Raw genomic sequence first — 72,089 nt, 5'->3', positions numbered from 1 at the left:
ACTAACTCAATTCAATTTTCTGCCTACTTTCTACCCCCTAAGTACGATGACGTGATCATTTTGATCTTATATCCGTTTTTAGGTAACCATCTATTACCTTACTAAATTTCATCAAAATCCGTTCAGCCGTTTAGACGTGAAAGAGCAAAAGTACCAACAAAAACGACTAAAAATCAATAACTCAATTTAGTTATCTGTCTTCTGCCTACCCCCTAAGAACGATGGCGTGATTATTTATAGCCTATGACCATTTCTAGGTTATCATCTATCACCATACCAAATTTCATAAACATCCGTTCAGCCATTTAGGCGTGAAAGAGTAACATACAGACAGAGTTACTTTCGCATTTATAATATTAATATGGATATTGAAAAGTTATTAAAAATTGTTTGAAAAGCTTCTTAGCTCAAGAAAAATATGAAAAGGAGCGGGAGCGAAAATATATAATATATCATGCGATTTTTTTTTGTACATAAAGCTTTCTTCAAATGCTGCAACATTGTATAGCCGCAAAGGCGGTGGTCTAATAAAACCTCATAACTTCAAACATTGTAACGTGATACATTTTGCACGAAATTTATTGAAATCATTTCGAAGTACCTGCTGGCGTGGGTGAGTCCACATAATATTTATTGCCACAAATTTTTATTACAATACAGTCAATCATCGAACGTCATAATTCGCCCTCAGATATCATAATGCAGCACGCTTTTAATTAAACTTTCACAGCAACAACAATAACAGCGAAAGTCTGAAAGAAGGTGCAAGTGGCATACAAAAGACTTACACACAAATACGCTCAGCCACCACCCGCCGCCTATCGATGACCTACCGCCGCCCAACGCCCATTGTCCCTTACGAGTAACTGCCAACTCCCACTTGTTGCTCCATTTCCGTCAATTGCGCACACTTTCCAAGCACTTGTTTGCCGTCAGCCGCTTGACTTCATTTGCATGCCACATGCGCACCGTGCGCTGCGCACTTTGATTGAGCGGCATTAAATTGTTTGCAGATTATTTATTGCATTGACCAATGAATGGCTGTCAAGATAATGCTACGCCAAGTGGAAGTAATGCTGCAGTAGGCAATATTTGTTGTTGCTATTATTATTAAGATTTTTATGCTACTGTTATTCTCCTCAGTTGATTGCTGCCACACGTTGCATGCGTTTTTTGTTTTTTGGTTCACTGTTAGACATAACGGTAGTCTGAGTAAAAGTACTTCCAGTCAAAGGCGCAGGTGCATAGCGACTACCGGTGTAGTTCAGTAGTTATGTTGTTGTTGTCTGTATGTATGTACATCTAGGCTACTGTGTATGCAAAACGCTTTGTGCTAAGGTGGGTGGGTCGGCCCGGTCGGTCCACAACTGGGCTATCAGGTGACACGTAAAACAATTTTATGTCATTATTTGCAGCAATATTTCAAAATAGAAAGCAACAACAATAAATGTAAAGCACATTCACATTATGCGCTGACGGCAGCGTATAATTTTCTATAATAAATTTTTTAAGTATTTAGGCATATAATTTGCAATGGAAAGTAAATATGTTAGTTTATGGGTGGGCTCAACAGTAAGATATTAAAATTGTGGTTCATATTTTCTAATTTTTGAAGATCTACGTGATTCTCACTTTATTTCTTCATGACAATAACGCACCTTTACTTCATGGAAAATGAATTTCGCGTAGACTTTATTCAATATTGTGAATAAAATGAGTAATTTGTAGTAAAGTGAGCTCCCATATACCTTTATCTTATATCTTCAAAGATATTTATAAATATGTGTGGTTCGAATTTGTCGGATATGATTGAGGTCTTCAGAACGTGAATTTAAAACTCGAAATGAAATTATTTGAGGTACTCTGTTATTAAATACCTCTATTTTTACATTAATAAAATTTAGAAGAGCTTTATGAGCTCTCATAACTTCTGAAAGCTTCATCGCCGACCTTATAGCTTTTTTAGAGAGCCAAATTAATTGATCAATTAAATTTTTTATAAAGAACCCCTATTTTGCCTTTTATACTGCCGGCTACTCAATAACCGATCAGCTGTTATGCATTTTTGTTTTTGCTTTTCATAAGAAGTTGGTAAGTTTCATCAGCTGATTAGCGTTTTTAGCAGCAACATCTACCGTAGCTTTTTTTATCAAAAAAATCAGTCCATCGTAGACAAAGAACGTATATCGTACGTCTTTGTCGCAGAGTTGTTTAAAAACGCTATTATTCATTGTGGAAATGCTTGCCTCTTGCATAAAATCACACACGGTTTCTATAATTTTACTTAACTAAACAAACATACAATTAACTTCACCAGCTGCATCGTCTCTCCACTTTGAATGTTCTCCACATCCAGAAATATGCAATAATGAATTATATGTCTTAGCACAGTGCTCACTTTCAATTTTTCGCTAGATATGCTATCTAATGTCTGCACATATTGAGGTAAATGCTTAAAGCTTCTTATAATTTTTTTAACTGAAAGCCTTTCACGACATTAAATTTTAGATAGTAAATCAACTGCAATATTTTCATTTTATTATTTTTATGTAGCAAAATCTATGCACTATTTTGATAATCTTATCTATTTATTTAATCATTAGCGATAACAACAATAATCGTGCACTCCATGATTTAAAAGTTTTAACTAAGCTCTAATGATATCACTGTTAGTTTTCACATCCAAAGCTCTACACGAATTGCGCCTGTGAAATATTGTTGCTCCCACATAAAAACTGCAAGTAAAAGATCTGTGTTGCAGATTAACGATAAACTGTGTAAGTGATGTCGCCAAATTTCTAGCTACTACATACATTGTTGCTTAGGTTCCACGCTGATATTGCTGATAATGCTTTGTTCGTCTGCTAACGATGCAACGCCAATTTGGGGTCATCAGTTTCACGACGCGACTTTCAGTGAACTTAAGCTGCAGAGCCTTTTCGTTCACTGTTATATGCATTGAGCAATTTGAAACCTTGAATCCTGTATTTATGTATTGCAGTACATATATGGTATATACGTTGATATATCGAAGTATCAGACTGAGCCTGTTTAGGCAGTAACTAATGTGGCACATTAAATAAATTTGTTAACATTGCAGCAGGCAATATATCTGACTGTGACAAATTTGGCAAGCCATCACTGAACTGAGAAAGTAATGGTTTTGCCAATATTTTTGGATTGCTTATAAAAGTTATAAGTATATATATGAGTGTAAGATTTGTGAAAAACAAAGTTAAAAGTAAGACAGTGAAATTTTTTATCAACCTCTGAAGCTTTGCCAAGCGTCTCCTTTTATTATGTGATCTCATATGAAGAATGGAGCTTCGTTTATATTAGGTTGGCAAATATCTCCCTTCCGCCTTTGCTCGTATCTGGCATTACTATACATCTTTGAAAAGTCTTGACATAACCTACAAAACGACGCTATGTCTGATTAGTTTGGATATTGCGTTCAACAGTTATAGACGTGTAAACATTGAGTTCACTAACGCCGAAATTCGGGCCATTTTAAAGTTTTCCTTCGTTAAAGGCAAATCCGTTAGAGAAACATTCCGTGAGATTAATGGTGTTTTGGGGGATGGTACTCTATCACTTCGAACAGCGGAGGAATGGTTTCGACGATTTAGAGCGGGTGAAAACGACACCATGGTTAAACCAGCCTGTGACGAAGAATACCGATCAAATCATGAAAACATCGAATTAGATCGGCATATGGCATCTCGTGACATCTGCTGCTGCTGAACGGAACGAAATCGACCCATTTTTGAAGCGGATGAAGGCCGGTGAATCGTCGCAAACAGTGGCCAAGCCGGGATTGACGACCATGAAGGTTTTGCTGTGTGTTTGGTGGGATTGGAAGGGAATCATCCAATATGAACTGCTCCCATGTGTAGTGTTCCACCAGGACAACGCCAGACCTCACACATCGTTCATGACTCATCAGAAGCTATGGGAGCTCGGATGGGAGGTTTTATCGCATACCATATAGTCCGGACATAGCGCCAAGTGATTACCACCTGTTCCTGTCCTTGGCGAACCCCATGAACTCAAAAGAGGCTTGTGTAAAGTGGCTGTACTCAGATCTATATGTTGTCAAAGCAATGTGCTGGTGTGTCTTAGTAAACGCTTTCGCTTTCTAGATCCCTCTAAAAAATCAACTTCTAGAATAAGCACTCTAGCTTAGTGAAAAACTTCCAACATGACCACTTCAAAAACAATTAATGTAAATCACAAGCTTCTTTCTTTGAAGCATTGCATCGCAAACAGAAATACAAATTGCAAACAAACTAAACAACAGCAACAACAAAATATATAAAAGTAGTTGTTTTCTTGTTTAGTTGTTTGGCTGATCAAAGTCAATATGTACAAATGTATTTACAGGCGGCTTTCACTCTTTGCGTCTTCTATTTTTCATGTATATCAACAACAGCTCTCTTCCATGAAACCAAGCAGCGGTGTTTTCTATTATTTTGTGAAATTATCACGTTGTTGTTTGGTTTTGTTTTTGCAGTTGTTTATGTCTAGTTTACTCTTCGCGCCAGTTTAAATGGTCAATGGCTTGGTGACCACTTTGAAACCGACTAAGTTAAACGAATTGCTAATGTTACCTATGTTTCACACCTACGCTAAGTAGTGATATGGATTTGTGACCCTGCAGGAATTTTGTAGAGCCCTAAATTAATGAGGTTATTATAAAATAATTCAACACCAATATTATTCTGTTCATGCCATGAGAGCACACTATGATGCTTTGTAATAGTAGTTAAGAGGATATAAGTCTAAAACTCTTGTGTAGGAAAACATAAACTTTATTCTAGATCTAGTAATATGACTATTCTCATAAATTTTAATTGTAAATAAATAGCTTTTCAATCTCAACTTCAGTCGTTTTTGCAAAGAAATAAAAGATTCCTGATAAATTTCCTATCGAGTCCAAACAGTATTCATAAAAGACATTTGTGGCTGTACTTATAAGTGTGTAAGTATTTAAACGCTTTGCTTTGATTTCAGTAATTTGTGGCAACATGCCGCTAATAGTTAGACATGCTTCCCATCCAATTTTGGTCATGCACGTAACCCGCCATAAGGCGAGTGGGGATAATTAGCTTAGCAAATGCCCATTGGTTATAGTGAAATTCGCTTATCTATTCGCTGAATCAAATAGGTATTCATCACGTTTGCAGATACTAGTCTCATTTGCTTTATTTTCTTTTGATTGTGGCAAGTGTAGCTGTATGAGTATAACATCTCTGCTATAAAATATATTATATAATTTTGTATGAAATCAATTCTACACACTTACTCAACATATCTTATTTGCTCTTTTATTTGCAGAAGTATCGCCATATATAGATTTAGCGCTATGTCCGATGAGAGAACAGCCTTGGGGCTGTGCGCGGCAACAATCCGGACGCATCTTGGATTTGTGGGATGGCGAATTGCAGATGCAATGGCAGAAATTGAAAGGTACAATTATTTATTGGACTCAAATTTAATTTATTTCTTAACTGTCAATGCTTTACTACGGCAAGGAAAGGCATTTCCATCATAATATAAGTAGACTGAGAACAGTTCCTTCTGTCTTCGTTCTGTTTACCACTGGATGGTTGGTTCTCAGGAGAATCTGAGTGGGTTAAATAGTAACATTTGAGCTGTCTTAAATTGGAAGAGGTTTAGGGAGCACCTCAGAAAATTAAATTAAGTTCATTTGCAGCTTATATATAACTGAAGTCCGACTAAGTATTTCCTCATAACCAATAAGTATTCGAGGCCTTTGATAGTTAATGCGAGGTGGCCATTGAAGAATGTTATGCCAATATTGTTTAATATTTTAGCACTTTCTTCTTCACGAACTTGTAAATTGAAGAGAATTATTATTCTTTTAATAAAGTAAAATCAAATTTTTTTGTATACAAGACCTACTTTAGTCATATTCAAACATTAAGTGCCGGTGACTGCATATATTTAATGGAAATTCAACGGCACTATTGCAGCATAATCAGCACAGAACGAAGCACCAGCAGTATGTGTTCGTACTTGAATTTTGCAGATTAACATGAGCATAAAAGCATACCAAAACCAATATATAGAATCCATAAACGTTACATTGAAATAAAAGCGATAAATTGTTATAAAGCACACACTGACTGCTTCAACACCTGTTGCCGGTTTCGGTTAGTTGCTGAATTTTTCATGCCTTTGTGGCCACAAACCATAACCAATTCTTCGTAAAATTAATAAAATAATTAAATAAAATTATCTTAGCGTGCAGACTTAATATTAACATCATTTCACTTATGTCTATCAGTATAACAGGCAATTTCTTGACATTGTAGACGAGTTTAATAAATCAAAATAAAATAAAATAAAATAAAATAAAATAAATCAAAATAAAATAAAATAAAATAAAATAAAATAAAATAAAATAAAATAAAATAAAATAAAATAAAATAAAATAAAATAAAATAAAATGAAATAAAATAAAATAAAATAAAATAAAATAAAATAAAATAAAATAAAATAAAATAAATACATAAATGCATATTACATACATAAATGCGCATTTGAGGTTATGTGCATATTTTATATATTTTTTATTACATCTTTAATTGACTGAAACTAGTCGCTTGAAGACTTTACTTTTTTCGTAGGTTATATTGGTTGACAAACCGGTGTGCTTGTAGCAAGTTAACTGCACCGGTGTCACATATGAGTACAACTACATACATATATGGATGTGTGTCGAGGTGTTACGACCGTAATAGTAAGTTTTTGAGAGTGAAAAGTGTGAACTCTTTTATTTACACTTTTCATTTACAAACATGAGACATGGTCGCTAATTTGGTCGTACTAAGTCCAACGAATGTCTGTTAAAATGGGCCTAAAAACAAAGAAAAACTGCAAGCAGACAGCGTTAGTAATAATAACCAACTGACAGCATTTGTGCGCTCTGATTGCAACACTCGAAACATGTAACGGTTTCACTTTATTAATAATAATTTAATTTTCCGCCACACCCCACAGTGGAAGCCGACCGCCAATTGAATGCGACACTTGAGAAGCGTGGTTACAGCGCCAGCGAGGGACTCACCAAGGAGAAGCCATCCACGATATTGAAGAAAATCGAAATCGGCACTGGTTATATGAAGAAATACTTCGCCGAAACTATGGATGGGTGAGTGGCATACAAAATAACACTTAAAATCTAATAAACCAGCTGTGAATTTCATCTCACTTAGCTTTCTGGGTCGCGAGTACGACTATGTGCAGCCGAATATCAAGCAGAATTTCGACAATAATGAAAACGAGACCGAAGATGGTGAGGAAGAAGAGGACAGCGACAATGGTGATGAAGATGATGAAGAAGAAGAGGACGATGATGATGGAGAAACAGAGCCGTCGCAGAATGATGAAGACGACGTAGATCGCGATGACATAGCCAACCAGCAAAATACAGTCAACTTCCATTCCCGGCCAGTGAGCGCGCAAAGCCAGCTGGCTCACAGCGAAGTATCGCCTCTAATTGGCACCGCACCTGGTGTTGCTAATCATGACTCTTCAGATGGCGTCGAATTTATCGAAATCGAAGAGAATGAAAGTACGCCACCGGGCCAATTAAAGGGCGGCGGCGGCGGTGGTGGTCAAAAGAAACGCAAAAATAAGAGAAAGAAGAAGCCCGAAACACTCTTAGTCGTACAACCGGCCGAATTGTCTTTACACGGGCATGGTGGTCATGGTGGACATCACGATGATGCTGTTGAATGGGTGCCAGTGTCGCAAGGTCATAGCAAGCCGGCGAAGAAGCAGAAACGAAAGAAGAAGAAGAAGCATCAGCACGCCGATGACAGCGTTTCGGTGGTGGTTGAGCAGGAGCCCTCGGATCATTTGGGTTTGGGTCTGTTGGAGGAGTTGGTGGATTCGGTCGATGTTGCGGATGGTGGACACAAGCGCAAACACAAGAAACCGATAAAATATGGTAGAAGCGTTGGAGGTGTGTGTTTGCGTGTGATTTATTAACTTGATCGCACCCTTTTCGTACACGACATTTTTATACTCTGATCTCTCTTTCGTAATACGTAGTTTGCTATCCCTTAGTTTATATTGTTGTATATTATATATTATGTGTGTATATATGTAGTTGGTGTTGGTGTTGTACATATACTTTTGTTAGTTTACTAATAACTTTCTTTGAATTTCCTTTCCTTTTTAACTACCATATGGTGTTGGTTTGTCGAAATACCCTACATCCAAGCGCTTGACTAATGAAATTACTTGCATAAAACCAAAATTCCAAAAATTGAAATTATCCTTAAATTCGATTTTTTTAAGTTGCTCCATGTGCCCTCCTCTACCAGTTAATAATTGAAGTAAAATTAAAAGTTATATATCTGCCCTATATGCTTTCCCTTGGTATCATTTATAATATAAAATTTGTATTTTGTTGTTTCTGAAACGATTATTTTACGAAAAATTTAGCAAAGTTTTCTTTTAATTTATTTTTTTATTAACATATAAATTTGAGATGAAAAATTACAAAATTGAAAATTAACTTATCTTACTTATAAAGTAAAGTTAATCTCGTTCTCTATCAAATTACACATCTTTGAATAAAAAAAAAACACTCGAGGGTACTTTTTTTTACAAATATATTTTGTTTTTGAAAATGATGAGGATTATGCCCTTATGACCTTATAAAATACTCGGTACCTTATAACCATATAATTTATATTTTTACTCCTTGTTTGTCTAATTCTTGCTGTAAATCAATAACTAAATAATATAAAAACCTAATAATAATACAAAATAATAATATAATTTCAATATATATACTAATTTAGATTGAAAAAATTACATAAAATATAATCATAAATATTTGGGTGTAGGGTATTTCCAATTTTAAATAGCTGATTCATATTTTCACAACCGAGCGTTGCCACTTGTCCGCAGAAAAGAACTGATTAGCAAGTACACAAACCTGACAGCGCATACATAAACCATCTACACGACTTTCAGGTTGCTGTAGTTGCTAAATTCGGCGGTAATGCAGTGGTTGTGTGGTAAGGCTGTGATTGGGTTAATTATTTATTTTTATTCATAACACTATTGGTTTATTACTAATGGCTAGTAATTGAAAGTATGCGCAAAATGCACGCTTATATTTTTTGGTACTGTAATTAATTTTGAAAAAAAAAAATGTAATATATAAATTAATTAAAAATTTAACATAAAATGAACCAGAAGAAAATTCTATAAAATTTAATTCAAGAATTTTGGTTGACTTTATATAACAAAAACGTGCATTTTACGCTTACTTGTAAGCTTAAATAATTTTAATTAATATTTAATCCTTAGTCTAAATTAAATTATAATAATTCGCAGTGAAAATGCAAAAGAGTCGAATTTAATAAAAAAATATTTCGATTAGGATAATAAAAATATCTGAAATATAGACACATATAAAAATTAATTTTATTCAGCTTTTTTATTCTAAAATTTAAAATTAAATTTAGTTGAATTGTCCTTAAAACAAATCAAATCCAATACTGTCATTTAGTATAAAAGACTTAAGCAACGAACTCGCCTCCTTTGCATACTCACACTAGCATTAAATCGGTTATTTATTATTTAATGTAAATATATTTGTATAATTCCATTTGATATAACGCTTATGCCTCTCTCTCCTCATCTATCTAATGCACCACGAAATGCACTTCATACTAACAAACACCCACCCTCCCAACCGATTTTTTGATTTTCCATAATTGTTCATTAGTTTTAGATCCAGCTCGTGTTGCTTGCACAAATCATACTAATATGCCGCATTGTGCCGCAATGTTTTCTCTCTTTCTTTTTCGCATTTACCAACAAAACAGTGACACGTGGCAAGAAGAAGAAGAAGAAGAAGGCCATCGCAAAACTGGTGTTGCTGGGCTCCTTCCTTAAGGCGAAGATTGAGCTGCTTTTGAAGATTTTGGGCGCTCATTTGCAAATTAAATTCTTCGCCATCGCTTTGATTGGTCTGCTCATAAATATTGCACGCTTCTGGATTGATGTGAAACGTGGCGGTACGCCGCAAAAGGTTGGTATTTCTAGTCCTTTCTTGAGGGAAGGAAAAGGCTGATGGAGTTTTATTGCATCCCCAACACGTACTATTTTTGTTTTGTTTTTGTTTGTGTAATGCGCGTGTTTGGTTTTGTTTGCTGTGCCATATGTTTGACTTGATTGAGTTTGATTTTTTTTTCAAAATTGCACTGAAAAAATGAATATATGTTTTTAATGAGCACGATAATTAAATTTTTATACGATATTTATATTTATATATTGATTGGTATAATATTAATTAATTTATTTGTAACACATTATTTTAAAACTGCATGTGCATGAGCAAGAAGCTGTCTCAACAGTGTTTGTACCTACTGAATATGTCATAAACTGCTGCTGCTTATACAAAGCGGCTGATTTTTATTTTGTGTATAAATATTATGCAACTTTTTTACCTTTCAAAATTTATAAATAATAACATCAATTTGGCGCTCTCTACACAGCATGAAGCATGTTACCCTACCTTTCTTGTCTGTTTACTTTCTTCCCATTTCCAGTCACAGGAGCGATTTCAAGAATATTTGTAACAAAAGAGTATGAATGTCAAAAATTACATAGATTCGATGGCTTAAACCCTTCTGAAATATTATTTTGTATTAAAAGTAGAAATGTAGATCCAACTGAAGAGGAAGTATAACACAAAATTAATACCGTTTTGAAATATTTATAAATATCTTTTATCACATAAAATAATAGTATTGATTGAATAGAAGAGTTTTTTAAAATCAAAATTATATACGAGATGTGTTAAAAAAATAACGGGATTTATTATTTCTGAAAAAAAAAACAATTTAATCGTCTACATTAATGTTATCGCCTTTAAAATAGTTCCCTTTCGATGTTTTGCACTTATGTCAGCGTTTCTTCCAATCGTCGAAGGTCTTCTCGAACTCAATATTTGGAAAAGCCTTTAGCTTATTCAGGCTATTTCATCTATGCTTGTTAGACGACGACCTTTTAAGGTTCTCTCTATTCTTGGAAATAGGAAAAAGTTTCTCGGAGTTATGTTTGTCGAATATGGATTGTTATTATTTTTTAGCTAAGAATTCACGAACAAGTTACGAAGAGCTTTTAACAAACGAAAATCTCCAAACTCATAAAACACGTCTAACCTTTGTACAATTTTGACAATTGGACTCTCCAAAACCGCCAGATTTAAAAGTTTAAAATTCCCGTTATTTTTTAACACAGCTTGTATAGCTCAATGGACGAAAACGTCAGACTTTTGTGTAAAAGAGGTATATAAAATATGAAGGGAATATGAAAATAATATGTTTAATGTTACTACAAAATCTTCTATTAGCCTATAATTTATTTAGGATAAAATATTATCATATCTTTGGTATCAAATCGTCTTCTATTAAAGTTTCGATCAAAAATATTTACAACTAAAGCTAATTTTGAGATTTCTAAAAACTTCAATCCTCATTTGTTAATTCAAATATAAAGTCTTTATAATATCTATGGTGTACAGGACCCATTAGAATACCCTTAATATATACTAACAACTTAAAATCACTCTCTGTAACATTAATGCTAGGAAATTTGTATGTGTTTAAGCAATACCATCTTACCGAGACGAATTAGATTAGAACAACAAAAATATGTATCCAGTTTGAACCTTATTTATCTTGTACTAATACTAACTGTATTTTATTAAGCGAGTTGATTTTGATCAGTTGCTTGTTCGATTCGGCACTCTTCGATGTATGGAGAGTTAGAGACTACAACTATAAATGTTTAGAATATTCAAAAGAGAGTAATTAAACTGTTAGAGCTATCACTTAAAATCTCATTAGTTTTTTGGTTTTTTTTTTTTTAATAAATTATTGATACTACTAATCATAATAAATAATGTTTTAGAGGTGATGAAGGAAACTATATGAGAGGAATTTCCGGTAAGTATTTTTAGGGCAGATATGTCAAACGTATAATTTTTTATATTACTCAAGAAATTAATTACTAACGATTTGATAAGTGATATGAATGAATGAAGCGATTTTACATATAAAAATTTATATGAAGAAGAAAAGCTCAAAATAGAAAAAAATTAAGAAGAGTAAATTTTAATATTTTACTTACAAAAGTAAACTGTATGGGTACTGAAAAAATCCGAAAAAATATTTTTGTTTGTCTCAAAAAGAAGCTCCTGCATTCACCAACACAACAAAAATCAAGCAAACAAAATCAAGCAAAAGCTCCGAAAATCGAACACATACACTTTAAACACACTCACAACCACACACACACACACATACAAATGACACTCCTTTGGGTATCTTTGGTATTTCCTTGGTGTTTCTCACTTCAACGAACAAAAAATCTTTCTAATACCAGGTTGTCTATGTTGAACATGCACACCATCAGCACCACTATGAGGAGCATGGCGACGATTGGGGCGGCGAGTCGGGCGGCAGCTACTGGAAGCGTTCGCTACAAACCGATCCCACACTGGAGGAGGCAGCGACCGACAGCTATCAACCGGTGGGGCAACATCAGGATCCGCACTATAAGGCCTACCACGGGCAATGGCAGTGAGCGGGCCTTCTACATTGGAGTTGCCAGCAGATTTATATTTGATTGAGATTGTAAAACGAAACGACATTTTGTTTTCAAATATGCACTAGCATAATTTAGATTAATGCTTAAGTTATTGTTGAGTAATACATATTTTGTTGTACAAAATTTCACACGATTTGCATGCGCGCAAGTTGCTACACCGTATATTGTGTTCACAGTTATGTTAAAAAAAAAAAAACTTATAGAGGAATATAACCGTAAATACATGAATGTTGCCAGAAACCGTAGATTTACGTTAAAATTAGTGGTTTAGAAAAAAATTTAGAAAATATAGTTTTAGAAAATTGTTCGGGTCGAAATTGTTAACTTTGGCTTGTTTGTAGTGCAAAAACAAATGTATTTATTTTTTGTTTATTTGCGGCTATGCAAATTCATATTTGTACAACTTGAAGCTGGATTTTATTATTTTATTTATTATTTATTGTGGACGACATGCGCTTTAACGCCGTATTTTATAGTCTAACAGAATTATTTAAGTTCTTTTTGAGTATATAAAGGCCGAAGCGTCAGAAGAAAAAAATTTATATTTATATAGTTTATAATTATTTATTTTATTTGTATTTATTTTCTTGTAAAATGTATCAATTTTAAGTTTGTATAAAAATAAAATGCTTCTACTCCAGTATTACTAGAGTTGATTTTGATTAATTTTGATTATTTTTTATTAATTTTTTTTAAATTTTAACAATTTATTTTTCTTTGACATTGAAACTTATAGCGTTTTTAGACAGGCGCTAATTGATCAATTAACCGGCCTCTGCTCGATTAAAACGCTTATTAAGATCGATTTACCATACAAAATAAAATCTACATTTATTTTTTATTTAATTTTAATCGACTTGAATATCAAATGCAACTCTGTGACAAAGACGTACAATATATGTTCTTTGACTGCGATTGGCTGAATTTTTTTTATAAAAAAAGTTACGGTAGACGTCGCTGTTAAAAATATTAATCAGCTGATGAAACTTACCAACTTCATATGAAAAGCAAAAACAAAAATGTATAACAGCAGATCGGTTATCTAGTAGCCGGCAGTGTAAAAGGCAAAAAAGGGGTTCTCAATAAAAATTTTAATTGATCAATTAGCCTATACGAAACTAGTTATCAAAATTTTCTGGTATGATCATCTAAATCTGTATAAATGTCATAATCATTAGTTTATTTGAATTCAACAAAAGCTTTCAAGCTTTTAACATATATTTTTTCCATAACTACCGTTACTAGTACAGATAATGTTTGCAAATTGTTCATTTCCAAGCCTAAAGGTTTTCTGAAGCTTTAAGCTTTTTTAAAGCTTTCACTATAGATACTAGATTTGTTTGTAATTTGTTTAGACTTATATGATTAAAATGTTTTGATTTAAGCTTACTTCTTATACTTTGAATTTTTGTTCAAAAGCTTTTTTAGAGCTTTAATCTTTTCGTAAAGCTTTTTTAAAAGCTTTCATTATAAATAGTAGATTTGTTTGTAGTTTATTTGGATTTATATGATTAAAATATTTTGATTTTTGCTTACTTCCCCTATACTACATTTTGAATTTTTGTTCAAAAGCCTTTTTAGAGCTTTAATCTTTTCTTAAAGCTTTTTTTTAAAGCTTTCATTATAAATAACAGATTTGTGTGTAATTTATTTAGTTTTATATGATTAAACATTTTTTTTTTTGCTTACTTCCGCTGTACTATATTTTGAAATTTTATTCAAATGCTTTTTTTAGAGCTTTAATCTTTTTTTAAAAAACTTTCGTTATTAACAGTAGCTTCGTTTTTATTTTATTTCGATTGATATATTTTAAATATTTTGATTTATATTTTTTTAAATATTTCTTCCAACTTTGATCCCGAAACTATACTTAAATATTTATCTATGTAAAGCCAGCCATATATTACAGCTCACTTTTCTCTTCTTCTTCATTTCTAATACATACCGCCTTAGAAATTAAACGATAGGCGCCAACTTTACGATTAAATTTCTTTACATATTCCACGTAGCTTTCAAGTCTGTGGGCAAATAATAAAATTCTTGGCGAACCATTTCTAAATATATTTCTTTCTTCCTTTTTGCATTGTTTTTTTATGTTTTATTTTTGTTCTGCTATTCCATATTCTATTGGCCCAATTTTAAACACACAGCACATTCATAAAATACCAAATAAGCATGCAAATATGTATGTATGTATGTGCGGCACACAGCATTGGTTCCTGATGTTCCGTTAGCTCTGCAGCTAACACACTTCTGACCTTAAAAAGAAATTGACAAATTCTTTAATTCGCAAACGCAAGCGGAAGCTCACCACTACAAATGTAATAATATAGTATATAAATAATACTACATGTAAGTATGTATGTGTGTGAAATATGCGAGGTGAATACACTTTGTGCGCACAAAAACCAGCTGCATGCAGCAACATTACGCCCGCTCACACTGCCACTGGCTTCAACTCTTCGCCTTTGAGCACTTACTACATGAATCGTTGTTGATTTTTATATTCTAGCGGTGTTTCGAAATTTGAACGTTATTCGCGTGTATTCGCAATCAATTTCGTAGTAAACAGTATTCACAAATATTTGACTTTATTGTTGTTTATGCGTTGTTACACTACAATTTGCCATTAACTTGTGGTGCTCGGGTAATTGTTAGGGCTTTTTTGGGGGAAAGCTACCAAAAAATGTGAGGCAGCGAAAAAATCGACAAGTGTAGAAAACAAGTCACCTCGTCAAAGGGTGTGTTCGAAGTGACATATAAACACTATTTATTTTTTATTTTTAGAATAATTTTTTTTCGAATTTCGGTGCACACTTCGAATGCCATTCGAGCGCTTTTAAATGCGCAAATATTTCGAGCCTAGCAACTGTTGAATATGTGAGAGATGGATGGGTCTCTATCACTACGAACTGCGGAGGAATGTTTTCGACGATTCAGAGCGGGTGAAAACGACACCATGGATAAGCCAGACGGCGAAAGATCTGTGACGACGAATGCCGATTAAATCATGGAAAACATCGAGTTAAACCGGCAAGTGTCATCTCGTAACACCGCACAGGAGATGGGAGTTAGTCACCAAACCATTTTAAACCATCTGCAGAAGGCTGTATACACAAAAAAAAATGAAAAGGTGAAACGTCCCAAACAGTGGCCAAGCCGGGATTCATGGCCAGGAAGGTTTTGCTGTGTGTTTGGTGGGAATGGAAGAGAAGCATCCACTATGAGCTGCTCCCATATGGCCAGACGCTTAATTCTGAAATGCCAACAACTGGACCTCTCGAAGTAGGCGATCGACCAGAAGTTTCCAGAATTGACCAACAGGAAGGGTGTAGAGTTCCACCAGGACAACGCGAGACCACACATTTCGTTGATGACTCGTCAGGAGCTCGGATGGGAGGTTTTATCGCATCCACCAAATAGCTCAAGTGCTTACCACCTGTTCCTGTCCATGGCGAACGCCCTTTGTGGTGTAAATTTGACTCAAAAGAGACTTGTAGAAAGTGGCTGTCCGTGTTCTTCGCAAATAAGTAGGGGGGCTACTACGAGGGGTATATTATGAAGTTGCCGTCTAGATGGAAACAGATTATCGAACGAAACGGTGCATATTTGAACTAAATCCGATCACTGCAATACTTTTTATAAAGCAATAAATAAAGAGCAAAAAATTCCATTCTACATTGTTGCCAATGATGACTCTAGAAAAAAAATAGCTCCACCTATATTCTTGGAAGTCCCCCACGTAGGCAATTTGAAGCATGTAAATAGCTGAAGAGTAAATTATTTCTGCTAATAGTAGAAACATTAACAAGCTCCCGGAATTACTTCAATTAAAATATATACAAATATTTCGTTGTGTATAGTAGAAAGTATACAATGCACAATTCATTCATTCGTACTTGGCAAAGCCACGCTGAATAAAAGCGAATTGTAGAAAAAATATTAATTGATAATTCGCAGGAAGCTTTTCGCATTTTCGAAACCAACATACTCGCATATACATATAACTAAATATATGCAAATTGCACACCGTGCATGTGTATGTGAGCGTGTGCGTACTGCCTTACAGTCTGGTTGGCATTCCTCATCTACACACCACTTGACGACAACAGTCACCACCTGCTTGCTGTACGGAGCCATAATGCACTTCGACCGGCCGACCGAAAGAAGAAGATGGCCATGCAGAACAGACGGCAGATAGATAAGCGGCCCGGCCCGGCTTGTGGCTGGGCCGACGTCAACGAGTTGAAGAATTTCTTCTGTTTCATTATGTATTTATGTTGGTACGTGTTGATGGGTTCAATTGGTTTGCCTGGTTGTGTGACTCTGCCTTTGGCACCTGACTTGAATGCGCAAATTACGCTGGTTGCCGTTGCCGGTGAATGTGGTGTAAGTGAGTTAGGCGAAAATATTGTACGTATGTACTTTGGAAGCGTGTGCTCTTTTGTAGTTTATTTGAGGAGAATCGTTTGCTGACGCTGTAATTCATAAACTGTGTGGAAGAGAAGGAATATTTATATATGTGACCATATAATTTGTAATCACTGGTGTGTTCAAATTGTGGCTGAGAGGGCTATCAGACTCGGTTAATTCTTTTGCGAACGAAGTGATCAGATAGGTCCTTCCTTTTGCAAGTGATAAAATCTTGAGAAGCAGGAAATAGATATTAATTTACGAATCATATAAAACATCCCGGAATGTTATACGTACATATGTAGATTGTTAAGTATCCAACTTTCGGTTTCTGTGACCCATTCGTTTAAAAACGTTGTCCTATCTACAATAAAAAAAATCATAAATCATAAATAATCAATCAAACTATGGAGAGAGAGAGTCGTTAGATCACAATCAAGCTTGAGAGAAAGAGGATTGAGTGCTCGCTGATAACTCTAATCCTAGAGATCTACAGGTTTTATTAAAACGATTTTAATCTGTTTTGGAAAGCAAGAAATGAGATTATATGTGAAAGAGTAAATATTTATCGCCTCCATAAGAGACGCCTCTGTTTTCTGAGTAATTATAAACAAATGCAAATATGGTTACTTGCAATTTCTCGCAAAATTGTCAAATATTTTTTAGCATTGTGTATATTTAAATTTGTAGAAATGCAGAAGAAGAAAAAGAAATATTGGTTTTGTAGCTGGGCGTGACTCTTTGAATGGACAACCTTTAAAATTACAACTCACGCACGGTAGCTACTTAGAGGCCTTTTGCAAAATATTATTTAGACAATTCTATAATGGGTTCCTCCACAGGGGTAGTCAGGCGATAAGCAACTTATGGCGACTAGAATGTATTAGTGAAATTTACCTAACATTTTATCAATAATTTTGTTAATGAAGCAAAGGATCGAGATATATGTGTAACGTGTGTTCAAATTTTACGGGTTTGTAGAGCCCAGTTGTCAAGATTTTTTACGGTACGATAAAATTTTCAGCAGTATTCTTAACTAAAACCATTACTGTAACGATGCCTCAGCTTCACTATGACTTTATCATAGACGTTTTGCATGCCGATTATTGCAGCGATTTTCAAGCGGAAGTGGCTGCTATTAAGGCAGCGATGGATATATTGCTTCGAAGCGCAACAACCTTTAGGGAGGCGACGATCCACTCGGATAGTAGAACAGCGATACAAGCCCTGAGTTCATTGACCATGCGCTCAGGGTTGGGTAAAGACTGATGAGCTTTCAAGGTCAGGAACGACGGACTCACTATTAGAAACATGGAATCATGTAGGAGAACCTTGCGGTTTGCTAAGGGACAGATGGGCCTCGGCTGAGCTGGGTAGGCGCAGGTCAGTTACCAACACATGCGTAATCGCAAGATCGTTCTGGCCTAAGGTAAACCGCGGTAGGTCTAGCGAACTTTTCTACGCTACGGACGCTAGCTGTAGAAGCTGCATGGAGGAATCGTCTCATCACTTTCTTCTGGAATGTCTCGCCTTTGCGAGATCAAGAAAGAGATTTCTTGGATCTCACTTTTTCGAGCAGGCTCGCAAAATAGCGAATGTAGAAGTTTAAAATCTCTACAGATTTGTAGCAGGTTCAGGACGCTTTGTCGACTCGAAAATGTTAATGTAGGGGGCATCCAGGCTTCACAAAGTACTATATTTTAAAGTCTACGTATGTTTCCCTTTGGGAAACAGCCTTACAACCTAACCTAACCTAACCAGATTAAAAAATATCAAATATCAAAAGATATGATGGTTTTCGGTGTCTTCGACCATAAGTACATTCCTTGTCATATTTTATGAGAATCGTAAGAATGCAATACATTTCATAAAAAGCTACAGTCCTATTCGGCAAATGACTGATTCGTGAGCAGCATGAGACCATCCGATTTCGAATCACCACGTGAAATGCACTTCATGCTCATATCTTTCCCCAACACATTTGAATGCTTGATCGAAATAGCTGCCCTTATTGAAACACCTATTACACATATTACAAATACAAAACAGTGTTTTGTTACAAAACTAAACATTTCTGCATTTATTACTTTTTAAATGTTTTCATGTCTGTGAAATTTTCAAAAATGCAATTAATTTTACTTACGAAAGAAGAAAAAAAAAGCAACAAAACAACAAAACATTTCAACATTTTTTCGTAAAAAGTTTTATTTAATTTGCACGTGAGAAACTCCGAAAAGCGAAATAACTTACTCTTTATTTGCATATAACACCCACCACCACCAACAACAACAACACTTACTTTTATTACAATACAAATTGATTTAAATTAAAATGCAATTAATCGTCGCTAAGCAGTGGCTGCAAAAAACTTTCTACATAAAAATGACACTTAAAAAATATCGAGCAAGAAAATCACGCGTCACGCATACACGAATGTGCACACCACCACCACAAAAGCAACAACAACAATAACAGCGGCACACACACGCACACTGGACGTTCACTTTTCTTCATTACTCCAAAATGCAAAATGTATGTCGGTAAGTGACTGGGTATATATATGTAATATTGGAGCATTTAATAAACGACACTTCGCCAGCCTTTCGCTTTGACTAATTAATTTCGATTATTTTCGAGATTCGTGAAACTCCAATCGATACGTTCGGGCCAAGAAGTACCCTTCTATTGAACGCATTACGTGCCTGAAATACATTTAACCCACTTTCTAATCTAACACCTCGCTCTGATCACTATGGGCGATCCGTTGACGTGCTGACGCACTGTGGCGCAGAGATAAAAACGCTAACGCTAAGAAAGAAAAAGAAAAAACAAAAGTGGTTAGAATAGAAATTGGTTCAATATCATTGTGGTTGTTTACTCGAAGGCTTTGTTTGGCAAACAAAGTGGAGCATTCAGTAGTCAGTAACACTTTGCGAATATTTCGCAAAAATTAAAATATTTCCAATCTGCTTTCTTGCTAAATGCGGCAAAAGAAAGTTGTCGGTTGTCAAGCAGAAATGTTCATGATGTGGTATCAAAGATCTTTATGATAAAAGTTCTTATATAGTGGCAATTCATATACAGCTGAACTCTCCTAACACGAATCACCATAATTCACAAAAAAACTTCGAGTTAGAGAGACTTCGAGTTATAAGAGATTTCGTTAAAATATGAAATTTTTCAAAAAGCTTTAAAATGTTAACCTCTATATATGAGATGTGAAAATTTTATGGTCGATTTGTCATCCGAATTTGATCACAGCAATAAAACAGAGATTTATGTACACAGAAAAGTGAATTAAGGGAACTGATATCTATTTAGTATTCAATTCGCGAGCTCTAATAGAACATGTGGACCGCTGGCATATATGTATTATACAATTGAAATCACAATATATAAAGTCAATTGGACCGACGTTAATCAAAATATTGGGTATATGAAACCAGGAGAACTTATGGATTCCATAAACGGTTATGATAAGAGACCGATAAACATTTTATAATGTCAATTGCGAAGATCAACAAATTCGAGGTTATGATAAGAAATGCTATATTCCATTTTCCCTCATCTTTTTTTTTAATTGTCACATACGAAGTATAGTTATTCAAAGTCAGCTAACATAACTTTATCAGTTTACGAAACATGGGCATAGAAACAAATATTCGAAAGAACCGGAGAAGCATATAAAAAAAATTTAAACTCTGAAATTAATTAAGTCATAGTATTTTTCATGAAAGATCACAAAGAGGTGATTTATATGTCGATTTAAGATTTCAAAGGAGTGGACGTGCCTTATGTTATTGTCCGTATAAGAGAGATATCTTACAAAACTTAGGAGAGTGTTTTATGTTCAACAGAATGTCTGGTACTACCACAAGTGGATGTCATCCGCATGTACCTTCTTTTGGGCCTATTTCATAAGCAAATGCCTTATGTCCCTATTTCATAAGAAAAAGTTAATCCAATAAGAATTATATGTTTTAGGGTCATAAAACACCTATATGAATACCTTATTTCCCAAAATTCTCCGAAATATCTTCAAAATGCGATCCTGTGAGCTTGCCGGTTAAAATAGTTCAAGGAATTTATACACTAAAGAGAGAGATTTAATTGGAATGATTTTTAAACATCTACATTAATCATTATTTTCAGAGAAACTCTTGCTATTGCATTAACAAGAATTCTTAGACGAATTTTAAGAAGAAGAAATCTATAAATATATAAAAAACCATGTCACGTTGTTTGTCCGGGATATCCCATTCCCATTCGGAAATTCGGTCAAGCGATAATTTTAATTTAAATTTAGACACATACTAGACGTACACGCTACAAATAGCAATATGAGATAGTATTGTAGATAGGCAAAACCGGACAAATGCAAAAAATAAAATAGAAAAAAATTAAGACTTTTGCAAGGCCGAAGGACATTACGATTTACACATTTTTACGTAAATGGGCGTGGTCACAGCTCAACATACGTCTATCCGGTCCGTCATTTGTCAAGCGATAGTTTGAACTATGTGCTATCTTCTTCACTCTTAAACATTCAATAGCTCGAATAGTACACAGTAATAGCGTATTAGAAGTCTATTAGTTGAACTAGTTCGAATATCCTATGAAACCCCTGAAATAGTATAGTTTCAGTATTGCGATATGTTTCAGAAAAGGATACGTATATTTCAGCTTAAGGCATACAAATTTCGCCCTTCTATGTCATCACTTTTACCTGCGAATCTTGTATTGTCCAAAGATAGGATTTTAAAATAGGAGACATTAAAATGACGAATGCGGGTTTAATTTAATTCTTCAATTAGGTTTTGAATGGTATCAACAATATGAAAACGTTCTACAGAGAAGTAAGAAATTCAAAAGGAAATATCGTAGTAAACTCATCTTCCAATGGTTAACGCAGACTCAAACCATTTTTGTTCTACAAATCCTCTAGACTCATCTTAACATCAAGGTGTATATATTAGGTGTATTAGGTGTTTTCGGTGAATCGGTGAGTAATATACCTATATATAGCCGTCTATGAATATATAATGATTTCTGATTTGCATATGCGTTGTCTATGTAACATAGCGTACATCAGTGCCTGGCAAATTACGAACAGCTGTTCTGCACATGAAATGAAGACATCACTTTCCTTTCAAGCCACTGGCACCGCAATAGTGTAACAACGGCACTTAGCGGTGACAAGTTTGACATGCAGTGGTCAGTGCCATGGCATTGCGTGGATGTGGACACTTGGCGTGGTGGAGTGCCGAGGCATGGCGACACGTGTCACTCACTAATAGAAAAGTGACATTTTCGCCTATGCTTACGTCTGACACGCCCAAAGCCTTCAAGTCTTCGATGGCAATTGGCGATGGCAAAAGAGAAGACACCAATTGGTGAATGCATCGACAGGTGCTGAATTGCTAACCCGAAAGACTTTCTTTCTCACTCATAGCACAGTTTATATCTGTTTGTATAATGATTTTGTCCAAAAAAATAAAATGTTTAATGTATTTGTTGTTGCTTAACAAAAACAAGCTCAAATTCTTACACGTTCAGCGCATTGATATTGACCTTGTTTAAATGAGAAGTCATAAAATAAATCGAGAAAATTAAATATCCATTGCGCGCGCCCAACGCTTTCAGCTGCTCATAGCAACAACAACAAAGTTGTTGTAAAGTAAAAAAAAAAACAAAAGAAATGAAAAGCGAATTTAATTAAATCGTAATAGATAGTTGTGTGTGTAGTTGTGGACACCGAACCGGGGGTTCAGTACTTAAGAGCCAGACGTCGACTAGCAGTCGTTGGCCACCGAACGCAGACGGAATTTCTGTGGATCATTATACCTAGTGCTCCATGTGCTCTCACAATGTAGAGCCTAATTAATTTTTCATTCACGCCATTGTGTATTAGTTTATCAATTAGGGCCCATCGGGCAACCAACGACTGCCGTCAGCAAGGGCGGAAGGAAGGGTGTTTCTGGTACACGTACTGCAGTCAAGCGGTATATGTGAACCGTTTGTCTATGGAAAGTTTGGAGTGATTTGCAATTGCCAAGACGTGGTTCGTGGTACGTGCGCGATCAGCTGCAGCACTGAGTATGTTGGGAAAAGAGATTACTTTACAATCGTTGGATCAACTTTTTTTGAGTTGAAGAACTTTATCCCTGTAAAGCCTATCCATATCCTCACTGCTGTACCAAGAAAGCTAGGATCCCAATAGAAACATTGGTCCTGTGTTATGTAAAAAAGACCCGAGGATTAAAGACCCTCCTGTTTAGGTAAAGTGTTTTGAGGTTATCTAAAATCTGTTGGGGCATCTAATATCAATTCTAACCGGATTCCCGATTCTTCGAAGGTATGACATCCTCTGTTTAGCAAAATCTGGACAGTCGAATAGAAAGTATTGAGACATTTCCATCTCATCTTCGCTCGCTCGGATGTCCAATTTTCTTGGGAATTCCAAAAAATACTTCGAATATAATTTTCGGCCTCATCGCCTTGTTTCTACAAAATATCGTCCTGCCATTTACTTCACTATGCTCTCACAGGGAATGTGTAATTTTTGTAATAATCCTTCCGTTAGTCCCCTGCCTTCCAATTAAACTAAACAATAATTATTGGTCATTTAAATGCTCCCCCGCATATGTAGCTTTCATTTGCAATATACTATTTATTTATGCTTAGCTTTTCTTCTAACTTTCTTTTGTTCTGAAAATAGATTTTTCTGCTCCACAAATTGACAACTCACGTACGCGCAAATAAATAAATCTTCGCAACCGTTGGGCTTTGGTCGGCCAAGGTGCGATTGCAAGCACTTTGATATGTGGCAATTGTCCACCTCGTTGTCAACCGTTGTAAATTTGCAAAAAAAAATATGTATGTGCAGTGTGTTCAGTGTGCAATAAACGGCTCTTGACATTGATTTTAATTGATAAACTACCTGGCAATGGATGTTGGCGCCACCGAATTGCAAAAAACAAATATTTGCGAATTATATAAATAAATTTAAAATCTATTTGGGTGAATGAAGACACCTACTGTTAGGCGTTTGGACTTTGGCACGGTTCGTCAGGGAATTTTGTTAGACTATTATAAATAATTTGTTTACTTTAAAAATTAGGTTAGAGTAGAAGCACCAATATACATATACAGTCAAACCTGTATAAGCGAGAGTTCAAGGGAGCACAATCTTATTATCGCTTAAAGAGGTTTCTCACTAACCCGAGTTTCTCGCTAATGCACGTACATATGTAGTGTTTCTCTTATAGAGGTACGCAGCAATAACAAGTCACAGCAAGTACGAATGTAGTAAATATGTACATATGTAAACTAACTCTGAATTTCATTCCGCGATTTTCCGGATTCAAACGCATTCACTATTTTAAGCTTATTTTGACATGATGGAGAGCAGAACTTTCCTCCGCAATTGATAACTATAAACTGCGTGAGTCCGACAAACAGGACGTTAAACAAGCACACGTGTCCATTCGAAAAGAATGCCATAGAGTAACAGCATTTTTAGTTCCACGAAAAAAATACAAAACAATGGTCGGAAGTTTCACAAAAGTTAAGAAGAGTCATAAAATTGCAGATGTTAAACTTGTAAATAAAGTTCGTCTCTCGCTTATAGAGACCAGATAAGTAGCAGTCTCACTTACGGAGGTCTATGAGGCAAAAACGACTCTCTCTTACAGAGGTTTTTGTTTCTCACTAATAGAGGTTTTGGAAGCTTAAAATGACGGGTCCTAGCTATTACTCCCACTTATAGAGTTTTCTCACTAATCCAGTTCTCACTTATCCAGGTTTGACTGTATAAATATATCTAAGTCAAAATATTTTTGTGAGAAGGTATAAGAACTAAAATATTTTTGTTGGGGTAATAGACTTAATGGAAGTTGTAAATGAAAGTAATCAATATTTGGTTCAACTAGGAAATATTTTCACTCAGTAACCAACCACAACTACATTGTATAATATTTTGCTACGCCAAAATCGAACATTCTTCGATAGGTCAGATGTGATGGACTTCCACAGGAAAGTGAGCGATGAAATTCTATTCTATGATCGCCTCTCTATATATGTCAACTGTGTGGGCTATTGTGACAGTCATTTTTCACAATGTCTCATATAGTACGAGGACTTTAATAAATTCAACGATTGACGATAAATCGTCTAGAAGTCCTATTAAAGGTATGCTATTTAATGAATATCAGATCGCGGATGGTGACTGTCGACGAAAAATGGATCACATACGACAATATCAAGTGAAAACGGTCGTGGTCGAAGGACGTTGAATCGTCCCAAACAGTGGCCAATCCGGGATTGACGGCCAGGAGGGTTTTGGGGTGTGTTTGGTGGGATTGGAAGGGAATCATCCACTATGAGCTGCTCCCATATGGCCAGACCTTTAATTCTACCATCTACTGCGAACAACTGGACCGCTTGAAGCAGGCGATCGACCAGAAGTGTCCAGAATTGACCAACAGAATGGGTGTAGTGTTCCACCAGGACAACGCCAGATCACACACTTCGTTGATGACTTGTCAGAAGCTACGGGAGCGCGGACGGGAGGTTTTATCGCATCCACCATATAGCCCGGAGATAGCGCCAAGTGATTACCACCTGTTCCAGTCCATGGCGAACGCTCTTGGTGGTGTAAAGTTGAACTGAAAAGAGGCTTGTGAAAAGTGGCTGTCCGAGTTCTACGAAAATAAATATTAAGCTTTCTGGGGGCGACGGGGTAAATGATACATCATGAAATGATAGATCATAGTGCGATCCACAATATCTTAATCTAATCTAAGCAGACTATGTTTCAACGAATGCGGCTGTAAATTAATGGGAATTCATATTTGGACCGGATGCGTTGACTCTTCAATGAGAGTCAGTATTAGTAAGTGACTTTCTGATCACATTTCGAAAATTGCTCCACCTTTTAAGCACTATAAGTCTCAGTGCTACCAGTTTCCTCTGCTTTGAAATCCAAAAGGCCTTAGAACTGTAATGTATGAAGTTTTAGCTTTGGGACTCTGTAAGTTGTCTGTAATATGCTATATTTAGCCTTTCTTTTATTTATTTAATAATTACATATATTAAGGAGGTACAAGTATAAAAATATATGCAAAATGTTGTAAGCAAACACATGGGAAAGGTCTCGGCTTCATTATTAATATTCAAAAGCGATTATGCCCAAAGTAAGCATATGAGATTTTGTGCAAGAGATAGGCGTGCCTGTGAATAGTGCTTTGATTTGCCGCTGCACACAAATGCTGCAAGAAAAAGCAAAAAAATAACAGTTGCAGCAAAAGTCCAAAGCGACGAGAATTATGAAGGATTCAGCAGGCACGTGAGGAGTCGCTGTAGAGTTTACAGTCAAGGCAGGGAAGATCATTTGGCTTGTAAAAGCTTTTTCCCAGCGTTTAAACATGTTTTTGTTTTTGTGTAAGTACATGTGTATGTATGTCAACAAAGATTATATAAAGCCGCACCAAAGATTTTTGGATTATGAGTAACAATGGCTGCCACAACAATATTATATTAAATATTACTCATAAAAAACAAAAACAAATCCACAAACACCAGCGCATAGTCGGTGCGGCGCGTTGCGGGGTACTCACAACTTAGCGCCATAAATACAATTAAACGCAATTTTATTAAATTATTTTGACTTGCATACAAAAGAAATGGTTATGTGGTAATATTTAAACCATATTTTTATACCAATTTCCGATGCCAATGACATTTAAGCTTTCGCTTTTGTGCACTACGTGATTTTTATTACAACAAATTTAAATATAGGAAAATTTTCAAATACTTTGCAGCACAAAATTCAACAAACAAACGGTGCACAAGTGCTGCCGCATACATAAATAAATGAATTAATTGTCGAAAAATTGGGCGCAACTAACGATTTGCTTACTTAATTTCGAACGCATTCGTATAAATTGTCGTTGCACGAAAGGTACGAAGAAAGGTGATAAAAAAAGTTCGAAATTATGAATTGTCATACGCCTAGGCGCCCATTGCACACACACTAGAGTATGTGTTTGTATGTGTGTGGCACTCGTATATGCTGGAACTTTTCTACCGTTGGCAGTCCACCAAATGAAGTGCTGAAGTTTATTACAAATTAACAATCGCAAGTAGTTGTGTTAGAATCGTAATGTACTCATATTTCTATTGGCTGTACCCAGTGAGCCAAAAAGACAAAATCCGAGTCATCAAAAAGAAATTAATAATTTATTATCTTGACTTTTAAGAGTATTTTATGTTATTTGTACGGCCTTTTTATTTTAAATATTCTGACATACGATCTGTGTTCGAAAAATAACTGGAATTTTTAAAAATATTAACCACCGTACTTAAATAAACAGAATTCACTTATTTTTTTATTAAAATTGTTTTAAAATAATTACTATTGATATAGATGGGCTCTCAGTATTATACTCCGGTACAGGTCTTCATAAATCAAGCTCTATTGTCAAATTTTACTATATTTTAATATATTAGGTTGGTAAATATCTCCCTTCCGCTTTTTTGAACGTTAATCACTTAGCGCTACGTCCGGGCTACCGTAGCTTCTGACGAGTCATCAACAAAGTGTGTGGTCTGGCGTTGGCCTGGTGGAACACTATACCCTTCCTGTTGGCCTATTCTGGACGATTCTGGTCGATTGCCTGCTTCAAACGATCCAATTGTTCGCAGTAGATGGTAGAATTAAGCGTCTGGTCATACGGGACCAGGTCATAGTGGATCATTCCCTTCCAATCCCACCAAACACACATCAAAACCCTCCTAGCCGTCAATCCCGGCTTGACCACTGTGTGAGACGATTCACAAGCCTTCGACCACCAACGTTTTCGCTTGAAATTGTCGTATGTGATCCATTTTTCGTTGCTGGTCATAATCCGCTTCAAAAATGGGTCGAGGTCGTTCAGTTTCAGCAGCATATCGCAGTCGTTGATTAGGTCCAGAGGGTTTTTTTGCGTCAAATCATGCGGCACCCAAACATCAATCTTTTTTGTGTATCCAGCCATCTGCAGATGCTTTAAAATGGTTTGGTGACTAGCTCCTATCTCCTGATGTCGGTCTAACTCGATGTTTTCCAATGATTTGTCACAGGTCTTTCGCCTACTGGCTTATCCATGGTGTCGTTTTCACCCGCTCTGAATCGTCGAAAGCATTCCTCCGCGGTTCGAAGTGATAAAGTACTATCCCCCAAAACACCATTAATCTCACGAAACGTTTCTCTAGCGGATTTGCCTTTAACAAGGGAACACTTGACAATAGCGCGAATTTCGGCGTTAGTGAACTCCATGTTTACACGCCTATAACTGTTGAATGAAATAACCAATCTAATCATGCGTAGCGTCGTTTTGTAGTTTATATCAAGACCTTTCAAGGATGTGTGCATAGTATTGCCAGATACGAGCTCTGTAGCTCTTTATAAATAGGCGCGAAATTCGAAAGACAAAAATCAGAAGGGAGATATTTGCCAACCTCTTATATTAAAATTAATATATATTTCCATTGGTAATACAAATATTATAATAAAACTCAGAAACCAGCGTGTGTCCTTGGATTTATAAAAGATCCCACGTTATATTCCAAAGATCGGTGGCGTTCGTAACAGGGTTCAGTTATTCTTTCTCGAAATCTTGTTGAGCGAAAATATTTTTTTTTTGTTTTCTGTGTTATTAATATAATAATTTACTGTTATTTTTTTGAACTAATGAGAGCAAATCAATTTGAAAGTAACTTCTTTAGAAACCCTCCTAGCATCATCAAAAATGCTTACTGGGCAAACGCAAGAAATGCAATCGAAATGACAAGCATATGTCTAACAACACCAGTCTGACACGGTAACATTATAGTTAAGAATTACAAGCAAATTCACGCGCATGCGCAACCATTTTAGAACCCCCCTCAATACAAACACCAGTTTACACAACACATTAGACTAGCATAGAAGCTAGTAGACCATGTATTGTGGCAAACGGCTTGTTGAAAGTCCAAAAAAGTTTTAATTTATGAATTTAGGCTTTCCATTTCGGATAGACGCGTTCGAAATATAATTGTTGCTAACAACAAGCCCAACACACACACGCACCCACAAATTTGTCAAGTATGATTTGTCATTTGTCATCGCATAACACTCCGAACACATTGCATAATCCTTTTGTGCTTGTGGCAATGAACTTTGGCGTGTAATTAGAAAAATTGAAATGTTTTGATTTTCGGCCACTTGAACTTCCTCACTTGCCACACATTTATTTATTTAACTTTCTTTGATTGCTACTGGAGAATTAACCAGCATTATTAAGTGTTAAGTGAGTCGAGTGTGATGGTGTGTGTGTCGCCAATTTTTGCAGTTCACCTATTGCGTAATTGTTCTTACTGTTATTATTTGCTTGTTGATTTCTCAGCGTTGATAATTGCAAAATCACGTTTCTTCGCCGCCTTTTTGCCGCTTCTTCTACTTTTTCTTCTCCCTCAGCATATGCAGCGCAATCAGTTGTTGGGGATCAGCGCGCGTACGTTTTGGGGAATCTTTTAGTCGAGTCATCTTAAATTCACATATATGTATGTAACCATATACATAAATATTATTGTGTATGAATGTGTGATATTTTTATAATTTCAGCAAAGCAACAACAAACAAATTATAATCCAATGCTTGTTACCAATATTTATGCTGCCATTTAATGTGCTTTGTGTTTCTTATGTGTACTCGTTCACTTATTACTTTGTCACCGAAAATCCCGTGAAATTTTTACACTTGAAAAAGCAACACTTGACTAGGTTTTTTGTCTTGATGAATAATAAGACGAGTGTTTGCGATGATGTATTCGTAGTTCCAATGAACTCTTCAAATGCTGATGACTGCTTTAACGAGTGTAATAGAATAGATTGTTCATAATGAGGCGCCTTCAATACATATTTCGTTTTTTCCCAAAAACACAGGAACATTAACATATGTTTTTGTTTATATATTATAAGCAAGTAAAAAGAGATCAGCCATTTTCTGATTAAGTTCGGCATCTTTTCGGATATACCATTATATAATGGTGTCTCTACTTCATCAGACAATGGGACATGTTCATTTAGTGACTACGAACTGTCTTTCGTCATTGAAGTCATCAAGCTCGTACAGCTCTTAATTCTATAGGTTAAGTATCCTATATAGCTGACTGATATAGCTATTTTAAGGATACAAATTTTGTTACAAAACGAAAAGGGTTTCTTATTTAAATTTTATGAAGAGGTCTCTTAAAATTGTATTTAAAACATTGACCACTGACATTTTACAAAGGTACAGAGCCGCAACAAAATCCTCGAGCCGTTCGATACCAAACGCGATTTCAGACAAGGGGACTCACTAACATGTGACTTCTTTAACTTGATGCTGAAAATAATAATATTTCCTGTCATCAAACAAACAGTCAACGTCCACGCTCCCACGTCACTGTTGACATCTAAAGCCAATATTAACGTGAGTACCTGCCGACGACGGCCTTACCTCACGGTGCTCAAAAGCACAGCGGATCAAATCAATGCGATGATCAGCGTCCCGAAAAATGCTATGCATTATTCGGTACCAATTGGCGTGTGGAATGGACACACTAACCACCTTGGTGGGGTTCGAGGCCTATCTAAAACCTCTGCCGTACTTTGGGTCCAGGACCCGGTTGCAATGCAACTCCACATTGAGTGACAAATATCACTCTCCCCGCATTCGGGTATTAAACCACAACCACCACGATACTCCCCGAGGGGCCAGTCCGCACGAGTAGGTTGGAGCGAACTCCAAGGGCTCCTACTCCCCGTGGTACCAGAATTAAGTCTCCGGTCAGACCTCGTAGCCAAAAAACTACTACCAGTTGAGCTTCCATACTGCTCTGGACTGGTGACCAGGGGTTGGACCCCATTCTCTCATCCAATACACACACCATTCACACAAAGAAACTATCCTTAGTTTCCAGCTAATTGTCTTCGCCGCTTAAACACCTCACGCGCAAACACACCAAATAATTCTAATCGTTCGGCATCCCAACTAGTGGACTAGTGGTCACTGTTGACAGTCATAACTTCGAATTCGTAGATAATTTCGTACACCTGGGAACCAGCATCAACAACACCAACAATGTCAGCCTCAAAACCCAACGCAGAATCACTCTTGCCAACAAGTGCTTCCTTAGGCAATTGAAAAGTAAAGTCCTCTCTCGACGTACCAAAATAAAACTCTACAAGTCGCTCATTACTCCCGTCCTGATTTATGGTGCAGTCAACATCAGATGAGACGACACTAGGAGTTTTCGAGAGGAAAATTTTGCGCAAGATTTATGGTCCTCAGAACGTTGGCAACTGCGAATACCGCAGACGATGGAACGATGAGCTGTACGAGTTATATGACGGCATTGACATAGTTCAGCGATTAAAAAGACAGCGACTACGCTGGCTAGGTTGTGTTGTCCGAATATTCGCTGCAGTACCTGGCGGAGGAAGCCGAGGAAGGGGAAGGCCTCCTCTCCGTTGGAGGGACCAGGAGGAGAGCGGCCTGGTTACACTTGGGATCTCCAAGGGAGGAGTGGCGCGCTATTATTGATTCGGCTATAACCGGCTAAACGGTTTCCACGCCAATCACTTACATACATACATTACGTTCCTCACCATTTATTCGTTTAATCCGCCTCTCCAATATCATTAGACCAGAGTAGAGCTGATGACGTCTAGGCAATGAGAAGTCTCCAACAGTATTCTTTTCAAACAAGCTTTAAATAGCAACATTAGTTAGACCAAATAACTACATCTACAGATTTCTTTAGATGACAGATTCTAAGCAGCTTCTTGGAATCTTCATGTAGACCATCGAATTCACCCTAGGCAAAACTATCTTGGCTAACCTATATTTGATTGATATGTATCAAGTTTCCATATTAAGATAGTAAAAATCTATTATTGAATATCACTCTCTTCTTTCGCTGAGCGCTATAACTCTCACTCTCTTAACTGTATGCCAACCAGTCGCGCACAAACTCATTTACATACTTTCATATTCGAGCGCTCCATGTCGCCGCTGTGTGCTAGTGTAATGTATGCAAAAGCAATTCTTCGAGCGGTCGCGCACACACTGGCTAATTGAAAAGCGCAGGCGCAATGCACAGCAATAACAACAACACAACTACGAATGCAAAGCGAAAAATGCGCGCGCCAAACAAAAACTTAGCGAAATACCACGTTTAACTGAATGAATTCGTTAGGCGCAACTGTAGTGGTAAATAGTTGCTGTTGTTGTTGTTGCTATTGGCCGCGTTGACAATTGTAATAGTTTGTGTACACAATGAGTGGCTCACTGTCAATGCCATTGCCGCACAGTTGGCAAGTTGGTGGCTTAAGCCGCCGGTGTTGTTGTGGTGCGGACACAGCGCACAGTCAAGACTCTAGCAGACTTACATAGAAACGCATGAACATATATACATACATGTGGGTGTTGCGGCTGCATGCGCTCGCTGCTGGTTGAGCGTTTGTGTATGTGTGCGTGCGCTTGTCGCTGGTGTTAGTGTGGTCTCTTCATTGAATTCTTAATAAATCAAAGTGAAGAATATAAATGGCGAGTAACGCACCCGAAACAGTCGCAGTTAGTAACATTCAGCCAACGGAGCCTCACAGTGGAAGCGAGTGCGAGCTTTGGTCTGAAGCACCATACCAATTTTTTTTAAAGAAACTCACAAACCATCAAGCCAACAGACAAACGAAATAAATAGCCCAGCCTACAACTACAACAAACAACGGAAATTGTGCAAAAAACCCAACAATAACAACAAAAATTACCAAAAAGGATTAATGTGCATTTTCGGAATTGATTTGCGCGCATTTCAAACGAATTAGTTTTTAAAAATCACAAAAAAATTTTTAACGAAAACTGAAAGTGTGAAAAAGTGAAAAACATTTTTTACAAATTTGTGGTATTTTTTTTTGTGAAAAAGTTACAGTTGTCGCGAGCTCGAGGGAAATATGTGGAAGCGCACATTATTGTTAGTGTGCCTCAGTGGCTGCTGCCTGGCCGGACCGCTGCATGGAGTTAAGGTGCGTTGGAAATTAAATTAAATAACAATAGTAATTGAATTTGCAGGTTAAAATGGAAAGGAAATCTTGTGTATGAATGAAATAGTATACATCAGTACACACATACATACACATATGTGTGATTCTTAATACAATTGTAGTCTAAATCGTGCTACAAAGGAAGCTAGACACATAAAAACTAGCAAAGTACACATTTACATAGGCGCATATATGCATTGGTGCACCTTACTGGCTTTGCTTTCTACAAGCATGTATGCACTTCCGTTAATCGTCGTGTGCCATTTGTTCGATGACAAACGGAAGTAATACAATTGTATGCCATAGAGTCTACCGCCAAATGGTTGGGTAGCTAGCAACCTTTAGAATCAATAGCTACAACATATTTCATTCATTGAAATTCCAGACGTTTAGCGTAGACTTCAAGCAAGTCAGAAACACACAAACATATCTACACACGCCAACAAACATTCTAGCTTGATTCTACTTTATATGCTCACAAACCGCTTCCCTCAACATTTTCTACTTTCACAGCGGCTCTGTCTTCACTTCATTTACTTCTTTCACCCTGACTCATTGCGTTGCCAGATTTAGTCAATACCACCACAAACCAAATAAGTTAAGAATTTATAAAGCAAAGCAAAAAAAAAAAAAATGAAACACAAATATTATTACTGTAGCAATTTATTATGAATTATCAGCGCTTCCTATTTGGTCGTGTTGCAAAATGGCTATGCAATCGCTGAAATGGTTTGCCGCTCCACTTTTGGGTTTCCTTTATGTAGTCTACGAATGGTCGCTGTAGAACTTACATTTTAGGTATTCGAATGTATAACCATTCTGCATATTATTGAAAATTATGGATTGCAGTAGAAGGTAGAACTACGTGGGGTACATAAGGAGCGGCAGTGCATTGAGAGAGAGAGAGAAAAAAAAATGTCAAATATTATATTGAGAACGACATCATAAGTGGTCAAATAATTTGGAAAAACTAGCTACTATGTTTCCCTGCTCAAGCACTCTCGGCTAATCGATAATTCACATATCTTCATTCTTTCCTTTTAATCTCGCTTCCACTGTCGAATAATCTATTTTATACTCGATCTTTAACAAGAGTTTCAGTTTTCATGTATTTTCCAAACTCTTCCTCTCTCCAAACTTAACTCTAATATTTTGAGAGTAGCCAGTTTTCCTTGAGTTCAATCTTTATCAACACCACAGGATGGTTCAGAGAGGATATCCACTTTACCTACTTATGATAAATCGGGAAATTTAGAACATTATTTTTAGTCCGGTAATATCGGTTGAACTTATCCTTACATTATCAAATGTCGGATTCTCTCGACCACTTGTTCTAAATACTTAAACATCACAGAATAACTCGTTTGTGTCATAGCGACTTGATATTTTTTCAAGACTACAAGAATCTTGGACCTTTTTTAATACGGACCCCCTTTTTAGTCCATCACGAAGGTTATGTGAATCCTTTCTTAAAATAAAACTAATATTGGCGAATCATACAGATCTGTTTGGTTGTCATAATGTGGTCCAAAAAATTTTACCGTTAAGATTAAAATTGTTATAAAATTAGAGAACATATATACGCCTCAACGTCTCACGAACCCTTAGAATTGCTGAATCTTCTGTAATTCATAGAAACGTTCTTGCTAAGTCAGCACCTAATCCATTTAATATTACATAGGTTGGTTTGGTAGGCCTGCAGGCCATATTACATAAGGAAACTAAAAAATATATGAACTTTTTCAGAAAGGATATCATATGAATACTCAATACAGATTATCAAGAAATACTAACTGCTGTATACACAACGAAATATTTAAAATATGTAGTTATGCTATTCTTTCAGCAAGCAATCTGCATAACTAAGAATTGAAGAAACTATTATTTAAGTATTTCTTAAACTTAACATTCAACTGCATAACAAAGACTAAACACACAGTTGGCCACAGGTCATAAATCATTCATAAATCACTGCGTCCACTGAAACATTGACAGCCAAAGTAGCCAACTATTAAAGAGTCTCATTAAAATGCAACAAATCATGGTGACTTTTACGCAAATCGGAAAGTACGCAATAAAAAGAAATTAATAACTACAAAAAACGCTATAAAAATAAACAAAGACGAAGCGAAAAACCATTCCAAGCTATTAATAAAAAATAACGAAATATAAAAACTTCGAAAATAAATAAATTAGACGGGCGCGATGGCGCAAGAAAATGCAATCGACAAGCGTTTAGCAGGCGAACGAAAGTTGATTGATATTCGCGCGCAGGTGCAACCGACAATACTTACCAAAAATGTGCACCCTAATGGGCGACATTTCGACATAACACACGCACACACACCCACCCACAGACGAATATATTTGAAGACACTTGTGCTTATATGGTTTCACTTCGCACCTAGCGCAGCTAAACTAGAACAGCAGGTGAAATTTTGTTTTGCAATTGCTTTGTGCCGCCCATAATACCCACCGACCCAATGACAGCGCGAGGCCCACAAACCGCCCGACCAACTGTTTGTTTCGTTTACAGTTGCGCCATTTTGCAACCAAAATTGACGATTTGCTCGAAGCTCGTTGATGGATTTCCAAATTCCACTACATTTCACCCACCAGCAACAACAACAACGGCGACGTAGCATAGGTAAACCGCAACGGGCAGCAGTAAACGGCATAGCACGCACGCCGCGAGCGACTGGCGCCCGTGGTCACGTGCGCAGATGTGACTGTGGTTCGCCGTTTTTTTGGGTAGCTACGACTCAGTGCCTACTTGAAATGCAACGCAGGGATTACATAAATTTCGTGCATGCATAATAGCGTAGAAATGAGGAGAAACTGATGGATAGATCTGGTCTAGTGTGGGTGCTCTTTGCGCTGCCACTGCCATCGGCACAGAGCTCTTTCTTCAGAAGAAAAAAAATAATATGTTTGCCATTTATCTATTTTCAGCGAAATGTGCTGATTGTGCAGCGCGAAGATGATGTGGAGCGTCCCGCACCAGAGCCACTGGCGCCTGAGTACCCCGAAATGCCGTCGACACTGACCTTGCCCAGCAATGCGACATCGATACGCGCCGACATCACCGATAGCTTCTCGTGCGATGATAAAGTTTATGGTTATTATGCGGACGTGGAGAATGACTGCCAGATATTCCACGTCTGTTTGCCGGTAACATACGCTGACGGCAAAGAGAATACATTCCGTTGGAGTTTCATCTGCCCCGAAGAGACTGTATTCAGTCAGGTAAGTTGTTTGCATGTAAATATTTCGCAGCATTACTCATCGAAATTATTGCTTTGTCTTCGCAGGAATCATTCACCTGTATGCGTCGCGAAGATATTGCCTTCTCATGTGAAGACTCTGTAAACTATTACGAATTGAACCGCAATTTTGGTAATACCGAAGAGCAGAACGCTAACTCCAACAATGCGCAAGAACAAGCGGAAGCACAACCCGCGGAAACAGCTGAGACAGCCGAGCAAGAAGTGCAACAAGCCGTTGATCCACAAGCAGCTGCTCCAGCACCACAACCAGCTAAGCCAGTTAAACCAGTGAAGGTGCAGAAACCCAATCGTAGGAAGCCACAACCCAAACCACAACAAGACCAAGCTATTTACCCCACGAACAAATTGCCATCTCTTATGCCACTACGCAAGATGCCCAATGTCAGCCCCATTGCGCCTGTATCCGTACCCGCTGAAGTAGTGTCCGTACAAGCAGTTGATGAGGACGAGGTAAAAGAAGTGCCATCCCGTTACAAGAAACGCCCAGCTGTTTCATACAATAGCGAAAAAGAAGTCGTTGAAGTGCCTGCCCAACCTTTCAAAGTCGAGCTAGTACATACTGTCCACAACCCGGAATCATACAAACGCAGACGTCCCACATTTTCGCACAAGAATAATGTTGTTACCAAAGTGACTGAAGATGTACCTGTCGCCGTTGAGACCGTACCCGAAGCTGTGGAAGTTGTGGAACCTGTTGTGCCAGCATTGAAATTCGAATCAAACTTGGGCGCTAGTTCAGTACAGGCACAGGAAGAAATTGAAGCTGTTGCAGAACCTGTAGAATCGGTTGCCGTAGAAGTACCAGCTGTTGCTGAAGCTGAAATTCCAGCCGTAGTCGATGCAGAACCACAAGCTTCTGAAGCTGGTGAAGTTGCTGTGGAGCCAGAACAGACTTTGAAAACAATCGCCATACAACCACTTGTTCCAGAAGCTGAAGTTGCACAAGCGGAGGAAGCTTTTGTGGCGCCAATTGAGTTAGCGCAACCAGTTGTGGAAGCCGAACCCGAATATGTAGCACCAATTGTAGAGGAAATTAAAATTGAAGAACCTGTTGCTGAGGAAGTTTCAAACGTAGAAGTAGCACCAGCGGAAGAAGTGACAAAAGTTGAGGAACCAATAGTGGCTGAGTTACCAGTAGCAGTTGAAGCCGAACCAGAGAAGGAAGCACAAAATGAAGAACTAGCTGTTGAAGCAATTGAACCAGCTCCTATTTCTGATGCTGTTGTGGAAGTACCAGCTGAACAACAAATCAATGTAGACACACCAGCACAGTCTGAAGAACAAGCTCAACCCGAACAACTTGCCGAAAACGCCGAGGATCAATTAGTTGGCGCATCTGAACCAGTTGCTTTGGAAGCTGAGCCCGCAGTTATTGCTCCAGTTGAAAATACAGAAGAATCTTTGCCTGCTCTCCCCTCACTTGAGGAGTTGGAAGAACAGAAGCCAGCCGATGCTGTTGAAACCATGCCTGCTACACCTGAAATGGAACAACAAGATCCCATTGTGCAACAAGCTTTCGAAGACAATGACGCTCACTTGCAGACTGTTGGTGGTTTCAAACCCGTAGACCCTGAAGTCGCTGCTGAAGCTGAAGCACTTATTTCAGACTTCATCAATACCCTAAAGAGCGCTCACCCACATGAGAAACCCGTCCTACCTGTGCAGCTGGAAGAGGAAGCACCAGTAGCTTCTGCTGAAAGTGAAGATGCTAAAATTGAAGTAGAAGCACCACAACAGAGTGAAGAGATAATTGAAGCAGTAGAAGCACAGCCAGAAGAAGTACCCGTTGAAGCTGAAGCTGAAGCCAACTTTTTGAAAACCGTAGCTGCTGAAGAACCATCAGCGGTTGAAGCTGAAAGTGAACCAGTTGTAGCTATAGATGTGCCAGTCGCTGAAGAGGAAGTGAAAGTTTCACCACTGCTTAGATTCCCCATCTCCAACAGTTACCCCGCCAACATGTATCAGATTCCAGTAACAGTCATTCAAACACCCTACGAAGAGGTACAAAACGCCGAAGCGGAAGTACAAGAACCAGAGCAAGAAATCAATGCTGAAGAAGTAAAAGCTGAAGCAGTACAACCTGTAGAAGAAGTTGTGCCAGCTGTAGCAGAAACTCAAGAGCAATTGAAATTCTTGCCCGAACAAACTGTAGCAGAAATTACAGAAGAACAAAAAGCAGAGGATATTCCAGCTGTAGAAAGCCAGCCAGAAGCTCAACCCGCTGTTGCTGAGTTGGTGGAAACCGAACCTGCTGTCGCTGAAGCCGTCCAGCCTGCACTAGAAGCTGTACAACCAGTTCTTGCCGAAGCTGTGGAGAGTGTGCCAGAAGCTGAACCAGAAGTTGCACAACCCGTCGCTCCCGTCGCCTACAGACCCATCAGCATCGATGACATCGTTGAATTGGTGAAAGAGCGTTTAGATCAAGCGCCCGCCGATGAGAAAGGTGCGCCCATGGAACTGGTTGTAGACTCCAGCAACGCCGATGCGCCCGTTGAATTGAAATTTAGTTTGGAAAAAGGGTCAGCGCCGCAAGAAGTATCAGCTAAACAAACACCTGCCGAGGATATCATTTTTCCCATTTATCATCGAGTGTCCGAGCCGGAGGTCAGCGCTGTACAAGCACCAGAAGCTATTGCTGCCGAAGAGCCCAGTGCATTCGTAACGGAGCTCAAAAAGTTACCCGTTGAAGCTGAGGCCGTACAAGACGTAGTCGAACCGCTAGTGCAAACTGTAGACCAGGCTGTGCAAACCGATGCCGACGAACTTGAAGCTAATGTCGCTCTCAAGTCCGCAATCAACGCCGAGACTGAGCAGGAGGCTGAAGCTGTGCCAGCGCCAGTTGAGACTGTGCAAGAAGTTGAAAGTGAAGCCGAAGCTGTAGCAGCACCAGTTGAGAATGTGCAAGAAGCTGAGAGTGAAGCTGCTGTTGTGGCAGCTGATGCGCCCGTTGAGACCGCAGCTGTTGAAGCTGATGAAAGTGCGAAGGCAAATCGTGCCTTGAGATATCGTAGCTTGAACAAAGCTAAGTTAGATCCACGTAAACGTCGCTTCCTCTTCAGATCGGATGCCAGTTAGATGCTGCAAACCACCTATTTTTTATGCCCATTGTGAGCACACCCTGTATGCCATACAGGGTGAGTGTGCGCGTTATGCGTACGCAACCCGCCCATAAAATTCCTACAGCTTAGGTTTCTAATTTTTCACTACATAAATACATATACTTTGCTTTGCGCGCCACCAGTACGTACTACAACAAATACAAACTCATAGTTTGGGACTGAAAGCGTCGGCGTCGAATTTTGGTTTTGCGCTGACTGTCTTAGACGGTGGACTACAGCTGAAGAGCAGAGGAAAAAAGCAAAAAAAAAATACTACTCAAACTTTCTTTTCTTATTTAAGTTAAACTAATTTATGATTCTAGGTCTACTTACTACTACTTTTTTATATGAAAAATTATAAAAAAATGAAAAATGCAAAATTTAGAAAAGTGCGTGAAATTCACACAGTTTCGTTTGCCGAAGCCATATATAAATGAAGAAAATAATTTATTTTGTTGTTGGAAGCATTTTTGTTCAATGCAAACAAATGGAAGCGATATTAAGAACATGAAGGAGTGTGATTTTATATTTGCTGAATATATAGTACATACATACCATATATATAAATAAATTAAGAAAATGTTTTAGATGCTCCAATTTACTTAAGTTGAACAAAAGTGACAATTGAATAAAATTTAAAAATAAAAAAAAAATATTTATAAAAATTTTTAATTTATTTATGGTAAATTAGTATACTTAAAGAACACAATTTAAAAATTTTCTTTTAAAAATTTATAGCTGACTGGCAACTACCACGTAGCATGTAAGTAAATAGTACATTCTTACAAAAATTAACAACGATTTATAATTTCGATTTATTTGTTAAAAATTGAATTATGAAAATTTAAAAAAATATTTTTCAAACAAAATTTTTTGGAACCACAAACCTCGTCACCCTGTTTGTTGGCAACAGTCGTGCATAGGAATGGGTGCTTTAACTTTACTTATTGGCATTCATCCTTTGGACGATTGCTGTTGATGATTATTAGCTGCTGAAAACTGCTGTGAGTTTTTCTTAATTAAAAGAAAAAAAACAAACGAAATTTTTTTATTTGAAAAAAAAAAATGTGAAAAATTTATGGATTTTCCATAATAAAAATTATTTAATGACATTTTTGATGAATAAACGAAAACTTTTGAAAAGTATAATTCAACGAAACTCTATAAATAGCATCCTAAAGAAATTTAAACGAAACCTTTAAAGTATTCGAAATCAATATTGAAATTAAACTGTCTATAATTAGATAGCATTTTGTTATTTCAATGCTTTTAAGAAATTTCTTTATGCAAAATAATATTATCATGTATGTACCAATATACAGTTGGCGAATTCGAACGAAAATTTTAGAAATTAAAAAAAAAAAAATCCGTAAATAAAATCTCGATTTTTACATTCTCGATTTTGGAAGCCTTGAACGCTCTCCTAACTCATAGCATACACATTGTAAATTGAAATCACTATGAATAAAGACTTTAACTTAGAACAAAAATAAATCAATTTTAATGCTTTTAGTTTCTTAAGACGACGAATCAAATACAAATCGATATTGAAATAAAAAATAGAGAAATTCAGTATAATAATTTATAGTTATAGAACTGAGAAGAGTACTTAGAACTATTTCTACAAAATCAGACTACAGATTACAAAAAGATATTGGGGCCTAATCATTGAATCCGCTGCGAATTCGATTTCGATACGATAAAGATTGATCGAAGATCGATAATGTTCCTGCGATCATTGATTTCGTCGATAAACTGTTTTTTCACAAAGTGAGACAGATTTGATAAATTTGTCTGTACTTAAAATAAATATTTTTGCTTTGTTCAAAATAAATTAAATCTAACCTCTAACTATTGTGAAATTTCTTCCAAAAAATATTTAATTCGTCTGAGGCTGTTTGAGAAAATTCTATCGCTATTTCGAGGTGGCAACTTTATATCGCTTTTAAACATCTTTAATTTATTTTTGTTAGCCGATTTTTGCCTCTTGGCTCTAAAATAACCATTTAAAACTTAATTTAGCCCGTTATCAGTAATTATTTACATAAAAACTTCCAAATGGCTTATTTCTTTTACATTTCCGCAACTCATTCACCAACGGATAGATTCCGATCAAAATTTTCGATTTTGCGGATTTAACGATTTCGTAGTTAGCGACATCTATTAGCCGCGAAATGTATTTTTTCGAGTCGATAAGTGAGTTTAATGAGATCGTAAATTTTATCTTCGATACGGTTTCAATGATTCCGATTTAAATTTTTTCGATCGAATCGAACCATTTTTCAATCGAAACTGATTCAATGATTAGGCCCAATGTTTTGGTTAACTATGGTCGGAGAACTTTTTCAATACTAACGTTTCAATTCCAAATTTTGTAATAACTATTAGATATTTCGACAATACAAGGTCTACTTATTTAAAAGTTGCTCCAAAAAAAGCAATAATATGACCAAATTGGTCGAGAGCTTAAAATAATATTACTTTTTCTTAGAATCTGAGGATCATTGTTAGGAGACAGTATTGGTTTTGGGTCTTTGAATTTTCTGTTCAATATTCTTAATAAATTTTAGAATTTTTCTGTTTATATAATTTTATTCCGCATTGATTGTGATTTTAACCCTTGATCTACTGAGGGTAACAAAATTTCTCACTCTTGGTTAAGATCGCTATTTACATTTTTGAGTATTTCAGTAACATAAAAATTGGGTTCAGAGACTAAAGCCGTTTTGTAACTCGTTAATAATCGAGAGTACAGAGATCTACACTCTCAATAATCTTAAGTGAGATTGATTTATTTGGAGAACATTCCTGATAACGAATCTTTTTGATGGCCGATATTATTCGATCTTTCGAATAGGAATGATTACTACCATTTTTGGCACTACTAAAGGCAATACAACAATCTTAAATAGTTTACATTTATAAGTTAATACATTTATTGAACAGAATACATTCATACATACCTACATTATATCAAATTAAGTCAAATTAAGTACGTAAATCATTTAAAGTCGTCTTAGCATATAATATATATATATTTGGCGTAGGAAGCATAGCATATAAGCTAACCTTAAAATACCAAACAACACTTCAAAAATCGCTTTCTGATTTAATGGAGTACTAATTATAATTTTTCAAAAACAATAAACATATTTTTTAGTCGAAAATCTTACTATAAGGTGGTATTTACTGAAATTTTAAAATTATTTTTCTAACTCAATACAAACATTATCTTAATAAATAATATTTTAAAGAAAAAAATTTATTACTTTATATAACATTATATAACATAAATTGTTAGTCCACATTTTCTTTAAAACAGTGTCGCCTCTCCTGACATTAAATTAGTCCAATCAATATAATAACAAATACAATATTTTATCGTAGTTAATAACTTAAAGCTTAAGCTTGTACTTATTTCTTTTTTAACAAAATTTTTTATAATTATAATTAGATTTTTACATACACTTCATTTCAAGAAATTGTTTTATACTTTGGGTAACTAGCTGTATCAGGAAAAAATACAAGTAAATATGTATGTACAATTAAAGTTTCTTTATAAAAATAAATTCAAAATCGTTTCAAATAAATATACTAAAATTTATTAAAATTAATGCGCTTTTTTGTTGAGTTCTACGATTAAAACGTAAAACTAACAAATACAAAAACCTTACAATCAGATTAAAAATACTTTGGTCTTTATGAAGCAGCGTCTATATTATTACACTACTCTTGGGATCACCGAGAGTGGTAAATAATAAATGTCGAGAGTTCCATATAACATAAGGAGTTGACTCTTCGTAAATCTCCTATAATTGAAATACTTGAATATTTTTTCGAAGCCTCAAGTATTTCAGAGGCCTCCAACTGGAGAACTACTTTTCTAGGAAGTTATTCATGACAAAATGCTAACTGCTGAAGATAGTCTTCGGAGACTTTATTAGATCAGACTTGTTTTTATAGATTTAAGGGAAATATTATAATACTAAGCAGTGAACTATGCTCAACACAACTATTATTGGGAGGACAACAGAAAAATAATCACGGGTAAAGCCTCAGTGGGGGACTGAAGCACAGAGCTTAAGCGGACTTTCGTGGAGTGTGTTGAAGAATGGAATTTAAACAGTTACAATTAGTTTCACTTAAAATATTGAGCAACTCATTTCTTATAAACTAACAAATAATATATAACTATATATAAATAAGTCAATAGTAAAGTCTATGCTGTAAAATGAAACGTGTGACGTATTTGCTGCTCAACTGAATATAATCGTGTCAATACTTTGGATCTGCGAATAAAAATATATTATTAAGAGATATTTTAATTTAGCAACAACTACACTACTAACCATACGCGCTACCACCTAAGCCTCCGTCTCTTCATTGATACCCTCCTGCAGCTCCTCGGGTGTACGCAAATCAATGGCGAATTTCTGTCGATGCGGCGTAATGTTATCGGTAGGCGATTGCTCGCCAGACTCCTTAACACGTCGCGAGTAGTCTTGAAAAGCGGCCGCTAAGGCGAATGTCAGTTTGCGTGCCATAGCACGACTGTCGCACACGAAAGCGTGCACTTCGAATGGATTCGGATGTTGTTCGTCTTTCACTACGATCATAGCGAATACACGGGTGTAGACCAAATCTTGTACACCATATGAAATCGTATCGATCGCATATTTCCAACTATTCACATTCGCTTTTGGTGTGATGATTTCGATTTTAACACCATCGGTTGACACTGTGAGATCACATTGCGGTAGCACTTTCTTAGCAGGTAGATTCTTGGCTACACCGACCAAGATATCAACAGGTCGACGGGTGAATTTAATACCCCATAAGCCACGTGCCACCTCGGAGCCAATGTATTTGACCTGAGAGAAAAAAGAACAATTAATTTTTGTAATGAATATTATGAATAAATTTAAAGAGTGAGGATTGATAAATTTAAAAATAGGCAGCAGAGTAACTGTTTTTCGATCATAGCATCAACACCAAAATTTATAACATCTTATATCTGCGTTTTTACTGAGGCTACTAATTTTGAATCCCGAAATTTCGGGGTCCACCAAACGTTCTGTAACTGAATGCAACAGTGACACAGACTATAAATATTTACATACTCGCATTTATTGCTGTCTACAACACTGTCCAATTTGCATTAAGACCGTAACTGCTCAGAACATCGCGCATGCGCAGCTACCGGATGTAACGGAGCGCACTTCCACGAATGACTGCCAGACAAACACGAGTACGATTTTTTAAAAAATAAAAAAGAACTAAAATAATAAAATACTACTAACGGTATGGGAGAATGTGGTATGAGGGAATGTACTTATGTAAGAGAGGCGAAATAACAACTTTACGTACGGACCTTTCAAATTACAGTATTGAGGGCTCAGTATAGCTTAGTATTACAAACATATGTATGTAAATAATGGAAAATAATAATTTGTAATCAATTGTAGACACAAGGTTTTGGATAGCGGGCGAGCATGGGCTCGTAATCGCTATCGACGAAATTTCAATGTGCAACGATGTGTGTCGCATAGCTAGATGGGCAAAAAGTGTGCAATATGAGCCATTGAGTGTTTAGTCGCATGGCTATATACATATATAATAAGTATATAAATATTTATATATAGCAACTATTTACATTGAAACTAGTATTTATAATTTCGCAAACTTTTTGGTTCTTTATATATATACTACATATGTATAGCTATTTACCATATAGTATATAGAAACATGTGAAAGTACCAAACACAATGAGGTAGAATAGATAATTTCCATAGATAAATGATTGTTGATGGTTAAAAACACAAGTGCATACAACAAAAAAATAAAAAAAATTTTATTGCCACCAACGCACTTCCGGTCTGATTTTTTAGTTTGATATTTGACCTATACGCTTTGGCAATTCAGTTAATTCAAATGTTTACTTGTTGTTATTTTGTGATTTATGATTCTATTTTAAATTTTATTTTATAATAATTTATTTTTTATTAAAAATATGTATGTATGTCATTTTATGTCATAATTTGTGTATCAAAATGGTTTCGATAATGGAAATAATTATTGAAGTCAAATTTTTTGAACCATGAAAAATATGTACATAATTGTATATAGTAGGAATACTTGCCTACTTATAATAGCTACAAAATATATTAATTGTAGTCGAAAATGCCTCAAAAAAATTTTTACACTTGCGGTATACATATTTTTTTCCTGATAAAATTTTTATGGACGCAAGCTTTACATATGTATGAGACAAAACTTACAACTCACCATAAATTGGTTTTCATCAAGGCTGTCATATTGAAGAGTTAAGATAACGATAGAAAATATTTACCAATTCAATCATTGATTTGTGTTATCACACCCAACCATGACAAATAGATTGTAAATATTATCTCAAACGAGTTAACCAAAGCTTCGCACGTCAAATTTAATCTAATATTTCAACTGTTTACCTTTAACGGCAATTATTGATAAGCCCGACAATATTAAGAGTGTTTCATTTTTTTTCGTTCGAATTTGCTTAACTTTTCCAAAATTAAGTTCTGAAGTATACAATGTCCAACTCTATTTAAATATTGGAGAGAGTGGGACATTTATTGTTGTACGCCATTCGAACCATTCAACACTTCATAAACTTTTTTTTACCTTCTAAGACGATATAATAAAAGTACAGTTAAACTTCCATAACTCGAACTTCTATAACTCAAAGTTCTACACAACTCGAACTCTTGAATTGGCAATAGAAGTCAAATTTCATAAAAATTTCCTTCCATAAATCGAACTTTTCTGGGCATAATACAAAATTTAAAATTTTAAAAGAATCTCTCTATATGGTATGTAGGCGAAAACTTCTATAACTCGAAGTCTCTCTACCTCGAAAATTTTTTGTGGATTATGGTGATTCGAGTTAGGGAAGTTCAACCTTATATATATTTTTCTTGGAATTACCTTAAATGTTAATGGCAGATCATCCACATTAACCTGTGCTTCCAAATCAGCTGCGGGTGTAGAAGTCATGTTGCTTTCGTTTTTATTAATTAATATTCAGTTACAAAATGTTATTAAGAATTCTTCTTTGCTGGTGTAAAGATTACTTCCACATTTATACGTTATGCCAAGGGTTTAACTGAAAATCAAAATTAAAAAAAATTAATAATTTTAATAAAATAAAAGTTATTTATATAAATTATTTATACTCAGTACCAATAAATATGCTCAGGGAACTATATTTTTGAGTGTTCTCCCACAATATAACAAAGGCTTTTAATATTACAATATCTGTCTAGTGTCTAGACGAATTTTAAGATAGAAAAATTAAACATAATTATATGAATTACCATATGAACGTAGGTGTAGGTAATACTACTTACATACCTTTAGATATAGTACTAGGCGCATACTATTTATCTACGTTAATTGTTCTCCTTCAACGAGGCATGAAGATGAGGTTAACAAAATTAATGAGAATTAATTCTTATCTTAACAGATAAAATAACTTTAACATTAAGGTAGTTGGAGTATATGTTGTTGTTATACAAAACTGTTTATACAAAAAAACATATTTATACGAATGCCGTTAGGTTGAAACCGTACGAAAAGACTTTAAGGCCGTCTTCTATTTTGAAAATGTTGAAAAATTTAGTTTAATTTTACTAAAGTATATTAGTTGCTAAAATTTAAGATTTTACAATTTTAAACCTATTTGTGGCATAAAAAAAACAGCTATATCATAAATTAATTCGTACTAAAATATCAAGTTTCATATAACTGACATTAGGGTGGTAACAAACGGTTAGTTTGATAAATGTATTCATAGTATTAGGAATGAAAGCTAGTTTGAAATTACCTATAATCTAGATGCTATGGAATTTTGTTATTAAAAATGTGTGATAAAAAGCATTTAAAAAATATTTCGCTTAAAATATTTTTCGTGCCATTTTACCGAAATTAAAGTACAGATATATAATAAACTTAAAGTACAGTTTTTATATTACTTCTTTTACTAATTTTTTAAGCCACGGATGGGCTTAGCAGCATCATGACTTTTTTCTTTTAAGTGTTTGATAAAGAAGATTCGTCTTAACTTAACTTAATTCACAAAACAATCATAGGCCCGAAATTATGTAGCATCGGAATGTGTTTGAATATTTATCGAGTATCCATAACAAAATTTAAATTATAAACACACCATATTTTGTTTTACTTTAATTTGTTTATTTTTTATAATTAAAAGTTTTCTGAGTAAAAAAAAATTTTTCGAAGTCGAACGAACAACCCTAATAAAATGTTTTGTTATCACTAGCGTCGTTGACTTTAAGAATAACATTTATTTGAGCAATGAGTAACTGTAATGAATGTTACCCACTTGTTTTGGAGACTGAACAGTTAAGTAAATATATGTGAAATCTACATATATACATATGTATATATACAAATGTGTCCGTATAAAGGTGCACTTATATTTAGAAATTAAAGTACCGTGAAATAGTAAACTATCTTGATTGTTGAAAGAAAAAATTTATTATTACCAAAGTTTATTAGAAAATATTTTTTTTTTCAAAGTTTATTTGAAATTTTTTTTTATTTTTAGTTATTTTATATATCCTAGTTTAACAATAATTATATTTTGTAGTATATTTCACTGATATTTGAAAACTTTTTTGTGGTTATATTTTAGGTGAATTTAAAAAACGAAAAATAACTATTATTATTATTAAAAATTAATCTTCAAAAATCATTAAAACATTACCTCCATTTATTTGAAAATAATAGTTGCGGTTAAATAATATCTTTGAGATCGTCACGCACAGAAAGTAGTCTCAACAATCAAATCACAGTCTAATTTACCATATTTTTATTATCTTTCACAATTAAAAAAAAAAAAACAAATTTTCACATAATTATACATTTTATGCATTTTTAAACAATAATCTTATTGTTTCCATAGTTTATTTTTTTTTTAATTTTAATTTGCGAACTTCAACTGCCTGAGAAACTCATAGTCACATTGAGCATTGAAATTGACACAGACGAAACAGAGACGAGACAACGCTTAACAACCGTAGCGTACAACACGCCCGTTTGAATTGGTGTTCCGCGGTTGCTTCCGACTTCTTCGTTGCTTGTTTTTGGCTAACACTCGATTGCGGGCACGCTCGGTCAGGTCACAGCGAAGCGCTGTAGCCAACTGCCAGCGCCTACGGGCGATCGCTCAGGTGAGTAAAAGCAAAAGCAAAGCACAAGCACCAACCAAATGATCAGCGCTGCCAGCGACTGGCGTCAGCAGTGACGTCGACTGCGCATATTTCCCATGGCTGGCTTCGCTTTTTTCGACATTTTTTTTTTCAAATGAATATATACTACAAGTACAGTTAGTGGCCGACTTGGTACTTTGGTGGCGATCGCTTCGCTGCTTGCTTTGCTTGTCGGTCGACGCTGTTGCCGACCGCGCTGCTTAAGCGCATTATTGCTTACACTTGGAACCGCGACACATCGGAAATAAGCAACTGTGGCGGCAACAACCATAAAATAACTAATAAAATATTGTATTGTGTTGTTGTTGTTGCTGTTACATTGTACAATGGCATCATACAAAATGTATGAAATAGCAGATAAGCAGATAAAATATGCGTGAAGTGGCTGGCATTTGTTTAAATGTAAATATGAATGTAGGTAAATGTTAGCCAGTTGCTTGTAAAACAATGAAAATACAATTAAAATGAAAAACTATATATATTTCAACAACAAAAACAATGTCGAGTATATATGTATGTATCTCATATTAAGAGCTCGATGATGTGCTCGACTTGAGTCACAGATGTTAATGACCACTGGGAGGCGACAATAAAACGGTGAAACAAGCACGTAAGCACATACTTACAACTAAATGTGCTCCCGAAGAACTAAAAAAAAAAACGCGGGCTCTTACTTTGACGTCATAAAGTCTTAATGAACCCGTTGAGAATTGTTAGCGCATTTAGATCGGGTGTAATAGACATGTTGAAATGTGCGACCTTCTGTTTAGAAAAATTTAGTAAAATCCGATCTGTAATGAATTTGTTCCTGAAAATTTCATTATATTAATATTTTTGTAGTCCCTGAATTCAATCTTGGAATTAAATTTGACCTAAAGCTGTCGATAGGGTGCGCTGTGTGTTTATTAAATTCAGAGTTTATTCATAGTTTTCTTAAGCTGAGTAATACAGTTTTCATTGTAATTCCACACTTTTTCTAAGCTAGTATAGAAATTACACATAATTTTCCTTAAATTAACTTTCGTTAAGCGGAATGAGTTGTACAAGTTCAACTACAAAACTTTCAGTAAGCCATAAAAGCACTGTAGTTGTCAAGTAAGATCTCTTTTATTGTTTTATTGTTTCAGGAATGAGTAAGAATAATAGAGGAAGTTTATAACATAATTAATATGTCTATATCAAAGCATTATTAGACCACCAAATTAATTGATCAATTAAAATTTTTATTGAGAAACCCTTTTTTGCCTTTTATACTGCCGGCTACTCGTTAACCGAGCAGCTGGTATACATTTTTCTTTTAGCTTTTCATAAGAAGTTGGTAAGTTTCATCAGCTGATTAATATTTTTAGTAGCGACATCTACCGTAGTTTTTTTATCACAAAATTCAGCCGATCGCAGACAAAGAACGTATATCGTACGTCTTTGTCGCAGAGTTGCATTTGATTTTCAAGTCGATTAAAATTCAGTGAATAATAAATAAATATTTTATTTTGTATGGTAAGTCTATCTTAATATGCGTTTTAATCGAATCGAAGCCGGTTAATTGATAAATTAGCTCCTGTCTCAAAACGCTATAATTCTACAAAATCCTTACTTTTTCTGAGCTCGTATAAAAATTACTTATAATTTTTCTTCGTTTGACTTTCGTAGAAGCGGAATGAGTTTTAAATTTTTTGTAGTTACGTGCGTGCTTTCAGTAAGCCTATAACAATTTTCAGTACATGTTTGTTTCTGATTATTTCTATGACTAATATCAACTACATATATGGTTATTATCTAAATGATTTAAATATTTGAAGAAATAAATATGTTTATTAAAAAAATATATATATTTTTCAGGTTTTTTTTTTAATTATTTTAAGATCAAATTTCAAGAAAAGCGCGAGTATTATTATCATATGCCAATTTAATGTAAAATCAGATTTTGATAATAGCGGGAGGAAATTTACAGGCAAACCCAGCTTTTGGAGCATTAGTAGAGCTTTTCCGATTTGATATTTATTTTATTTATAAGATTTTTTAACTAAATCTATATTACTTAAATATTGAAAATAATCGATTATGAGTGCCTATTTCAAGCAATATATTCAAATAAGCTAATATGTAAATTGAAAAAGCTCCACGAAAGCTCCTTCAACCCCTATAAAAGAGTGCTTCAGCAAGTAGTTGAGTTGTTACAAAAATGATTGAACGTTCGTGAATATTACAAATGGATTTTGTACTTTGTCTCCATATTTAAATTATTACACTGTGCGAAATTTTCTTAACTACACGCATATAAAAATCTCATATAAATATAATATGTATTGGTAAAATGGGATGTTTTTTTATTTCAAGTAAGCATAGAGGGAGCTTGTCAATAAATTATAATATTGAAATTTTTAGTTAAAATTATAATTCAAGTTAATAAATATAAAAAAAAAACTAAATAAGTGAAAAATATATTTAAAAGTATAGTTAAAAATAGTTAGTTTCCCAACTAGTCCAAAAATAACTAGTTTAACATAAATTAAAATTTTCACTAGAAAATGCCTAAACTACACTGAAATAAAAATGTTTTTCGAACTTATGGTAAACTCTGGCATATGTATACCTATATTTTATATACATTCTTAAGCATATGCACAAAAATTAATCACATTCAAGTAATACATAGTTGGTTTAATCACCAGGAAATGTTGGTGTATATAATTTTGCCATTGCTCCAGTTAAATTATAATTTCACGATTCAATCACATTCACCTGCTTACATACACACACGTCAATATATATGTATGTACAAGCAAGCGTTTGTGCATGAAACACGCAATAAATTGTTAAAGTTATTCAATTGTAAAATGAAGTAACTTTTCGCCAAGCAAACGCCCAATCGGCAACAACAACAAATTATAAGTAATACTTAAGCGTATAACTTATATGTTTATGCATAGTAGTTATGATTTGCAACTCTGGTGCATGAAGTACATATTTATAATCTTTCAAAAAGGTACAGAGATTGTATTAATTTTATTGAACTGTTGATCGTTAATTTTCAAAGCATTTGTTAAAAATAAATTAAAGTTGGTGTAAATATACACATGTATATATATTTACATTCCTAAATGATAACATAAAAATATCACTGGCTTTGCTTATACGTTGTTATTGCTTCTTTCCATCAAATAACGAACTCAGTTGGTCATTTAACCGGTAATTGGAATTCACTTTACTTTCATTTTGGCAATAAAACAAATAATTTACCATATTTTCTTGACATCTTGCCAATTACCATTAAGTCAGCTCACTAATTACAGTTATTTGAACACACATTTGTAAATAAAGTGGCTTTGGTTTGTTGTTTAGGTCTATTTAAATGCCTAAAGGGTTCGAGAAAAAGGTGTTTTGGCAGTTACGAATCTCAATTGACATACATACATATGCATTTTAGATGTAGAGAGCTTTAACTACATATATTTAAAACGTAATTGGCAAAAATATAAAATTATTTGGCAACTCTTATAAAACATTTTCAAAATTTTTTGAATTTTCAAATATGCGGCAACCCACTACTCATTTTGGAAAATATACTAAAAAAAATATTTTCACGATTTATTGCGTATTTGTTTAGGTTTTCTCGAAAAAGTTGGCCATCAAGTGCACTTGTATAAATGTTGTTCTTTTGTATAATTATTACTTATCATAGCACATGATAACACTTCAGTGCATATAAAAATAAACTCGGCTATTGAGGTAAATTTATCAACGCTGCACATGACAATTCACTCGTAATAGCGTACTTTTTTTCGAAGCATCTGTTTCAACTGACAGCTTTGCATTGTTTGTTCTGAGTCAATGTGTAGGCTGATGGGTATCAAATGCAATTACGAATGCACATTAGGGTGGTACAATTTGAGTGGTGAAAAATAAATTTAATATTAGCATATGACTGCGAAAAAAATTCTTATTTATTTGAATAATTAATAACTGAATTAAATAATTAAAAAATTTTAAATAAAAAAAAAATTTAAATAAAATAAATTTTTACAAAAATGTTTTTTATTTTTTTCATTTTTCATTTTGTATTTTAAAATAAAAAAAAATTAAAATTTTCTTAAATTTTTTACAAAAATATTTTTTTTTAATATATGATATAAACCCATACTAATAATTTGCAAATACTCATTCGTCTTCATCACAAAAAAATTTAAATAAATCAAAATTAAAAAAATATACAGTATACTCTCGAAAAGTAAATCGATTGGTATTTTGGGTAATTTACTTTTTCGAATAATTTACTTTTCCAAATATATACATAAATTATCTGATTTTATAATATTAAATGCATTTTTAAACTTAAAAAATTCATTCATTTATTTGCTTCAATAAAACATATGGATTTACATGAAAAACATATTTACATTTACATACATACATATGTATTTACTTTGAAGAGAAAAAATCTTGAATATTATTTTGTTTTTTTCTTCTGCAATATATTTTCTGACCATTTTTGTACGACAATTCAAAAAGTCTGACACCTGATTTGCATCGTTTTCATTTTTAAACCAGTGGATCAAGTAGGAGAGTTTATTTACTAAAAAGACGCGATTAACAAGAGGGTAAGTGTTTTTGCAACATCGTAAAAATCGCTGCTTGCTTCGTTTCGAATTTTTTATCACACTCTCTGAAAAGTAAATTAAAAAATTTACTCTTTTGAGGTGCATGTGTAATCCTAAAGGTGATTAACTTTTCCGATTATTTACTTTCTGAGAATTAACTTTTCGAGAGTATACTGTATATATAAAAAATTCGCTCCACCGTAATGTGTGCATATTAGAAAAACGCACGTAATTAGCTATTGCTATATGGGCGAACACCCCAATACCTAGCTGCTGAAGTGTAAATTTGTATGATATTTTAGAATGCCATGCTGAACGCCGACTCGGCGGTCATTATCAGTGAAATACGCTATGAAAATGCTAATGCAAAAAAAAAAAACAAAAGCCAAGATCACAGCGTGTGGATCTGTGCGCTTATAGGTGTTGGTATGTATTTATAGTAGCAGATAAATGGGCGTTTGTTGTTGGTGGCTGGTAGCAATTAGCTGCACATGTTATTGCAGTTTTTCTTTCTTACTTTCGCGTTTCTCACGTTCTTTATTGTTATTGTTATTTTTGTTGTTTTTCACGTTTGTATTAGCTGAACTTAACTGCAGTCCAACGCTTTACATGTTGGTGTCAACTATACACTTCGATGTGGGTATATGTGTGTATGTGTCCAGAAGTTTTCTGTATGCTTTAATGTGTTTTTCGAAATTGTTTTTTGCCCAGTTTTAATGGGTTTTATTGCTCTGTTAAAGTTTTTATTTTATTTCAGTTTTTATTATGTAAAGCGCGCTTCTAAGTCAAAGTTGACTTTGTTGTTCTGTAATTTTCTTTGTTAAGCACTGAGATATTCTTAGCAATGGCACCGGTATGGGTGATATAAATATTTATAGAATCTGTTAGAAAATATTTCTTATATATAAAATTGTAGTACTTAAGATTTTTTACTTAATAAAAAAATATAAAAAATTAAAATTTTTTTTTAATTTCTTCTAGATATCACTTGTTCAAATATCACCCATATATGTTACATATACATATATAAATATTTAAAGCAGTCACTCACTTAAAGTGTTTCGATGGTTCTCTCCTCTAAATATTTCCAACAACAGTTGGTCATTTATTGTACGCCCGTTATCTCGTCTTGTAGGTACAAACAAACACAGGTAAATATATAGGTATGTATGTATGTACAAATTTTTATAAGCACCGCTCCAATTCAGTCTCCAATTACTTCATGTTTAAATTTTTGTTTTGTTTTTATTGTTTTCTTCATATATTTTACGTTTTATGAGCGTGTTTTTCTATTTTTTTTTTTTTTGTTTAATGTTTGCTTTTATCTTATCTCTTATCACAGCCTCGCACATCGATAATACACTTGTTGTTTTTGCTTTAGCGCCCACTTTTACCTTCGAAAAACGTTTTCTTGCACTTTAAAACAACTTTTCAAAATTTATATTTAATTACTCATAGCAAGAAACTAACACAATTGATGTTGTTTTCTTTTACAAAAAACACCTCACTGAAACTATTTTATTTTAGAATATTTAATACACAAATATCTAAAAAAATAGATTACTTTATTAGCCGCCACTAATTTTTACAGGTGCTCTTCCGTTTACCTACACATTTGTTATGTGATTACTAAGCGCCAATGAAAAACCCACAGCAACACTTCAACCCTCACGAGCCAACTGATCGTCGTTGAGCTGCAAAATTATTGTATTCGCTCATTGGCGCTTGGCTTCGTATCGCTGTCAGTAAAGTTGTTCAGTGATTCACAAACTTTTCCCATGATGTTGCTGCGGACAATCGGCCGCATAACAACGAAAATAAATAAAACAAAATGAGATGACGTAATACTCGAGTGGGCGAGAGATCTTGATGAAGAGAGGTAGTGAAAAAGAGAGAAAAAGAGAAAGATATATATATGCAGAGAGTGATATACAGGGAGATAATAGAGAGAAGCCACACTACTTTGTTGTTAAGACTTTGTTCCAATGTTTTCAAGGAGATAATGTTTGTACTAAATATCATAATTAAAGATCAGGAAGGTTGTGTGAACTTGGCAATAATTTATTGTCCTTTTAAATTAGAAATCAAACCACTATATTATATGAATATAGACCAACATACTGAATATTTTGAAAATAACTGTATGTGGCAGCACATGTTGGCAGTACCCTCTTCCATATATATTGAGCCGTCATCAACCGACCGACTTTGAAGCTTATACAGGAGCTTAATGGGATAATATACTGTGGAACTTCTATAACTCTATAACTATAAAATAGTGTATGTGGTAGCACATGTTGGCAGTACCCTCTATAACTATAAAATAAGCATGCTTAATTCAAATCTTCTACATGAACTCTTAGTACAATATACTACCATTACCACTATCGAGAGCCCAAAGTCACAATTTGCGTCGTTATTTTTCGTTCATTGTAATGTCCTCTTGAACAGCTAAGAAAATTCACTTCGAATTCGTTATTAGATAACTTAGCAGCATTATTCTTCTCGCATATCCTTTTTCGAAGGACCTGTTAAAAGTTTAGGGTAAATAATGTGTAGCGCGGCATTTTTACCCAAATATACTGCAACTTGATTCAGTTCTACAGCGCGCACTCTATTGGTGAATTTTATTTTCTCTTTGCCACCTTCCTACTATCGCCCGCTAGATGTCGCAATACAAACAGCTGTTCAGTTTCCGCCATTTCAATTGACATTTTCTCAAGTTCTTGGATTTTGTGCGTCGCGTAGGTTACTCGCAAATATTTAATAACATTTATGGATTTTAAATGTTTTTTGTACTTAGTTTGAAGTGATCAAGTGTAAGTGTTAGTGTAATTATGTTGTGTTTCTGTAAAAAAAAGTGAAATATTGCGAAAATAAGTGAATTTTGCAGCAAATGGGTTTGCTCCTCAGCGAGTGTCTGCCACGATAACTTTGTTATTGTAAGTACAAAAATCCTTATTCCGAATGGATTTTTTTGGAAGATTTTAATATTGTTTATATTGATATGCATTTTTATTAGTATTACATATAAACAGTTATGTAGCAGTTCTGTAATTCTCTTTCACCTGGCTCTTGTTTGAGCTGCAAGTACTCAAGCGTAGACAATGACTCCAGGGGACTTACTTAAAACTTAGGTCGTAAAATATAGCTCTTTCAGTTCGGTCGAGTCACATAGTTGATAAATTTTATACGAGGGCATCCAAATTTTTGGAAAATATTCCGATATTCGTTCTGGGATTATTATTGATGATCATATGTGGAGACTTCGCATATTTGAAGAAGCAATATCAAATTTCGATTATTTATCACAGTTGCTGATAAATAAATATAAATCGATAAATATAAATTTCTTTCAAAATCTGTCTTTCGGTCAAACATTTTCTTGAGGTATGGGTCCAGAACCGAAGAATACAGCGAGTAAGTATTATAAATATCTCGAAAAAATGCTGCCTGCGATTTTACTGATTGGAGGGCCAGCGTAGCCAAATATCCATGTTCGAAAATTATACTTTGATATCTTTAGAGTATCTGCTATCTAGATCTACTTCATTTTAAAGTCAACCAAAATTAATATTTGTGTTTTTCTGAACTCCGTGCCTAAGAGAGTCCGGTCAAAAACAAACCAATTTATACTACAATATTTTTCAAACTTAAGGTTAAATGTTTAATTCTGATACAACAAAAACATTGTCTAATCTAAAAACCGTGCAAGAGAGTTAATAGTAATGTCTTTAGAATTCCGTTAACATAATTTCACCAACGATGACTGATGAAAATCAATTTATTTGAAGAAGTATATAATTAAGAAACATTAGAAAGATAACAAGTGAACATTATGTTGCTTCTAATTAATATTTAATATTTACAGTATTTAATTCAAATATTTATTATGTCTTCAAAACAAAGTTTTTTCAACTCGATAACTCGCTGGAAATGCAAAAAATTGTATTTAAAGAAATATTTGCTTAAGGGAACCCCCCCATACTAGATTTAAATTTTTGAGGATTATTAATTTGGGACAAAAATTAACACAATGCCGGATTTTGCTTTTACAATTTTTTTTTTAAATCGCCTTTTTTCAACCACAAATCAAGAAAAGTAAAGAAGATCTCCACCGATTTGATTTATCCTTGTGCATACCATAGCTATATATGTATAGAATAACGTATTAAAATTTGGAACCGATTGTATTAATATGTTTCGAGTAACCTCATGTGCCAGTCGTAAGAACACTGTTTCGAGAAAAACGCGTTTAAAGTTTTAAGGCGTTCTCGCCGTCGCCTGACGCTTCCACCCAAAATCGGTTATATCTTCAATAGTTTTTGATATTTGCACTTGAAATTTTAAAGTAACATTCTTGAACAGTTATAGGTTCGAAATAAATAAAAAAAAGATTTTTTGAAACCGAGAATGGGGGGCGGGTCCCCTTAAGTCATCAAGCTCATTCCCTAGAGAAGATGCTACAAATTTTGAAACATTAAATAAATACAGAGATGTTGTAGTTGCCGAGCGATAAGTTATTTCTTTTATTTGACTAAAACCTTCGTCGTAAAAGAATGGACACTAGTCTATGATTTTGTTCTTACCATCTTATAAAATTAAAAATGTCAAAGTAATAGTTATTCTTGAATGTTTGATGCTTTATGATTAATTCAATGATAATATTATTATTTTCATATTAAATTCACTAACCCAATTTTTTGTCTCACCAATACTCCGTAATTTTCATATAACAGTTTAAGTAGACCTTTTAGGGTAAAATTTGATAAGGTGATAAGCCCTACACACTCCATACTAGTAAAATTGTATTGCCTTCTGAAACATATCACATTCGTCAAAAAGACAAAGCTGCGCAACAACAAATTACTAACACATTCATTATGCACTTCTTAAAATAGCTAAATAATTAACCATAAATTAGTGCTCGAATAAATTAAATACCGTTTATGTGTATGTATGTATCTGTCTGTCCCTGTGGCACATACATAAAACTACAATTAGAAGGTTAAAATCAATTTGCCACAAGAATGCCCAAAAGTACCTCATTGCTGCCAATTGCTGAACGCTGTTGAATGCTCATAAGCACGTACATACATTGACTTCGCCTCCGAGCACATACATTCTTCCAGGCTCCAGGCTCAAACCCCGCTGGTGTTGTGGCACCAGCCAGCAATATGTTCATCAAATCGACGTGTGTGTGTTTGGGTGTGTGTGTGAGCTGGTATAAATGTTTCACCAAGCATTGAATTCAATTGCAGCAAAAGTACACTTAAGAAAATTTATGCACGAGTGCTTCGGCAACGACAAACTGCATGCAGCAACACCAAGCCAGAGCAGCAGACATGCCAATATTCTTGTTAAGTTGCTTGTAATTAGCCAAAAGAAAGAAATAAAACTGTTAAACTACTGATGTGAGGGGTGTGCACTGATGTCTAGGGTTGGCTGGTTGCTCGCTCACTTGGTAAGCTTCAATTTCTCCTAAATTTAAGTTCTTGTATGAAACTGTATTATTGTATTATTCCCATATGTATGGGTGTGTTTGTGTGTGTGTGCACATACAAGCAATTGCATAACCACTCCCCTCCGCTCACATTTGTGGATTGAATTGCCATCAAGGGATTCATAATTTCTGTAAAACCCAAAGAAGACGTAGAAGAAGAAGTTGAATGCGAAGCAACAGGCAAAGTCATTAGAGCACAGTTACCACAGACGGTCGATTGTGCATGTATGTATGTATATACATAGATTTATATAGATTGCAGAATTTTCTGTGTAACTGTATTTTAGTCCATGGTATGCAGCTTTGCTCCTACATGCGGGCATCTGCGGAAATTCAAGTAGAGTAATAGTTTGCAGCAGAATCGTGTTTAAGTTACCGTTACTGTCCAGTGCTTTGCTGCTTTCACCATTTAACATAATTATTTCGCCATCAACTTGTGGCTGATTAATTGTTGATGTGTTTATCTGAAAGGGACGAAGCTTTTATAAAGCTGATTAATTTCCACTGCAAGAAAATTATAATTAATCACGAATTTGTAGATCATCAATATGCAGTAGGGGCGATTAAACGCTGACGAATTTGCGACAAATTTACTTGTTTTTGGTTAATCGTATTTTTTATTTACTCCGAGGCACACGAGGAAAAGAATAACATATTGAGTAATTAGTTGAGCTTAAATATGTTAGAAATATATGTGTGGATGTATAATCCGACATGCTTATATACATATATGTATTAAATCACTCGAAGCTTTCACCAAAAATTTGTTTAAGTGTATGCTTTTAATTGGGGATTACTATCTGGTTGTTTGATCGAACTTCTCCTTCTACTTCTGTTGTGTACTTGGGCTTGTTCGATAAACGAAGTATTAAGTCGACCACGAGGGGCTATTCGACTTTTAGAGAAGATTCTTTTTGCGGCCGAAATACGATGATAACTTTTTTATCAACTGTTGAGGAGAGATTGATTGTTTCTATCCCATGGTTCTGAATTCTTTTAGGCTCATCAAATTAATTTTTTTTTAATATTCATTCGTCTACATTAATGTTGTCACCTTCAAAATTGTCCCCATTCGTATTTCAGCGCTTCTTCCAATCGTCGAAACACTTCTCAAACCAGATTTTTGGAATAGCCATATTTATGGAAACATTCGGCAATATCCATTTGTGATAAAAAGAATTAGTAAATCGACATATCTTCTATTTTTTGAATTATTATAAACAAACAGTCAGCGCATTCGTGTTTTGGCTCCCACGTCACTGTTGACAGTCATAACTTCGAAGTCGTAGATAATTTCATATACCTGGGAACCAGTATTAACAACACCAACAATGTCAGCCTCGAAATCCAGCACAGAATCACTCTTGCCAACAGGTGCTACTTTGGACTTAGTAGGCAATTAAAAAGTAAAGTACTCTCTCGACGAACGAAAACCAAACTCTATAAAGCGCTTATCATTTCCGTCCTGCTTTATGGTGCTAAAGCGTGGACGATGTCAACATCAGATGAGACGGCACTAGGAGTTTTCGAAAGGAAAACTTTGTGCAAGATTTATGGTTCTCAGAACATTGGCAACGGCGAATACCGCAGACGATGGAACGATAAGCTGTACGAGTTATACGACGACATTGACATAGTTCAGCGAATAAAAAGACAGCGGCTACGCTGGCTAGGTCATGTTGTCCGAATGGACGAAAACACTCCAGTTTTGAAAGTGTTCGATGCTGTACCCGCCGGAGGAAGTCTAGGAAGGGGAAGGCCTCCACTCCGTTGGAGGGGCCAGGTAGAGAGCGACTTGGTTGCACTTGGGTTCTCCAATTTGTGATCTCGATTCGGCTATAACCGGCTAAATGATTCCAACGTCAATCACATACACATATATAAATTAAATAAAAAATTAAAGTTTTAAATTCTGTAACCACATTCACCCTTTCACCAAATGCAAGAAATCAAAAATTAAATTTTTGCTTTAAAAACAACTGGACCCTTTTATATTTATTACAAATCAAACATCAAAGTTCATAGCACTTCCAACCATTTGACCGTCTTGCTTTCCAGGCTGCCTGCCTGCCTTTCGACCAACAGCATCAGTAATGCCTCGACGAAAGCCACTAAAGTGTTTGGAAATCCCGCACGTACTAAATGGAATTTAACTAATTGCACTCCATTCCTTCAGCGGCCCGGCTGACGCGCCAAGGCATAACTCGGTGTGAAAACAAGCGCCGCTAGTTGCAACGCTCCTTCACTCCTTTGGTATTTCTCTATTTTTCTGCATACTTTCCCTTCTTAGCCGGGGCAAAGTCGGGCATTCTTTTTTTGACGATACTCACAGTTACGCGCGGCATTTGTTTGCGCACACATCATTCCGTTTGCACAACGCGCAACTATGCTACTACAGCGACAGCAGCAACAACTAGCGCAACGGTAGTGAGCGGCAGGCAGCAACGTCAACTTTGTTGCTAATATTGGCCACAAAATTTTGTGCATCGTTCACATCATTCTCGCGCTGATTAGAGCTGCGGTCGACAGCAGGCATGTCAGCGGTGGCCACGCGCACACTTGCAACGCTGCTGCTAGCTGTCGTGAGTTGAAAATAGCCCATTCATAAAAGCAACCGTTAAACGCTTTAAAATTTTGCATAATAATAAATTACTTGCCAACCACACACTCGCCATGGCACTACACACACACATACACATGCATGTCATTCCACAATAAATTCTCCAATTTTGCTTTCATCAACTATGATTGGCATCAGCGCGTGCACACTCCTCTTCTTCTTCTCCTCATTGGAAATTCCATTTATAATTTTGAGAAAATCTCATTTATCAGCCATACTTGCCACATATTTTCTTAGTTTGCTGCTCAAATACTCATATACATATTTTTTTTTTGGCTCTCCACTGTGTCCCCAACACTCTTACTTGATTTCGATTTGGTATCCACGCTAAATTGTTTTTCTGCGCTTCGTGAAAATACTTGCTCGGGCATTATTTAAATATGTGTTCTGTGTAGTGAATTATGATGTGATAATCGGTCAATGGCACAGTTAAAACAACAATGTCGAAGGTGAATATGGTGAAAGTGACTAAATATCATATAATGATAAAAATATTTCGAATAACAAGAATTTTTAATTTTTATGTATTTTCTAAAAGAATTTTGTTATGATAATTGTTAGAAGATGTTAAGGTTTTTAAATAAGTGAATTAATGAAGTCTCGCAAATATCAAAATTTCAACGCTAGACTTTGAGCAGCAAATGAGAACTTCATAAAACGAAAACCATTAAATTTAAGTTTAGATTCTGACCTTCTGGATAAAGCTCCATTTAGTTAGCTAGTCCATTAAAATGTCTTAGCTAAATAATGAAATCTATTCATTTTCTATGAATTCCTCTATATCAGCCTTTCGACCATGTTTCTGCAACTTGTTGTCAATTGAAAGTTCAAAGAGAAATCACATGGTTTCCCCTTAGCTTTCCCGAAATATTACAGGCATTTCTCTACTAGTCCTAAAAGTCTCATTAAGAACTGTAGCCGATTCTAAAGGAGCTGATTTCGATTTATTGAATAATATATGGACTTAGATGTCTTATACGATATTTAGGACATTTTTTATTGATCTATAACAGAATCTTTCATTCGAAAAATTCTTGAAAATTTAAATTTTTTATGTTGTTTCTACGATAGATTGATTATTGTTTGATATGAGTCGCCTTGTTTAAATGCTCGTAATGAAACGGTTTGGAGATCTCCTTCTCTGTGTCTGAGGAAAACATTTCGATACAGTAGCTACGTACGTAGTAGATACGTAGCTTCTCAAACAACAAGACCGCTTTGTTTCGATTACTGATTGGTTTGTCTATTCTATGTTGTCATGGTTAATGTTTCTGAGTCGAATTACAGCACTATTCGTGAGCATGCCTTGAGTGAATATACAGAATTTGTGAAAGGCTCAGCGGGATAAAGGTATGTACGTAAAAGAATTCACTATATGCATTAGTCATTATTACAAACCGTTCCAGAGAATTTCATTAGACAAGTCTTTATGGTAATGTAAGAGTCTGCACCAAAACTAATGAACCGTAGTATTACTTTTTCTTATCAAATCCCGTTGCTCCCATCAATGCTTAAAAATGGGCATATTTCGCTGGTGGTGACAACTTTTTTGTTTCTATGTTCTAGGAAGTGGACTTCACTTTGTTTGGGAGTTGTTTCATTTTGTTGACTGGCCTCCTTCGTACATGAATTCGTTTTGTGGATAAAATTTGGCAGATAATTTCACATATTTTTGTCTGACTATTCTAAAAATCAATTCAGAATACATATTGAAGCAAAATATTCAGGTCTCCAAGGCAATTTCTGTCCTAAAAATAAACCGGAAGTTGTAGCTTCGAATTTAACGAGCTTCATTCTTTCACCTGAGCATCAAATTAATCCATAGTATGAATATATATTATTTATACACGTTCACGTAGACATCGAGAAACAGCTGCCCAAACAACTTCTCACCTTTATGCACATCCAACCTCATATAATCCGAAAGTCGGCAATTAAAAACATGTAAATTTGTCTACAACACATCAAATCAAATAGTTAACAAAACAAATACTATCAAACACTAACAGTAATTAAGTGTTGACCATCACACGCTTGTGGCGTTAGAAATACAAACCGAGCACAAACAGTAGAAGAACAAACGCATACGAACACCTAAACCAAATGCCTGTTCAACTGCATTACGAAATCGAATTAACATTGCACTTTTTTTCTGGATTTGTATATTCTCGCAACAAAGTTGCTAAGGAGAGTATAATAGTTTTGTTCACATAACGGTTGTTTGTGTCACCCAGAAAAAGGAGAGTTAGATATAGTGTTATATATATCAAAATGATCAGGATGACGAGTAGAGTTGCAATTCGGATGTCTGTCCGTCTATCCGTATGTCTGTCTGTGCAAGCGATAACTTGAGTCAAAATTGAGATATCTTTATGAAACTTGGTACACATATTCCTTGGCATCATGAGGAGGTTGATATTGAAAATAGGCGAAGTCGGATCACTTCCTTGCCCACAAAATGGCGAAAACCGAAACCGGCTAAAGCGTCATAACATAAAATTTTGTACAAAGGATTACACTATGAAGGGGCATAATTGAATGTAATTATTTTGGGGAAGTGGGCGTGGCACCGTCACTACTAAGTTTTTTTTACATATTCCGTAAACTATTTAAGTTATATACCAAACTTTATGCAGTCGTTTCCCTTAGGTACCCCATCACATACCATGAAATCGGATAATAACCACGTCCACCTCCCATACAAAGGTTAGGTTGAAAACTACTAAATGTCCGTTAACTCACTAACGAAAATCTTTAGAATCACTAAATTTTACTGGGAAAAGAAGGAATGAACCTGCACTCAGATTAAAAAAAAAAGAAAATGGGCATTGCGTCGCCCACTTTTGGGTCAAAAACCATACCTGAGAAACTACTCGACCGACTTCAATCAAATTCGTAATCGGACGAAATCGGTTTACAACTATGTTTACTTCACATATAACTAAATGTTGTATTCCATATGATTCCATCACTTTATAATATGTATAGTGTACCTTGGTGGGGAAAATGAGTGAAATTGGTTCAGGAAGTACTTCAGCCCTTATATACTATATATAATGATTTTCGTTATTCTATTGTACCTTATGTCGAATACATGGATCAAATTGTGAGTGATCTTATAAATAAATAAATATAGCAATAAATTGCGAGAGTATACAATGTTTTGTTGCACCCGAACTTAGCCTGTCCTTACTTGTTCTCTGTGCGCTTGAAACCAAACATGTAAATACAAATACGGTTTGACACTTTGTGAGCTTCGATTTTGTATGAACTTTTGAAAGTTTCTACAATTTTTTTATGAAAATGTGGTTTGCACTTGGGCATAAGGGTGCAATGGCTCTAGAAGTGAATTGAGAACTCTCTGAGAATTTGATCTTGGATGTAGGATCTAAAACAGATATCAGTTGTCAGTGTTCGACAACTGTAGCTTAGTTGGATCAGGGGTGGAGGTCGAATTCTTGACTGTAAGTCGCCGAATTTCAGACTATTTAATTATCTAAACTTAATTTTCTCAGTACTTCCGTTTCAGTATTAGAGGAGTAGGAGAGCCTTCGGATTCAATAAGCACAGTATAGTTATTACAGTGTAGGTTTCTTCTTTCTCGATCTTCTTTAGTGGCTCCAAAAATAAGCTAAATTGGTTGGTTTTAAGCATTAGATCTTATGGATTAACATACCCTTAATGAAATGACGATTCTTAGGTATACTAAAATACCCATTATTTTAGTCCGACCACTTCGGAGCGTATCCCTTTGGTACCTTCACCGACTATTCGTATGTAAGTTAGTAAATTTAAATACATTGTATATAAAATTGTTTAGACAAAGTTTAAATATTTGCATACACAAACAACCACAAGTGCACACATGTACATATATGTATGTATGTGAGCGGAAGTTGGAGTCCATTTCTATTTGTTTGCTTGTTCGTTTTGCGCTTTTATATTGTCCTCGTGTGCAATGTTGCACATTTTTCAAATATTTGAACACATGCACACACATATCCAACAACTAAGTTCAATTGGATTCGATGATATACGAGTGTACGATTTTGGTTAGAGGGTGATGTGTGCCGCGAAATCTAAGCCAAATAGCCAATTCGCTAAACAAACCAATGAAAATTGCTTGCAATACCGAAATCTATGGCAATAGTCAATGCACTAGCTGCTATTGTTGTTGTTGGTTTGGTTGTCGTTGCTGGTGTTAGCAGTGCTGGTATTGGTGTTAGTACTATTGGTATTGGCCGCTTGTGTGGCGCTTTTGTGGTGGAAATTGGGGATTTGGAAGTTGTCTTTTTCCATTGAAAATGGGTGAGCTTACAATGAACGTGCGCTAAAACGCCATAAATACTTGTATGTACACAAACAAATACACAAACATACATACATACAAGTACCAAGTTATTTGTATGTCTGTGTGTGTGTGTCAGGTTTTCGGTCGCTATGTAGGTATTTGACAAGTATCAGCTCGACTCAGCTCAGCTGAGCTCATGTTGCAGCATAAGCACATGAGCAATTTTTATACAACACAAACACACACACACACTCACTCACACAGAAGTGTAGAATTGCACTTGTGCGCGCTCCGAAGCGGCGCGTTGTGTGTGTTCTTCAGCTGGATTTGGGTCAATTTGTGTGATTGAATTGAATGTGCACTCACACACACATATGTATACATATATATATGTATTCACTTATAACTGTACGTCTCTATAGGTGTATTTGCATCACTAAATGACGCGACAAATGCAAACGAAATGAAAACGCCAACAACATCAAACAGTTTGCCATGCAACAAAATGCAAAAGGCACAAAGAAACGGCAACAAACAGTAAATAGAAGTGCATCGCTGGCAAGCAATAAGTGAAAGCAACGTAAGCAAATGAAAATGTTTGACAAAGCGCAGCGCGAAAATAAATGAAAATTAAATTTTCTTTAGCTGCAAAAGGGGCGTTGCGCTGTTGCGATATGCACTTGTTGGTGTGTATGTTTATTGTTGTTGTATTTGTAATGCAAAAAGCGCAATGATAAATAGTTTGTGGAAAAAGGAAGCAAGGAAACATTTTATAAAAAATAAATAAACTACCGTTTTTGAGTGTGTGTGTGATGGGGTTCAACGTTTCTTTAATGATTGAGCAATGGATCAACTATCGCTAGGAGAGTGTGCATTAAAATTAATAAAATATATATCTATGTATAAAGCGCTACAGAGCTCGTATCTGGCAATATTATACATCTTTGAAAGGTCTTGACATAACGTACAAAACGACGCTATGCATGATTACTTTGGATATTGCGATCAACAGTTATAGACGAGTAAACATGGAGTTCACTAACGCCGAAATTCGCGCTATTTTAATGTTTTCCTTCGTTAAAAGCAAATCCGCTAGAGAAAGGTTCGTGAGATTAATGGTGTTTTGGGGATGGTACTATATCACTTCGAACTGCGGGGGCATGGTTTCGGCGATTTAGAGCTGGTGAAAATGACACCATGGTTAAGTCAGCAGGCGGAAGACCAGTGACGACGAATACCGATCAAATCATTGAAAACATCGAGTTAGACTGGCATGTGGCATCTCGTGACATCGCCCAGAAGATGGGAGTTAGTCACCAAACCATTTTAAACAATCTGCGGAAGGCTGGATACACAAAAAAGCTTGATGTTTGTTATGAGGCAAAAATAACTTCTGGACCAAATCTAAGCCTGCGATATGCTGCTGAAACGGGACGAACTCGACCCAGTTTTGTTTTTAAAAATAGTCAACTTGCTTATCCATGGTACCTGGGAATATATATCTTCTTCTTTGGCACTACAACCGTAAGTCGGTCTAGGCCGAGAACAGAAAGCTTCGCCAGTTGTCTCTATCCTTTGCGAAGTCACACCAGTTGTACGTCCCCAGCGCAGACAGGTCTCTATGCACTTGGTCCTTCCATTTGATACGTAGACGCTCTTGCTTCCGTTGTTCACCCATGGGTCTCGAATCGAAGTAGCTTTTCACTGGAGCATCGTCTTTCATACGTATGACGTGGCTTAACCCATTGGATTCCAATGTCATCGCTTTGGTACAGACATTTTTTTAAATCAATTCGTGGGATTTTTACGCGCTTAACTATTTATATCCATGTCGCCATAGACCTCATACAGTTTATGTTTCCATCATCTTCGGTACTACTTGCCCACACGGACGGCTTCAAAGATCTTGCGGAGAACATTTTTCACGAAAGCACCAAGTACCTTCTCAGTTCGTTGTACTGCTTCTCAATTACCTACCGAGCCCAAAGTCAATGTCATCTGCATATAAGTATTGTCTCTTTAGAATAGATAGTGCCACTGCCGTTCTGATTATCGGTGCTTTTTGGATCATTTTATTGAAGAAGACCCACGTGAGGGAATTACTCTGTCTGAAACCTCGTCTGGTATCGAACGGTTCGCAGAGATCTTTCCGATTTGACGGTGCTAATAGTTGTACTCCATATCATTCTAGATAAACGTATGAGTTTAGTGTTAGTGCTATTGAAAATTTGTCTATTTGTCGAACTTCTCTTCATGATTTAACGTATTGTAAACATCTGGTCTATGGCTCGTTAAAAACTAACTGTGAACTCTCAACATTCTCAGTTTCCTTATTCATTATGATTATAACAAAAAAAAAATATTTTTTTTCTTTCTTTCCGGGTAATTTTGATTGCCATCATATTGGAGCAACCAAATAAAATCTATTAAATTCCAGTAAAATTTTTCTTGTCGCTATAAAAACTCCCCCTTGAAGAATACAAGAATAAAACTTAAGTTTCATTAATATTTTGCGCACTGCCTGCAATTAATGGAGTTGCAGTTAAGCGCCCGATGCGCTATTAAATGCACAGTGAGAATATACATAAATTAAGGCAATGCAACGGTACTTTATTGCTGCACATCACATCTGGCATTGTAGTGCGCCGAGCACTACAGCCGAGTTCAAATCGCAAATTTTACGCATTCACGCATAATTAAACATTTCTGAACTGATTATGCCGAAGATTAATGAGGGATAAAGTAGCAGTCGTATCAGCACCAGCCGGTATTGTATTAATGCCAAAAACAAAACACCAAAAAATACGTTACAAACGAAAAAGTAAACAGCAAAAGTGTGGGAGAGAGAGAGAGAGATAAAAACAAAAATAAAAAAATGAAACGAAAACAGCATAAGACCTGCCACATTAGCAATGGCAACGTAAACAAGACGTGCCTGTTGCACATTGAGCCTGTTGCACTGTGCCACGGCGGCACAACGGCACTATATACGGCCGACCCACCGACCGACTATTGTCAGTGCAAATGCGATGCAAATGTATTGTAATCGAATACAAGTGTGCAGCGTCGAGCATATGGCAGGCATTTGGGAGGCAATTCGTTGTTGTTGTTTCTTTTTTTGCTTTCTGTGGCAAGCAGTGATTTCCTGCGGCTATCATTGCTACTTAATGCTGCACAAACAAGCAAGCAAAACTCGTTGGCAATAGAGTTGGCTGGCGGGCAAATAACGGCATCACTACGTACATACATATATGCGCATACGTACTGTTATTTGTGGCGTGGCAAGCAGCTAGTGCCGCATGTGGCTGCAGTAAGTCACTCAGTTATTCAGTCAGTCGGTTGGCAGTGCACTTACATGCGGTTGATTTGCCAGAGTTTAGTGTGGCAGCACAACTCAGACTCCAGCACGCAGTCCCCACTTGCATCACAAGCGACAGCCAGTAGGCGCCCGGCGGCATGTTTATTCGCACACTTGCACATATACACACATGCGTGGAAGAGTATAGAATATACAAGTTCATATGCTGGCATAGGTATCTGGAGCTGCACTTTGCTCGCTCGCTCGCTTGCTCGCTGCTCATCAACGATCGCTTTTCGCGCATCATCATCCGGCTGTCTGTTTACCATTAAGTGTGTGCAGGCGCTGTCTCGGATGTTGTTGCTGCCGCTGTTGCCCAGCACCATTACAGTCGACAAAATGGCAGCAGTAAAATAAATGACACATTGCCCCGTTAAATGAGTGTGCGAGTTGTGAGTGCATTACATTTGCATTCTCAGCGTGCAGCATATAATTATTTGCAATTTGCACGAACAATTGCCAGCTGTGCGGAGGGACGAACGGCCGAGCGCAGTGAGTGCAGAAGACAAGGCCTTTTATTTTTTTCTGTTTGTTGTTTTTGTTTTAATATATGTGCCGGAAGCTGTTTCGATGCTTTACTTAAATGAGGAAGTGGGAGAGTTTTTTTTTTTTTTGTTTTCAATTTCATCAATAATATTTTTGGACGCTTGTCGCTTATTTAATGGAGTCGATTGCTTCGGGAAAGCTTGAAGAGCATACATTCATCTGTTCATACGAGTTCCTATAATGGATTCTACAAAAGATCTAGATTGGACTTTTAACCGCTGGGACTTTACTTTAGGTTAGGTTAGGTTAAGGGGTAGATCTCGGCAGATGAAGAGAATCTCGCTTAGACAGATTCGAATGTACATTGTGACACCCGGAACACTCCTGATGGATCACTAAGTCCCTTATGTTGTGACTAAGGGCTTGGACTCTATAATAAAGTTCTTAAGTTGGCTAATGTCGTTTCCAGTCACTTCGCTGGGTTCGCCGAAGATATGCCAGTCGAGATGTTTTAACCTTAGTCTGGCGAATGCTGTACATTGCAGGATGAAGTGGTTGGACGATTCCACTTCGCCCTCCTCCAAATAGCTTGGGGCCTTAATTGTATATCATTTATAGTGAAATCCACCTGGACTCTTTTATTACAAGATCTTAGAGCTTAGTGCAAGTCCAAAAAGAAAAACATAGAAATACTGTATGGATCAAAAGACTGGTTACATTTGCACCGCTGGATAGACTGAGAGACTAAAGACGCACATTCGGGTTGAGATAAGTAACAAAGCTCGAAACTACTCGAAAATAGACTTAGATGTTTGAGGTTAAAGATCGAAAAATGAGTTAACTAAAATTTAAACCGAATTATAACTTGAAAGTTTCATAAAAACAAGGTCCTGGATATAGTTTAGCATCTTAAATGCCAACAGTTTAATGTTCAGTTTATTCCTCAATCAAATACGTTGAAATCAAAAATAAGCTTAAAATCTCAAGATCCAACATTGCTTTATCAGAACGAAGCATTATTGGCTTTATTTCAGTATGGTTGCTTTTAAAGATCATGGTTTCATCAAGTCCCTTAAACTTCCTTCAAATTTAGTTAGCTTTTGAAACCAAGCTTAAAAGCTTCAGAGCTATAAAAAGTTTCAAAAAAGCTAAGTATGAGTTTCTACATTTAAAACTTTTTCTCTCACTTCGATTGGCGCTTTTGTTAAGAAACCAAGCGTCGAGCTTAGCAACTTCAATGCTATAAAAAGCTTAGAAAAAGCTAAGTATGGGTTTCTACATTTAAAACTTTTTCTCACATCTCGATTGGATTATTTTCATGGCGCTTTTGTTAAGAAACCAAGCGTCGAGCTTAGCAGCTTCAAAGCTACAAAAAGCTTCAAAAAAGCTAAGTATGGGTTTTTACAATGAAAGCTTTTTCTCACATCATGTTGGGATTATGTTTACGGCGCTTTTGTTAGGATCACAATATAATCTTCTCAAAGCATGAGCAATTCGTAAACTAAATTATTTTCAAGACTAATCGTTTGAATCACAAATTTATACAGATAACTAAGGAAAAGCTCTCAGGTTCAAAATTTGTGCAAGAGGCTCATATTGATATAGTATACCAGAGTTCCAAACTCAAAAAATTTGAAAGCCTCCTCCGAGCAGTAAAAGTTTTGACAAATGCGCTCCTTAACTTCATATTCACACATTGAATGTCGTGAAGCTACTCTTTATAGATGTTAAATTGAGAGCAGTGGAGCGGACAATGGACCCATTAGTCAAAAAAATATCCATCCAAAGCTTGAATTGGCTTAGTTAGGAACAAACTATCTTAATTTATATGATTTCTTGGAACAAAAACTTTACACAAATCCTCCCCACTGCCTTATAATATCTTTGTAACATACAAACAGACATTTGCAGAGAGATGCTTTATGAATGTACAATGCCTTTCTCCAACTCTGCAATACTAAACATTTTATTTACATTTCCCGCTCGTATTTTAAGTCTTTTCTTTCATTACTGTCTCAAAGCCCGCTACATGCTCCTTTTATTGCCTACGCTCCTTTAGCTTGAAGTTTGTACGCCTTTTCCCACAGCAGGCTGGAGAGCGCGCGCCCGCCGCATACAAAATAAATACAACGGCAATCGGCTGTTGGCCTCAGCTAGCTGCCTTTGGTTGCCTCCTTTGCTTGCTTGCACGCTGCTTTCATGTTGCGGTGACTGGTGTTTTGTGTTGTTGTTGCTGTTGCATGCTGTGCGCTAGATTTGGAGTTTAATGTGGCGCGCAAATAGGCATATAGGGGACTGCATGCAAGACGAGCGCCGTTCCGCGCAGCTCCAGCTCCAGCTCGGCCCAAGCGCGCGGCTGCAAATTCATTCCACAGTCTATTTGTATGCACAGT

At 35.7% G+C, this 72,089-nt stretch overlaps 3 protein-coding genes across 9 annotated transcripts in view; 2 read left to right on the top strand and 1 right to left on the bottom strand.

Moving 5' to 3' along the window:
• The window catches only part of LOC105214635 (uncharacterized), a 22,252-nt gene extending 8,975 nt beyond the window's left edge, over positions 1–13,277 (top strand). The window contains exons 2-6 of one of the 2 annotated variants that reach the window (XM_011188184.3): positions 5,338–5,469; positions 7,027–7,177; positions 7,242–7,993; positions 9,876–10,081; positions 12,472–13,277. In XM_011188184.3, the coding sequence (XP_011186486.2) occupies positions 5,338–5,469; positions 7,027–7,177; positions 7,242–7,993; positions 9,876–10,081; positions 12,472–12,642 (1,412 nt within the window). In that variant the 3' untranslated portion in view covers positions 12,643–13,277. Of the gene's footprint in view, positions 1–5,337; positions 5,470–7,026; positions 7,178–7,241; positions 7,994–9,875; positions 10,082–12,441 lie in introns of both variants that reach the window. The other variant, XM_011188175.3, reaches the window with a different exon arrangement.
• Positions 13,278–32,726: 19,449 nt separating this feature from the next.
• On the top strand, positions 32,727–39,923 carry LOC105214662 (titin homolog). Its single transcript, XM_011188213.3, has 3 exons — positions 32,727–33,165; positions 36,136–36,429; positions 36,495–39,923. The coding sequence occupies exons 1-3, from the start codon at positions 33,094–33,096 to the stop codon at positions 39,543–39,545; spliced, it is 3,417 nt and encodes a 1,138-aa protein (XP_011186515.2). The 5' UTR covers positions 32,727–33,093; the 3' UTR covers positions 39,546–39,923.
• Positions 38,973–55,132, bottom strand: LOC105214644 (uncharacterized). Of its 6 annotated transcripts, none has more exons than XM_029040613.2 (4): positions 55,050–55,132; positions 46,535–46,712; positions 43,918–44,439; positions 38,973–43,857 (listed from the first exon to the last, which is right to left on the bottom strand). In XM_029040613.2, the coding sequence occupies exons 2-3, from the start codon at positions 46,601–46,603 to the stop codon at positions 43,933–43,935; spliced, it is 576 nt and encodes a 191-aa protein (XP_028896446.2). In that variant the 5' UTR covers positions 46,604–46,712; positions 55,050–55,132; the 3' UTR covers positions 38,973–43,857; positions 43,918–43,932. The 6 variants fall into 6 exon arrangements, with proteins under 6 accessions (XP_028896446.2, XP_011186498.2, XP_028896437.2 ...); XM_011188196.3 differs by having other exon boundaries at positions 54,486–55,127; XM_029040604.2 differs by having other exon boundaries at positions 54,490–55,127.
• Between the last annotated feature and the right edge of the window lie 16,957 nt (positions 55,133–72,089).

The sequence above is a fragment of the Zeugodacus cucurbitae genome, chromosome 4 (genome assembly GCF_028554725.1).
Source record: "Zeugodacus cucurbitae isolate PBARC_wt_2022May chromosome 4, idZeuCucr1.2, whole genome shotgun sequence".
Classification (NCBI taxonomy): Eukaryota; Metazoa; Arthropoda; class Insecta; order Diptera; family Tephritidae; genus Zeugodacus; species Zeugodacus cucurbitae.
Note: the sequence above shows the minus strand (reverse complement) of the source record. Positions and strands in the feature narration are given on the sequence as shown.

Bases quoted from the DNA above. Each gene is read 5' to 3' on its own strand.
- LOC105214662 (XM_011188213.3), top strand. From the start codon at position 33,094: ATGTGGAAGCGCACATTATTGTTAGTGTGCCTCAGTGGCTGCTGCCTG. The intron at 33,166-36,135 runs GTGCGTTGGAAA...ATCTATTTTCAG, and splicing joins GACCGCTGCATGGAGTTAAG to CGAAATGTGCTGATTGTGCA. The intron at 36,430-36,494 runs GTAAGTTGTTTG...TTGTCTTCGCAG, and splicing joins AAGAGACTGTATTCAGTCAG to GAATCATTCACCTGTATGCG.
- LOC105214644 (XM_029040613.2), bottom strand. From the start codon at position 46,603: ATGACTTCTACACCCGCAGCTGATTTGGAAGCACAGGTTAATGTGGAT. The intron at 44,440-46,534 runs GTAATTCCAAGA...TTTTTCTCTCAG, and splicing joins ATCTGCCATTAACATTTAAG to GTCAAATACATTGGCTCCGA.